Source organism: Stegostoma tigrinum, unplaced genomic scaffold (assembly GCF_030684315.1).
Source record: "Stegostoma tigrinum isolate sSteTig4 unplaced genomic scaffold, sSteTig4.hap1 scaffold_157, whole genome shotgun sequence".
Taxonomy (NCBI): domain Eukaryota; kingdom Metazoa; phylum Chordata; class Chondrichthyes; order Orectolobiformes; family Stegostomatidae; genus Stegostoma; species Stegostoma tigrinum.
Genome location: NW_026728098.1, coordinates 192,117 through 264,205, shown reverse-complemented (window position 1 = coordinate 264,205; position 72,089 = coordinate 192,117). Strand labels below are relative to the sequence as shown.

General features: G+C 44.6%; 1 long non-coding RNA gene across 4 annotated transcripts; it reads right to left on the bottom strand.

Moving 5' to 3' along the window:
• Positions 1-13,313: 13,313 nt before the first annotated feature.
• Positions 13,314-47,845, bottom strand: LOC132207785 (uncharacterized). 4 transcript variants are annotated; one of them, XR_009443815.1, is made up of 5 exons: positions 47,487-47,845; positions 32,440-32,591; positions 22,730-22,815; positions 20,590-20,889; positions 13,314-13,410 (listed from the first exon to the last, which is right to left on the bottom strand). It is a non-coding gene; the product is annotated as an uncharacterized LOC132207785 (long non-coding RNA). The 4 variants fall into 4 exon arrangements; XR_009443813.1 differs by having other exon boundaries at positions 32,440-32,498; positions 47,487-47,840; XR_009443816.1 differs by lacking the exon at positions 47,487-47,845 and adding an exon at positions 46,648-47,260 and having other exon boundaries at positions 32,440-32,498.
• Positions 47,846-72,089: the final 24,244 nt, after the last annotated feature.

The following is a 72,089-nucleotide window of genomic DNA, read 5'->3' as shown; positions in this document are numbered from 1 at the left end:
ACCATCAATCCTGGTTTAATGGAGAGTGCAGGAGGGCATGCCAGGAGCAGCACCAGGCTTACCTGAAGATGAGGAATCAACTTGGTGAAGCCACCAAACAGGACTACTTGCATGCCAAATAGCGAAAGCAGCAAGTGATAGGCAGAGCTAATCAATCTCACCATGGATCTGATCTAAGTTCTGCAGCCCTGCCACATCCAGTCATGAATGGCAATGGACAATTAAACAACTCACTGGAGGAGGAGGAGGAGGCACCACAAATGTCCCCATCCTCAACGATGGAAGAACCAAGCACATCAGTGCAAAACATAAGGCTGAAGCATTTGCAGAAATCTTTAGCCACAAGTGCTGAATGGGTGATCAAACTCGGCCTCCTCCAGTGATCCCCACTATTGCAGATACCAGTCTTCTGTCAATTCAATTCACTCCATGTGATATCAAGAAATGGTTAGGGACACTGGATACTGCAAAGGCTATGGGTCCTGGCAACATTTCAGCAACAGTACTGAAGATTTGTGCTCCAGAACTTGCTGCTGCCCGAGCCAAGCTGTTCTAGTTTGTTTCAACACTGGTATCTACCCGACAATGTAGAAAATTGCCCAAGTATGTCCTGTACAGAAAAAGCAGGACAAAACCAGGCCAGCCAATTACTGCTCCATTAGTCTACTCTCAATCATCAGTAAAGTGATGGAAGGTGTCATCAACAGTGCTATCAGGCAGCACCTGCTCAGAAATAACCTACTCAGTTACGCCCAGTTTGGGTTCTGCCGTGGCCACTCAGCTCCTGACCCCATCACAGCCTTGGTTCAAACGTGGACAAAAGAGCTGAATTCCAGAGCTGAAGTGAGAGCGACAACCCTTCACATCTAGGCTGCATCTGACCGAGTGTGGCATCAAGGTGCCCTAGCAAAATGGGAATCAATGGGTTTCACAGGCAAACTCACCGGTGGTTGGAGTTATACCTGACACATGGGAAGGTGGTTGTGGTTGCTGGCAGTCAATCATTTCAGCTCCAGAAGATCTCTGCAGGAGTTCCTCAGGGTAGTGTCCTCGGCCCAACCATCTTCGGCTACTTCATCAATGACCTTCCCGCCATCATAAGGTCAGAAGTGGGGATGTTTGCTGATGTTTGCACAATGTTCAGCACCATTTGACTTCTCAGACACTGAAGCAGTCCAAGTTCACGTGCAACAAGATCTGGACAATATCCAGGCTTGGGTTGACAAGTACCAAGTGACATTTGCGCCACACAAATGCCAGGCTCTGACCATCTCTTGACATTCAATAGTGTTACCATCAATGAATCCCTCACTCTCAGCTGGGCGTTACCATTGACCAGAAACTCAACTGGTCATCACATTAAGATAGTGGCCACATGAGGAGGCCAGATGCTGGGAATATCACATCAAATAACTCACCCCCTGACTCCTCAAAGCCTGTCCGCCATCTAAAAGGCACAAGTCAGGAATGCGATGGAACACTCCCCCACTTGCCTGGATGAGTGCAGCTCCAACAACACTCAAGAAGCTTGACACCATCCAGGACAAAGCAGCCAGTACAACATCTACAAGTATCCACTCCCTCCATCTGCAATGCTCAGTAGCAGCGGTGGGTACTAACTACAAGATGCACTGCAGAAATTCACCAACGCTCCTCAGACAGCACCTTCTAAACCCAAGACCACTTCCATCCAGAAGGACAAGGGCAGCAGACATATGGGAACACCACCGCTTCCAAGTCCCTCACCATCTTGACTTGGAAATACATTGCCATTCCTTCCCCTCAAAATCCCGGAATTCCCTACCTAATCGCGCTGCGGGTCAACCCACAGCAGGAAGAATGCAGTGGTTCAAGAAGGCAGCTCACCATCACCTTCTCAAGAGGCAACTCAGGATGGGCAAGAAATACTGGCCAGGCAGTGACACACATGTCCCACAAATGAATACAGTCACAGTAAAAGACACTGACAGTGTTCCAAAATTCCTGCATAATCAAAGGGCAAATGATAGGACAGGATATAAAACAACAACTATCCCTAAAGAAAAGATATGAGGGAAACTAACTGGGTTAAAGATCATTAGGTCCCCTGGGCCCGAAGTGCTGCATCCTAGGATATTAAAAGTAATAGCTATAGTGATAGTTGATGCACTGATCACAATCTCTCCAGTATCCTTGGCTTTTCAAAAAGTCCCAGTGCCCCACAGGGCAGTATGGTGGCTCAGTGGGTCGCATGCTGTTTCACAGTGGCAGGGACCTGGATTCAATCCCATCCACAGGTGATTTTCTGTGAGGAATCTGCACCTTATCCCCGTGTCTGTGTGGGTTTCTTCCAGCTGCTCTGGTCTCTTCCCACAATCCAAACATGCACAGATTAGGTGGATTAGCCATGGGAAATGCAAGGTTGCAGGGGCTGGGCAGCTGGTTGAATCTGGGTGCCATGCTCTTCCGAGAGTCAGTTTGGACACAATGGGCCAAGTGGCCTGCTCTCATGCTGCAGGGATTCTATGACTAGTACCTTTATTTTAGAAAGGAAAGGAGACAAAAAAGATAACTACTGGCCAGTTAGCTTAATGTCTGTTATTGGAAAATGCAACAGCCTATCAGAAAAGATGTAATTGCAGAGCACTTAAAATACATAATACAATCACAGTCACTACGGCTTGATAAACAGGAAATTGTGCATGACAGATTTATAAGAATTCCATGAGGAGATTACAAGTAGTACAAATAAAAGGGTGTAACATTCAAAAAGGTATTTGTAAAAATAATCACACTTCAAGCAGATAAGACTTTTAATAAGACCACATAGTTTTGGGGAAATATATTAACATGGATAGGGGATTGACCAAATAATAGAGAACAGACATTTGGTACAGGGGGAGTCATTTCCAGGTCGGCAAGCTGTAAACAGTGAACTGCCATACGGATCAATGCCACGGCCATTCTTGTTGCGAATAAATATTAATGACATAGTGATGAAAGTGAATGTACTATTACCGAGCTTACAGAAAACACAAAAATAGGTATGGAAGACAAGTGATGAGACTGCCAGACTGCCTGCAGAGGGATGTACAAAAGTTAAGACGCTCAGACTGGAGTATTTTTAACAGTATGAGAATCAAACGCTATAGGGAAACGGCAGGAAAGTGGTATCGAGGAATATCAGTATTTTATGATCTCATTGAGTGGCAGACTCAATGGACTGAATAGCCTTCTGCTCATTGATCATATTTCAAGAGTAAAACCTAGAGTCAATGAAATTCTAATTGAATTAAATATGGAAAATCAGCAAGGACATGTTACATTGCTTAACCCAAAGTCAAAGCACAAAAGCAGATTCCACAAAAGCACAGATAGCACATTCTTTGAGATGCCTCTTACTTCCAGACCAAAACGTTGCAACAAAAACTCACTAATGTAGAACCAAGAATACAAATATTCATGCAGCTACTTTCATGATGTGAAATGTCAATGTGATCTGTCACCCGCCAGTGACACAATAAGCAATGCTGCAGTAAGGTCAAGACAGACAATTAGGATGATTATTATTGATCAGTTTGGGTATTCAGAGACAGTGAGGGGGTTCTCAGACAATGTTGAAGCTCAAAGCACTTACAATCTGGGATTATGGTTTCCCTCCAGCACTACATTACAAAAGAAGAAGAAATGCTGAGAAATCAAAGGTCGAAAAACATGGCATACGTTTTAGGTAACACAGGAAGAAACCAGAGTGTGTCCAAATTCTGTGACAGAATATAATTTTCATACAACGCTTTCCTTAACATTTGGAAATGAGAAAGTATCTTTCATCAATGTTGTGTATATGGCTGCATTATTTTCTCTCAAACTGTGTTCTGTCACTGCTGTGAACAAAACAAAAACAGTGTTCTGGAGAGATAGCAGGAACTGCACATGCTGGAGAATCGGAGTTAACGAGGTGTACAACTGGATGAACACAGCAGGCCAAGCAGCATCAGAGGAGTAGGAAAGCTGACGTTTCGGGCCTAGACCCTTCTTCAGAAACATCAGCTTTCCTACTCCTCTGATGCTGCTTGTCCTGCTGTGTCCATCCAGCTCTCCACCTTGTTGTCTCAGAAACAGTGTTACAGTGATTAGTATGGGTCCTAGCTCTGACCAACTTTTTGTGCGAAAGGTTGAATATTCATCATTCTAGTTCTTGTACTCATTTTGCAGGACCTAAATGCCACAGCACAGTGGCTGAGTGGTTAGCACCACTGCCTTACAGTGACAGGGACCCAGGATCGATTCCAGTTGTGGACAACTGTCTGTGTGGAGTTTGCACATTCTCCCCATGACTGTTTGAATTTCCTCCAGTTACTCCCATTTCTTCCCACACTCTAAAAGATATTGCTGCTACGGGATTGTACGACATAATAAATGTGTTAGTGAGAATGGGGGGAAAAGAGTCCCTTAAGACACAAGGGTAGCCTTGGAGAAAGTCTCAAGGGCAACAAGGTGGTGCAGTGGTTGGCACTACTGCCTCACAGTACCAGGGACCTGGGCTCAATTCCACCCTTGGGTGACTCTTCGTTTACACATTCTCCCCATGTCTGTGAGGGTTTTCGCTAGGTGCTCCAGTTTCCTACCACAGTCCAAAGATGTGCAAATTAGGTGGATTGACCACACTAAATTGTCCATAGCTACCAGGTTTGTTAGCCTTGCAGGGGTAGGTGTGGTCCTGTTGGGCTGAATGTTTCTAAACTGTAGGGATTCAGTGAACCCTCTTTCTACCGATGTTGTTGGCAGCAATGTGCACAATGAGCTATGTAGGAATCCTGCTCATTGACTGCAGCTCCACCTTCAACACTATTATCCCCTCCAGACTGATCTCAAAACTCTATGAGAGATAATGGGGACTGCAGATGCTGGAGATTCCAAGATAATAAAATGTGAGGCTGGATGAACACAGCAGGCCAAGCAGCATCTCAGGAGCACAAAAGCTGACGTTTCGGGCCTAGACCCTTCATCAGAGAGGGGGATGGGGGAGGGAACTGGAATAAATAGGGAGAGAGGGGGAGGCGGACCGAAGATGGAGAGTAAAGAAGATAGGTGGAGAGAGTGTAGGTGGGGAGGTAGGGAGGGGATAGGTCAGTCCAGGGAAGACGGACAGGTCAAGGAGGTGGGATGAGGTTAGTAGGTAGCGGGGGGTGCGGCTTGGGGTGGGAGGAAGGGATGGGTGAGAGGAAGAACCGGTTAGGGAGGCAGAGACAGGTTGGACTGGTTTTGGGATGCAGTGGGTGGGGGGGAAGAGCTGGGCTGGTTGTGTGGTGCAGTGGGGGGAGGGGACGAGCTGGGCTGGTTGAGGGATGCAGTAGGGGAAGGGGAGATTTTGAAACTGGTGAAGTCCACATTGATACCATATGGCTGCAGGGTTCCCAGGCGGAATATGAGTTGCTGTTCCTGCAACCTTCGGGTGGCATCATTGTGGCAGTGCAAGAGGCCCATGATGGACATGCCATCAAGAGAATGGGAGGGGGAGTGGAAATGGTTTGCGACTGGGAGGTGCAGTTGTTTTTTGCGAACTGAGCGGAGGTGTTCTGCAAAGCGGTCCACAAGCCTCCGCTTGGTTTCCCCAATGTCCTCCACATTGGGGAAACCAAGCGGAGGCTTGGGGACCGCTTTGCAGAACACCTCCGCTCAGTTCGCAAAAAACAACTGCACCTCCCAGTCGCAAACCATTTCCACTCCCCCTCCCATTCTCTTGATGACATGTCCATCATGGGCCTCCTGCACTGCCACAATGATGCCACCCGAAGGTTGCAGGAACAGCAACTCATATTCCGGCTGGGAACCCTGCAGCCATATGGTATCAATGTGGACTTCACCAGTTTCAAAATCTCCCCTTCCCCTACTGCATCCCTCAACCAGCCCAGCTCGTCCCCTCCCCCCACTGCACCACACAACCAGCCCAGCTCTTCCCCCCCACCCACTGCATCCCAAAACCAGTCCAACCTGTCTCTGCCTCCTTAACCGGTTCTTCCTCTCACCCATCCCTTCCTCCCACCCCAAGCCGCACCCCCCGCTACCGACTAACCTCATCCCACCTCCTTGACCTGTCCGTCTTCCCTGGACTGACCTATCCCCTCCCTACCTCCCCACCTACACTCTCTCCACCTATCTTCTTTACTCTCCATCTTCGGTCCGCCTCCCCCTCTCTCCCTATTTATTCCAGTTCCCTCCCCCCATCCCCCTCTCTGATGAAGGGTCTAGGCCCGAAACGTCAGCTTTTGTGCTCCTGAGATGCTGCTTGGCCTGCTGTGTTCATCCAGCCTCACATTTTATTATCTCAAAACTCTATGACCTAGGTCTCTGCTCTGCCCTCTGCTACTGGATCCTCAACTTTCTGACCCAAAACCACAGTGAAGATAGGTAACTGCCCCTCCTCCACAATAACACTAGTGCCCTCTAAGGATGTTTCCTCAGCCCCCTACTGCACTCCTTGTGCACCCATGACTGTGTTGCCAAATTCCAAATTAACGCCATCTGCAAGTTAACTGACGACACCACTGCAGTGGGATGGATATCTAACAATGAATCAAAATACAGAAGGGAGGCAAAGGGTTTGGTGACGTGGTGCAGAGAACAACCTCTCTCTCGATGTCGGCAAAACTAAAGAACTGATCACTGATTTCAAAAGACAGGAGGAGAACACGCCCTGATGTATATCAATGGAACTGAGGTTGAGAGGGTGGAGCGTGTCAAGTTCCCTGGTATGACGATAATCAACAACCCGTCCTGGACTTGCCACGAAAATACGTTGGTCAAGGCGGCACAACAATGCCTCTCCTTCCCTCAGGCGGCTCAGAAAATTTGGCCTGGCCAATTTCTACAGATGCACCATTAAAAGCACATTGTCCAAGTGTATAATGGCCTGGTATGGCAACTATTCTGCCCAGGACTGTGAGAAACTACAGAAGCGGGTGTGCACAGCCCAGTTCATCACGGAAGCCAACCTCTCATCCAAGGACTCCATTTACATGGCTCACTGATGCGGAAAGGTAGCCAGCATCACCAAAGACCCATCGCACCTACGTAATGATCTCCTACATCCTCTTCCATCAGGCACCAGGTACAGAAGCCTGAACACACACACACCAACAGTTTTAGGAACAGCTTCTTCCCAGTTGTTATCAGACTGATAAATAGACTCTCTAGCCTGAAATAACGCTGATCTTGCTAACATTGATCTCACTGAGCGCATACTCTGTTCAGTGTAACCTGCATGCCTCTGTCATTTTCATCTGTACATCCTTCGCTTACTATGATCTGTCTGTACCACTCATAAATAAAGATTTTCACTCTACTTTGGTACACGTGACAATAAATCAATCAATTAGTCAACAACCTTAATATAAGTTTGAGGAACAAGACTTCATCATCTGTCTTGTCACTTTCTAGCCTTCTGGTCCAATATTAAGTTCAACCAATTTAGATCAGAACCTACGCTTCCATCTTGCTCCTGTATCCCTTTTTGCATTCAGATGCCTATGTAGCTATTCACACCTCTTCTGGACACAACCTTTGATTTTTTAAAAAAAAATTACCATTGTGTTACCAAGCTTTTGCAAAAAATAATGTTTCGTAACATAATTTCTTCTACCCTCCACCTCATCACAAGCATTCCCTTGAGAATTTTTGGGAGTTTTCCGACCTCCTGTCTACCAGCCGGAAATACCTTACATTTGTGTCTTTCATTTCAGAGAGACTTTTATTACCAAAGCATTTTTGTCTTACACCCAATGGAACAAATGCACGAACATGATATTTCAAACAATTGGAATAATTTATACGAGAAGAAAAACATGTCGTGTGGTTGACAAGTCCACTCTGAATGGTCGAGCTGTCAATAGAATCCCTGGCGGTGTGGAAACAGGCCATTTGGCCCTAGACGTCCACATCGACCCTCCAAAGAGCATGTCACCCAGACTCACCCCCTTGCTTTAGCCCTGTAACCCTACATTTCTCATGGCTAATCCACCGAATACACACATCTTTAGGCTGTGGGACGGAATCAGAGACCTGTTGTAAACTCACGCAGAACCTCGTGGAAACCCACACAGGCACAGAGAGAATGTGCAACCTCCAGACAGACAGTTCCCCGAGAATGGAATTGAACCTGGGTCCCTGACAGGCAGCAGTGCTAACCATTGAGCCTCTGTGCCAATAAGGAGAAAGGAACAGGGAATACAGGCTGTACAATCTTCTGGCTAATTCAAAGAAGGTGGAAGTTTTAAAACATTTCTGTTTACAGAGAACAGGTCATTGAGTGTCAATGTATGTCACTTCTAGCAGGTGCAAATGAGCCCCGTTAAAAGTTCAACTGTTTATCTTAAACTGGTCATGACTGAACAGCCCCTGCTATTAGCAGGTGTTTCACTTTGGACTTCTGCAAGTGAAGGCTTGTTTGTTTGTCAGGACAGATGTGATAGAGGCCAAGAATCAGGGAAGATGGAAGGGAGACCTTACAAGAAACAATATGTGTGGAAGTGTGGTTGAGGTAGCTTTGGGAATTTGGAGAATGTAGTGAATATTCATGAAATTGCATGAAATTCTTCAGGGGAAGGATGAACAGCCAAGGTCCAAGTGGGAGCAAAATAGAAAATGAAAACAGCAAGGAACAGGAACTCAGGTCATGCTTGTGGACTGAATGAGGGTGTACCGCAGGATAATCACCTAATCAATGTATCATTTCCCCTTTGCAGAGAAAACACTGGAAAAATTGAATATACCTGTATGTTTGAACAGATGAAGTACGGGTAAATCGCTGTTTCACTTTACAAGTGTATTTGGGACCTTGCTTGGTGACTGAGGAGTGGACTACAGAGGGAATGGTCACTTTGGAATGCTGAAAGGGGATACTGGTGAAGATGCTGGAAGATAATCTGCTGAACGCAGAGGTTGATGGAGGGACAAGCTGAGAATAAGGAGAATTTATGATTCTGGGATAGGTGGAATGGATGAGGGCCGAATTTTGTGAAATGGATCAAAGTGAAAGTTCTGCGAACCATGTTGGGGTCCTTGGTTGTGGAAAAGAGAAAGCATCTCACACATGCCGGTGCGGTGTGCTCTGCTCATTACAAACAAGCAGTTTTCAGTCGGCCAATCATTATCACATATGACCTATATGTCTGGCATAAGACTGGCTGCAAATTTCATAGACAATGTTGGTCAATGCAATGAGAATTATTTTTGGACTGACAACAGCATACTGCTAGGGGAAAATACCATTCACATAACCACTATACAGCAGCAGCATGATTTACTTGCTTAAGCTCAAACTTTTGAGAAGCTTTGGTTTTCCATGGCAATTTGAGGTAGACCAGGCACTTTTCAGTTCTAAAATTTGAACCATTTGACAATGCACACTATACACATCAGTCATCTACTTGTGATATCCATTATAGAACATAGAATATAGAACAATACAGCACAGAACAGGCCCTTCGGCCCTCGACGTTGCGCCGACCTGTGAACTAATCTAAGCCCCTCCCCTGACACGATCCCATCATTATCCATATGCTTATCCAAGGACTGTTGAAATGCCCCTAATGTGGCTGAGTTAACTACTTTGGCATGCGGGGCATTCCACGCCCATAGCACTCTCTGAGTAAAGAACCTGCCTCTGACATCTGTCTTAAATCTATCACCCCTCAATTTGTAGCTATGCCCCCTTGTACAAGCTGAAATCATCATCCTCTGAAAAAGACTCTCACTGTCCACAATATCTAATTTTCTGATCATCTTATATGTCTCTATTAAATCCCCCCTTTTCTCCAATGAGAACAAACCCAAGTCTCTCAGCCTTTCTTCATAGGGCCTGTGCTCCAGACCAGGCGGCATCCTGGTAAATCTCCTCTGCACCTTTTCCAATGCTTCAACATCTTTCCTGTCATGGGGCGACCAGAACTGCACGCAATATTCCAAATGAGGCCGCACTAGCATTTTGTACAGTTGGAGCATGACATCATGGCTCCGGAAGTCAATCCCTATAAATCCCGTGACTGTACAAAACGCTAGTCGAGTAGCCTGTATCTCAGTATTCTCCTCGACAACATTGTCGTTTTCCAGAGTGAATACTGTCAAAAAATATTCAATTAGTGCTTCCCCTATCTCCTCTGACTCCACACACAACTTCCCACTACTGTCCTTGATTGGCCCTCATCTTACTCTCGTCATTCTTTTATCTTTTATCTTATTTATCTTCATGATGTACTTTATGAACAATACCACACATCCCCACATCACTTTAAACCTTTGGAACCTTAACAAGTTGTAGATATCTCCAATTAGCTCACTTCTTCGCTTGAAGCAGAGCAAGGACTAAGTCCTACACGGTGAAAATGTTAGAAACAACAATGAGCACTGTCCTGCTGAGCCTTACCTAACTTCGTTACTGACCAAACTACCAGCACCCAGTTCAAAGTTGCACAATTGCTCAAGATTTGCATTTCAGAGAGTGACTATTGTAAACATGGAAGCTAGGAGCAGGGAGGAGGCCAAATGGCTCTTTCAGCCTGCTCCACCATTCTTCATGATCATGACTGATCATCCAACTCAACAGCCTAATCCTGCTTTCTCTCCATAACTCTTGATCCCATTCACCCCAAGTGTTATATCTAGCCATATCTTGAATACGTTCAATGTTTTGACATGAACTGCTTGCTTTGGTAATGATTTCCACGGACTCACCATTCTTTGGGTGAAGAAATACCTCCGAAATCGTCTATCCTGAATCCTCATACTGTGACCCCTGGTTCTGGACACACCCACCACTGGGAACTGCATCTATCCTGTCCAGTCCTGTTCGAATTTTATAAGTCACCTCATTCATTTGAATTCCAGCGAAAACAATCTTAACCGAGTCAATCTCTGATCATACATCAGACCTGCCATTCCCGGAAACAGGCTGATAAACATGCGCTGCACTGATAAACTATGAGAGCAACAGCATCCTTCCGCAGAAAAGGAGCACAAAACTGCACACACTATTTTAGGTGCGGCTTCACCAAGGTGCTGCGTAACTGCAACACCACATTCCGGCTTCTGTACTCGAAACCTCTCAGAACGAAGGCCAACAGACCATTTCAGAGATGGGAGGAACTGCCAATGCTCGAGAATCTGAGATAACAAGGTGTGAAGCCGGATGAACACAGCTGGCCAAGCGGTATCAGAGGAGCAGGAAAGATGACGTTTCGGGTTTGGGCCCTTTTTCAGAAGTGGGGGAGGGGAAGGGGATTCTGAAATAAATAAAGAGAGAAGGGGAGGTGGATAGAAGATGGATAGAGGAGAAGATAGGTGGAGACAGATCAAAGAGGCGGCGCTGGAGCCAGTAAAGGTGAGTGTTGTTGGGGAGTTATGATGGAGGTTCGTCAGTCAAGGAAAGACAGACAGGTCAAGGAGGAGGGGATGATGCTGGTAGGTAGGAGGTGGGGTGGAGATTAGGGTGAGAGTTCGGGTTAGGGTTACACCCTAACCCCACCCCACCTCCTACCTACCAGCGTCAGCCCTGCCTCCTTGACCTGTCTGTCTTCCCTTGACTGGTCAACCCCCTTCCTAACATTTGTCTTTACCAGTCTCTTTCTCTTCACGTATCTATAGAAACGCTGTGTCAGTCTTTATGTTCCCTGTATGCTTACTTTACTGCATTTACCCCTTCTTAATCAATCCCTTGGTCCTTCTTTGCTAAATTCTACTATGCTGCCAATCCTCAAATGTTGTTTCCATGGATCAGATACTATCGCTAATTGCCTTTGTTAGGTCATGGATTGGTCCTCTTACCCATTTTGCTTTCATGCCAGACAGGAATAAACAGTTGTTGCAGTCCGCCCACGTGCTCCTTAAATGTTTGCCATTGCGTATCCACTGTCATCCCTTTAAGCAACTCTTTGTGATCTATCAAGGCTAATTTCATGCCTCATATCTTCAGCTTTCATTATTAAGATGCAGCACCCTGGTCTCCAAATCAACTCTCACACTCTCCATCTTGATTGAAAAAATTCTATCATGTTGCGGCCACTCATCTCGAAGAAATCTTGCACAGCTAGATTGGCAATGATTCCCTTCTCATTACACAGCACCCAGTCTTAGATGCACTGCTTTCCAGTTGGTTCCTCAACATATTGCTCAAGAAAACCATCCCGTATCCATTCCAGGTCTGTTCTAGTTCTGTCATAAACTAGTAGAGCTCTCAACAATAAATTAGAAGGCTATGGCTTCAAGCTGTAATTTATATTTAAGCATAATTTTTAGGGTAATACTTCAATGAAGTACTGAGGAATTTGGATTGTCGGAGATGCCAGCATTCAGAAGAGGCATTAACTAGAGGCTCCATCTGCTGATAAGAGCTCAGATCAACTGAAGTCGTGACACACTTTGCCTGGGTCATAAATTCTAGTGACAAACCAGTCCATATCAATAGTGCAAGATAACAAAGTGTGGAGCTGGATGAACACAGCAGGCCAAGCAGCATCTCAGGAGCACAAAAGCTGACATTTCGGGCCTAGACCCTTCATCAGAGAGGGGCATGGGGAGAGGGAACTGGAATAAATAAGGAGAGAGGGGGAGGCGGACCGAAGATGGATAAAAAAGAAGATAGGTAGACAGGAGTGTACAGGTGGGGAGGTAGGGAGGGGATAGGTCAGTCCAGGGAAGACAGACTGGTCAAGGAGGTGGGATGAGGTTAGTAGGTAGGAAAAGGAGGTGCAGCTTGAGATGGGAGGACGGGATGGGTGGGAGGAAGAACAAGTTAGGGAAGCAGAAACAGGCTGGGCTGGTTTTGAGATGCAGTGGCGGGAGGGGAAGAACTGGGCTGGTTTTGGGATGCAGTGGGGGAAGGGGAGATTTTGAAGCTTGTGAAGTCCACACTGATACCATTGGGCTGCAGGGTTTCCAAGCGGAATATGAGTTGCTGTTCCAGCAACCTTCGGGTGGCATCATTGTGGCACTGCAGGAGGCCCATGATGGACATGTCGTCTGAGGAATGAGAGGGGGAGTGGAAATGGTTCGCGACTGGGAGGTGCAGTTGTTTGTTGCGAACCAAGCGGAGGTGTTCTGCAAAGTGGCTCCCAAGCCTCTGCTTGGTTTCCCCAATGGAGCGGAGGCCACACCGGGTGCAATGGATACGATATATCACATTGGCAGATGTGCAGGTGAACAAAACGAAAATGAGCTCAAAATTCATACTGGCAAGTAGACCCGCTTGACATTATGAATTGGTGCAGAGCACACTTAGATGTTGGAAGCAACTGCGGACACTTGGTTCAATGGTGCTGCCTCCAAATGAAGCTACCTCACCCAGCTGCCGAGGGATCTGGACTGCATCGTGAAGCAAAAGGCTCAGGCTTCGTTGGTCACATAAATCTGTGGGTTCAGCTACTTGTTTGAAGATATCTGCAAAAGTTATCCAGAAGAAAAATACTGACATTCCTAAACTTAAGGGAGGTAGTTCAGAGTTCAATACATTCAATACATCTTCCTCAATTGCCTTGCTTTGTAAATTATCTTAAAACATTATTTTATGATCTTGATTGGCTATTTGCAAACAACTGTGGAAACAAAAACTTCTGTTTGTTTACAACAATGGACAATGGATGTTGTATGATTCTCCAAGGAAGTCATTTTGTCAATTTCTTTCTTGATTGTAAATCTCAAACCTCTCTAATATCTCCTCGTTCATTTCACAAAGGTAATCTTTGTGTGGACCTGAAAAACATCGGCACCGTCCTCAATGAATATTTTGTGTCAATCTTTACAATGGAAAAGGACACTGCAAGTAAGATATCAGGGCAAAGGACCTCGGAGCATCAGAGGTTAAGAGACAGGGAGATGCAGCTGGTTGAGCAACTTTAAAAGTGGATACATCTACAGGGCGAACTGAAATGTATACCAGCTAGCGGGGGAAGTGAGGGAGGAGATATCTGGGCCACTGGCAGCAATTTTCAAAGCCTTGTCAATCACACGTGAAGTAATGAAACACTATTAACATTGTCCCACTATTAACAAACGGAGAGAGGAACAGACCAGGAAATTAAAGGCCAGTCAGAATAATCTCAGCACTGGTGAAGCTAGAAAGAGACATTCTTAGGGGTAGAATGTACTTGCAAGAAATAATCAGGGATAAACACTATGGATTTGTTAAGATGAGGTCACATTATGCATTTGATGTGGGCTTAGTAAAGTCCCCCTTGGCAGATTGAGCAAGAAAACAACAGCCATGGGATCAAAGGCAAAGAGGCACACTGGAGCCAAAACTGGCTGAGGCAGAGAGCACAGGTGATTGATGGTAGAGGGATATCTATTTGGCAGGATGTTTGCTTTGAGTGGGGTTGTGCAGGGCTTTCCACAAGGACCCTTGAAATTTGTCAAGTTAATTCATCATTTGGGCTTAAACACAGGATGTATGACTGTATCGCTAGCGAATGGCTAATTTAGTGAGGAGGATATCGATGGAATGGCCATGTAAATAACAGCCATGGGATCAAAGGCAAAGTGGCACACTGGATCCAAAATTGGTTGACAGACAGGAAGAATAAACTTCAGGAGGAGATCAACAGACTGGTCAGCTGAGCACAGCAATTGAACTCAACCAGGAAAAGTGTGAGCTAATGAACTTGGGAGGGCGAACAACGCAAGGGATCACACTACGAAGGGTGTAATCCTGGAGATGACTGAAAAAAACAGCTGCCTGGGCTGGGGGTTGTCATGGAATCATATCGTACAGAAGAGCTCCTATGGCCCACTAAGGCTGTACCTCTAAAAATACACTGCAACATATACTAGTCCCATTTTTACACACTAGACCATTCTCTTAAATATTACGACATGTCAACTGCTCATCCAAGTACTTTTCAAAGGTTGTGAGGTTTCCTGTTTCAACTTCCCGCCCAGGCAATGCGCTCCAGACCTTCACCACACTCTGGATGAAAACGATTTTCCTCAAACCTCTAAAATATTCCCGTCTTTCTCTTGAAAATTATGCCCTATTGTTATTGATGCTTTAACTAAGGGGAACAATGCTTTCTATTCAACCCATCTTTACCTCTCATAATCTTATATGCCTCTGTCAGGACCTCCATTCACCCACCAAACCTTCTCTGCTTCACAGAAAATAATGTGATTTTTTCCAGTCTTTCTTCACAGCTAAAATGCTCCAACACATGCAACATCCTTTTCATTCCCTCCAGTGCAATTACATCCTTCCTAATGGGTGGTGACCAAAATGCCACACACGACTCCAGCTGTGGCCTAACCAAACTTTTAAACAACTCCAAAGTGACCTTCCCACTCTTACAATTTATGCCACAACTGATAAAGGGAGGTGTCCCATATGTCTTTGTAACAACCCTTACTAGCCTGACCTGACCCCTTCAGGAATTCATGAACAAGCACTCCAGGATCCCTTTTCTCCTCTAAGCTTCCCAGTGTCCTGCTATGCATTAGATTGAGATTTTATTATCACATGCATTCAATACAGGGTACAAGAGTACAAAGAAAAGAGTACAAAGTTGCCTTAGACGGTGCCATCTCAGGTACAAAGTACTTTGGTACGCAATTTTAGTTGCAGAAGTACAAAATTTATCCATCCTTCTTTACTCAGAGTCGTAGGGGAGTGGAATGCAATGCCGGAGAGGGTAGTGGAGTCAGCCTCAATAGGGGCATTTCATCGGCTATTAGACAAGCACATGGATGATAGTATAAGGTAGGGGCGGAGGTTAGATTGACCACAGGATTAGGGTAAAAGTTCGGCACAACATCGTGGGCTGAAGGGCCTGTACTGTGTTGTACCGTTCCATGCTCCATGTGATAAAAATAAATGAATAAGTTAAAATGTTCAGCACTACAGTCTTCTTAGTATAACAGTAGAAGAATAAAAACAAAAGTTTAAAAAGTCAAACATTACTCTCCACTGGAGTCGTACCTGAGGACTGGAGAGAGGCAAATGTAATCCCTCTCTTCAAGAAAGGAAATAGGGAAATACCCGGCAATTACAGACCAGTAAGTCTCACGTCTGTCGTCTGCAAGGTGTTAGAAAGGATTCTGAAGGATAGGATTTACGACCATCTGGAAGAGCATGGCTTGATCAAATACAGTCAACACGGCTTTGTGAGGGGTAGGTCATGCCTCACAAACCTTATCAAGTTTTTTGAGGATGTGACTAGAAAAGTTGATGAGGGTCGAGCTGTCGATGTGATGTATATGGACTTCAGCAAGGCATTGGATAAGGTTCCCCATGGTAGGCTCATTCACAAGGTCAGGAGGAATGGGATACAGGGGAACTTAGCTGCTTGGATACAAAATTGGCTGGTCAACAGAAGACAGCGAGTGGTAGTAGAAGGAAAATATTCTGCCTGGAAGTCAGTGGTGAGTGGGGTTCCACAGGGCTCTGTCCTTGGGCCTCTACTGTTTGTAATTTTTATTCATGACTTGGATGAGGGGATTGAAGGATGGGTCAGCAAGTTTGCAGACGACACAAAGGTCGGAGGTGTCGTTGACAGTGTAGAGGGCTGTTGTAGGCTGCAGCGGGACATTGACAGGATGCAGAGATAGAACATAGAACATAGAACAGTACAGCACAGAACAGGCCCTTCAGCCCACAATGTTGTGCCGACCATTGATCCTCATGTATGCACCCTCAAATTTCTGTGACCATATACATGTCCAGCAGTCTCTTAAATGACCCCAATGACCTTGCTTCCACAACTGCTGCTGGCAACGCATTCCATGCTCCCACAACTCTCTGCGTAAAGAACCTGCCTCTGACATCCCCTCTATACTTTCCTCCAAACAGCTTAAAACTATGACCCCTCGTGCTAGCCATTTCTGCCCTGGGAAATAGTCTCTGGCTATCAACTCTATCTATGCCTCTCATTATCTTGTATACCTCAATTAGGTCCCCTCTCCTCCTCCTTTTCTCCAATGAAAAGAGACCGAGCTCAGTCAACCTCTCTTCATAAGATAAGCCCTCCAGTCCAGGCAGCATCCTGGTAAACCTCCTCTGAACCCTCTCCAAAGCATCCACATCTTTCCTATAATAGGGCGACCAGAACTGGATGCAGTATTCCAAGTGCGGTCTAACCAAAGTTTTACAGAGCTGCAACAAGATCTCACGACTCTTAAACTCAATCCCCCTGTTAATGAAAGCCAAAACACCATATGCTTTCTTAACAACCCTGTCCACTTGGGTGGCCATTTTAAGGGATCTATGTATCTGCACACCAAGATCCCTCTGTTCCTCCACGCTGCCAAGAATCCTATCCTTAATCCTGTACTCAGCTTTCAAATTCAACCTTCCAAAATGCATCACCTCGCATTTATCCAGGTTGAACTCCATCTGCCACCTCTCAGCCCATCTCTGCATCCTGTCAATGTCCCGCTGCAGCCTACAACAGCCCTCTACACTGTCAACGACACCTCCGACCTTTGTGTCGTCTGCAAACTTGCTGACCCATCCTTCAATCCCCTCGTCCAAGTCATTAATAAAAATTACAAACAGTAGAGGCCCAAGGACAGAGCCCTGTGGAACTCCACTCACCACTGACTTCCAGGCAGAATATTTTCCTTCTACTACCACTCGCTGTCTTCTGTTGGCCAGCCAATTCTGTATCCAAGCAGCTAAGTTCCCCTGTATCCCATTCCTCCTGACCTTCTGAATGAGCCTACCATGGGGAACCTTATCAAATGCCTTACTGAAGTCCATATACACCACATCCACAGCTCGACCCTCATCAACTTTTCTAGTCACATCCTCAAAAAACTCAATAAGGTTTGTAAGGCATGACGTACCCCTCACAAAGCCGTGTTGACTGTATTTGATCAAGCCATGCTCTTCCAGATGGTCATAAATCTTACCCCTCAGAATCCTTTCTAACACCTTGCAGACGACAGACGTGAGACTTACCGGTCTATAATTGCCGGGGATTTCCCTATTTCCTTTCTTGAAGAGAGGAATTACATTTGCCTCTCTCCAGTCCTCAGGTACGACTCCAGTGGAGAGCGAGGATGCAAAGATCTTCGCAAGTGGCGAAGCAATTGCATTTCTCGCTTCCCAAAGCAGCCGAGGACAAATCTGATCCGGGCCTGGTGACTTGTCAATCTTAATGTTTGACAAAATTTTCAGCACATCAGCTTCGTCTATCTCTATCCATTCCAGCATGCACACCTGCTCTTCAAAGGTTTCATTCACTACAAAGTTGGTTTCTTTCGTAAAGACAGAAGCAAAAAACTCATTTAGGGCTTCCCCTACCTCCTCAGGCTCCACACACAAGTTCCCTATGCTATCCCTGATCGGCCCTACTCTTTCTTTGACCATTCTCTTATTCCTCACCTAAGTGTAAAATGCCTTTGTGTTTTCCCGGATTCCTTCTGCCAAGCCTTTCTCGTGCCCCCTCCTGGCTCTCCTCAGACCATTTTTGAGCTCCTTCCTTGCCTGCATGTAATCCTCTCTAGCTGAACTTGGCCCTAGCTTCCTCCACCTTATGTAAGCTACCTTCTTCCTTTTCACTAGAAGCTCCACCGCTCTCGTCATCCAAGGTTCCCTAATCTTACCCCTTCTTGCCTGTCTCAGAGGGACATATTTACTCATCACTCCCAACAACTGTTCCTTAAACCGTCTCCACATGTCGATAGTTCCCTTACCATGGAACAACTGCTCCCAGTCCATGCTTCCTAACTCATGTCTAATCGCATCATAGTTTCCTCTTCCCCAATTAAATATCCTCCCATTCTGCCTAATCCTCTCCTTCTCCATAGCTATGTAGAATGTGAGGCAGTTATGGTCACTATCACCAAAATGCTCTCCCACCACAAGATCTGATACCTGCCCCGGCTCGTTTCCGAGCACCAAGTCTAGAATGGCCTCTCCCCTCGTCGGCCTGTCAACGTACTGCGTTAGGAAACCCTCCTGAACACACCTTACAAAAACAGCTCCATTCAAATCTTCTGCTCTAAGGAGGTTCCTATCAATATTAGGAAAGTTAAAGTCACCCATTACAACAACCCTACTGCGTGCACACTTTTCCAAAATCTGTCGACCTATGCTTTCTTCAATCTCCCTGCTGCTATTGGGGGGCCTGTAGTAAACCCCTAACGAGGTGACTACTCCCTTGCTGTTCCTAATTTCCACCCATACTGACTCAGTAGGCAGATCTTCCTCGACAAAGGAAGCTTCTGTAGCTGTGATACCCTCTCTGATTAGTAGTGCTACACCCCCTCCTCTTTTTCCCCCCTCCCTATTCTTTTTAAATGTTCTAAACCCTGGAACATCCAGCAACCATTCCTGCCCATGAGAAACCCATGTCTCTGTTATGGCCACAACATCATAGCACCAGGTACTGATCCATGCTCTAAGTTCATCACTTTTATTCCTGATACTCCTTGCATTAAAGCAAACACACTTTAACCGATCCCTTGGTTCCTTCCCAGGAAAATCCTTCCCACTAGCTGGTCTACCTCTTGCTACTGCCTCACCTGCATCAACGCTCACCTCTGGTATACAGCTCAGGTTCCCACCCCCCTGCCATACTAGTTTAAACCCTCTCGAAATACTCGAGCAAACCTTCCACCCAGGACATTGGTCCCCTTCCAGTTCAGATGCAACCCGTCCTTCTTGTACAGGTCCCACCTTCCCCAGAAGGCATCCCAATTATCAACATATCTGAAGCCCTCCCTCCTACACCAGCTGCGTAGCCACGTGTTCAGCTGTGCCCGCTCCCTGTTCCTCACCTCACTATCTCGTGGCACCGGTAGTAAACCAGAGAACACTACTCTGTTCGTCCTGCTCTGCAGCTTCCATCCTAACTCCCTGAAATCACTTTTTATATCCTCAAACCTATTTCTGGCTATATCATTTGTGCCAATATGTAACACGATTTCTGGCTGTTCGCCCTCCCCTTTTAGAACTTTATACACCCGATCGGAGACGTCCCGGACCCTGGCACCAGGGAGGCAACATCCCTTCCGGGAATCCCGATCTTGCCCACAAAATCTCCTGTCGATTCCCCTAACTATCGAGTCCCCGACCACGAGTACTTTTCTATTTTGCCCCCTTCCCTTCTTTGCCACAGTGTCAGGCTCAGTGCCAGAGAACTGACTACTATGGCTTTCCTCTGGTAGGTCATCCCCCCCAGCAGTATCCAAAACGGTATACTTATTGCTGAGGGGAATGCCCACAGGGGATCTCTGCACTGTCTGTCTGTCCCCTTTCCTCCCCCTAACTGTAACCCATCTATCCTCGACCTGAGCCTTAGGAGTGACCAACTCCCGATAACTCCTCTCAATTACCCCCTCTGCCTCCCGAATGATCCGTAGTTCATCCAGCTCCAGCTCCATTTCCCTAACACGGTTTTCAAGGAGCTGTAGCTGGGTGCACTTCCCGCAGATGTAGCCAGCGGACACGTGTGCCACATCTCCCAACTGCCACATTCTGCAGGAGGAGCAAGCAACTGCCCTAGCATCCATACCCCACTTATCTGAACGCCAACTCAATACTAAAGTAGAAAGCTTATGTCAAATAACAATAACAAATTAATAACAAACTTATATTCAATAGAGAAAGTTTAGAATGAACCTTACCTTATTAACTAGGTTAGAGGAGGAGGGCGGGTGGGAGACACTACAGTTGTAGAGCCTCGGGTTTAGCCGCCTTGCTGATATATATGGTCACTGCTTTCCTTCCCGGCTGCCCCTCTGGTCCTCGTCACTTCCTCTGCTGCTCCCACTCCTTGTCTGAGAGGAAAAAAAAACACCGCTGCCCGCTACCGGTAAGTAATTTTAAAAATAAACTGCTTTACCTTAGCTGCAGTCTTCCGGGTCCGTCTTGCCTCCGCTGCTGCTCGCTGCAGATGGGCTGAGAGGTGGCAGATGGAGTTCAACCTGGAGAAATGCGAGGTGATGCATTTTGGAAGATCGAATTTGAAAGATGAGTAGAGGATTAAGGATAGGATTCTTGGCAGTGTGGAGGAACAGAGGGATCTTGATGTGCAGATACAGAGATCCCTTAAAATGGCCACCCAAGTGGACAGGGTTGTTAAGAAAGCATATGGTGTTTTGGCTTTCATTAACAGGGGGATTGAGTTTAAGAGTCATGAGATCTTGTTGCAGCTCTATAAAACTTTGGTTAGACCGCACTTGGAATACTGCGTCCAGTTCTGGTCGCCCTATTATAGGAAAGATGTGGATGCTTTGGAGAGGGTTCAGAAGAGATTTACCAGGATGCTGCCTGGACTGGAGGGCTTATCTTATGAAGAGAGGTTGACTGAGCTCGGTCTCTTTTCATTGGAGAAAAGGAGGAGGAGAGGGGACCTAATTGAGGTATACAAGATAATGAGAGGCATAGATAGAGTTGATAGCCAGAGACTATTTCCCAGGGCAGAAATGGCTAGCATGAGGGGTCAGAGTTTTAAGCTGGTTGGTGGAAAGTATAGAGGGGATGTCAGAGGCGGGTTCTTTACACAGAGAGTTGTGAGAGCATGGAATGCGTTGCCAGCAGCAGTTGTGGAAGCAAGGTCATTGGGGTCATTTAAGAGACTGCTGGACATGCATATGGTCACAGAAATTTGAGGGTGCATACATGAGGATCAATGGTCGGCACAACATTGTGGGCTGAAGGGCCTGTTCTGTGCTGTACTGTTCTGTTCTATGTTCTATTACAGTCCTCTCCTAAGCCACGAGTTTGCAGACACTCTGAACGAGGCTTCCCCCGTGATGGTTTGTATTCCCTGCGCTGGGCTAAAACCCGCCCATCCTTGCCAGTGGACTTCACTGCTGACTGCCGTTGCTGACCTCCATCGGGCACGACAGGCTTTGCCACATTAAGTACTCTCTTATCTTATTCCTTCTTCAGGCTATATCAATCTGCCACTGACCTGCCCATCTGACCGATGACAAGATTGGAGCAGACAAAGGGACCTGGTAAAAGGTGTTTAAGATTTTGAAGGGCATAGAAAGGATAACTGGAAGCTGCTTTTTCCATTAGTTGACATGAACTCACTGACGGAAAGTGTGGCTGATTCAGAAAGTGTCCGAATATTTAAGCAGTATTTAGATATTCACTTCTGTTGCCGTAGGCTCCAGGGCTATGGGTCAAACAATCAAAAAGGAAATCAATGTACTGAGAGTTCAATGTAGACAGATCTTTGTTGAGTAGTGCACTAACGACAGACCACACGGCCTCCTCCTGTGCAATAAACATCCATGACTCTATAATTACACAGCTTTTCTTTGAGGCATTTCTCCACTTGACTGATTCTTTGTGCAGATTCTGCAAAGACCACGCTATAACTTAACATTAATAGTGGCAGTGACTAAATAGAGAAATATACTAAGACAGCAAACCTTTTGTTAAACAGTACCCGTGGTACCAGGAATGGGCTGAATAATCAAAAATTCCAGTTGATCAATAGGTCCACACACACAAAAAACACACACTCAATAACAGGAACATAATGCATGGGATATACACATTACAGTTCTCCTTCATTTACAGCATAAATAACTTCAGTAATGATGCAACTTCGCCTTAACTCAAACTTAATGGCAGAGAGCCTTCTCACTTGCACCCTCACCAGACATCACAGAGATGATGAGAATACAGTAAACATCTGGTGTGTAATTTTTGTCACTTTATTGAGTGGGCTAGTTTGTTAAACAAAGTTTACGTACAGTTAAATCTACAGTTTACATGTGTATCAGCAATGATAGATTTAGTACTTACACTTGTATTTTTTCCTCCAGATGACCCTTGGACAGACACATCAAGCCAATTTTCAAAGAAACACTCTGATTCTTCCACTCCTACCCCTGGAAAAGGAAGTTCCAGAATGTCACTGACTGACTTTACTTATTTGAATACAGCATAAGATACATAGAACATCGAACAGTACAGGCCCTTCAGCCCATGATGTTGTGCTGAACTTTTACCCTAAACCTCAGGTCTATCTAACCTCCACCCCTATCTTGTATTAACACCCATATGCCTGTCAAATAGTCACTTAAATGCCCCTAATGAGGTCGACTCCACAACCCACTCCAGCTGAAACAAAGATCTCTTTGAATTGTCATTTGTCAGACATGTATTGAATCAAAAAACAAATTTCTCACTTCCACAGTTTTCTACAGCATGTTAATATGATTTGTGAAAGTTAATACTTCACCCTTTTATTTTACAAATACAACTTCAAACAAAATGCTACTGTATAGAACTTCTATGCTGGCATTTGTGCATATGCCATTTCAGTTTTGTGATCTGTTTCTATGCAACGAGTGATAAATACTTTGATTAAAACAGTTGAGAGCAGTGTATGTGAGATTTAATACCATGCTTTATCTGCAGATAGTCCATCTGCAGGTAGTTATTCATGAGACTCAACTAACATCATGTCTCAGAGGAGCTTGTGTCCTCTGGGTTAGGTACTGTTTGACCGTTGCCTACTGGTCACTAGTTGAGACGAAAGAGAACTACTAGCTGCTATCCATTTTCAACAAGTGATCACGATAATCTACCTGCATTTCAACGTCCCATCAACATTCAAGAATAATAAAATGTGAGGCTGGATGAACACAGCAGGCCCAGCAGCACCTCAGGAGCACAAAAGCTGAGGTTTCGGGCCTAGACCCTTCATCAGACGGGGTGAGGGTTCTGGAATAAATAGGGAGAGAGGGGGAGGCGGACCGAAGATGGAGAGTAAAGAAGATAGTTTGTGGAGAGGAGAGTATAGGTGGGGAGGTAGGGAGGGGATAGGTCAGTCCAAGGAAGACGGACAGGTCAAGGAGGTGGCATGAGGTTAGTAGGTAGGAGATGGAGGTGCGGCTTGGGGTGGGAGGAAGGGATGGGTGAGAGGAAGAACAGGTTAGGGAGGCAGAGACAGGTTGGACTAATTTTGGGATGCAGTGGGTGGAGGGGAAGAGCTGGGCTGGTTGTGTGGTGCAGTGGGGGGAGGGGACGAACTGGGCTGGTTTTAGGATGCGGTGGGGGAAGGGGAGATTTTGAAGCTGGTGAAGTCCACATTGATACCATTGGGCTGCAGGGTTCCCAGGCTGAATATGAGTTGCTGTTCCTGCAACCTTCGGGTGGCATCATTGTGGCATTCAAGAATTGTTGCTCGAAGAGGCTTCTGTGTAACAAGTAGGAGTAGAATCAAGATCAACCATGTTGTTTTCCCAATGTGAACCAGCTGCCAACACCATATATATGGGACCATCTTAATCATTCTTAAACAATTAACTTTTACAACAGACAACAGGTGCAGGAGTAGGCCATTCGGCCCTTCAAGCCAGCACCACCATTCATTATAATCATGACTGATCATCCACAATCCGTATCCTGTCCCTGCCTTATCCCCATAACCCTTGATTCCACTATCTTGAAGAGATCGATCCATCTCTTTCTCGAAACTATCCAGAGACTTGGCCTCCACAGCCTTCTGGGGCAGAGCATTCCATATATCCACCACTCTCTGAGTGAAGAAGGTTTTCCTCAACTCTGTTCTAAATGGCCTACCCCTTATTTTTGAACAGAACCTCTGGTTCTGGACTCACCCATCAGCAGAAACATGCTTCCTGCCTCCAGAGTGTCCAATCCTTTAATAATCTTCTGCATCTCAATCAGACCCCCTCTCATCCTTCTAAGCTAGGTCCCTGTACAGCTGCAGAAGGACGTCTTTGCTCCTATACTCAATTCCTCTTGTTATGAAGGCCAGCATGCCAATGGCTTTCTTCACTGTCTGCTGTACCTGCATGCTTGCTTTCATTGACTAATGTACAAGAACACCAAGATCACATTGTACTTCCCCTTTACCAACTTGACTCCATTGAGATCGTAATCTGCCTTCCTGTTCTTGCTACCAAAAAAGTGGATAACCACACATTTATTAACATTAAACTGCATCTGTCAGCCATCTGTCCACTCACCGAGCCATTCCAAGTCATCCTGTATTCTCATAACATCCTCCTCACATTTCACACTGCCACCCAGCTTTGTGTCATTGGAAAATTTGCTAAGATTACTTTTAATGCCTTCATCTCTATCATTAATGGATATTGTAAACAGCTGTGGTCCCAGCACCGAACCTTGTGGTACCCCACTGGCCACTGCCTGCCATTCCGAAAGGGACCCGTTCATCATGACTCTTTGTTTCCTGTCAGCCAGACAATTTATAATCCAAGTCAGTATTTTGCCCCCAATAACATGTGCCCTGACTTTGCTCACTAGTCTCCTATGTGGGACTTTATCAAAGGCTTTCTTAAAGTCCAGGTTCACTACATGCACTGGTTCTCCCTTGTCTATCTTCATAGTTACATACTCAAAAAATTCCAGAAGATTCGTCAAGCACAATTTCCCCTTTGTAAATCCATGCTGACTCTGACTTATCCTGTTACGGCTATCCAAATGAGTTGTAATTTCATCTTTTATAATTCACTCCAGCATCGTTCCCACCACTGACATCAGGCTAACCGGTCTACAATTTCCTGTTTTCTCTCTCCCTCTTGGACTCACCCATCAGCAGAAAAATGCTTCCTGCCTCCACAGTGTCCAATCCATTAATAATCCTATCCGTCTAAATCAGATCCCCTCTCATCCTTCTGAACTCGAGAGGACACAAGCCCGGTCGCTCCAATCTTTCAACATATGATAGTCCCGCCATTCCGGGAATTGACCTTGTGAACCTACGCTGCACTCCCTCAATAGCAAGAATGTCATTCCTCAAATTGGGAGACCAAAACTGCACACAGTATTCCAGGTGTGGTCTCACCAGGGCCCTGTACAGCTGCAGAAGGACCACTTTGCTCTTATACTCAATTCCTCTGATCTGATTGAGGCATAGAAAATTATGACAGGCACAGGCAGAATACATTGTGAGAATTCTTTCCCCATGGCACATGTGTCGAAGACCAGATGGCACAAGTTTAAGGTGAGGATGAAACCAGATGGCACAAGTTTAAGGTGAGGAAGTCTGAGGAAAAGCTTTTTCATGTCAAAACTGGTAGATGTATGGAGCACGCTGCCTGAGAGGGCAAGTAGAGGCAGGTATTCTCAACATTTAAAAAGCATCTGGGATGAGCATTTAAAATGCTAGGTCAAAGTAGGCTCTGGACCAAGTGTAGATAAATGAGATTAGTGCAGTTTGGTGTTTGTTGGTAGGCATAGATATGGTGTTTCTATGCTGTATGACTCTACGAGATTGACGGTCACAAAATTTTATTCAACATCTGGCCGTTTATTCCTTGACATTAACTGGATGATGTTCATATTGTGCGCATTATACACGTCATTCTCCAGCACTAACATTTGTAACCGTGAAGAGCATTGCAATCAGAGTGTCGAGATGTCTACATGATCCTGTACAGATCTGACCAAAAGGAATCAAAAGTATATCAGTTTCAATTTTATGATTTAAAACAAAAGTCGCTAAAACTTTTAACTACATTATTTCTTTCACTGAAATGAAATTAGAACACACTGAAACTTTCTGTCAACAATGCCAGGGTTGATTTTAATCAGTCGACAATCTTCACATTTACTTAACTGATCATGCATATATCAAAATCCAATATGCAGGAAGCAGTTTAATGCACCTTCGGACAATCTAAACATACTACATTCAAGTGTAAATCAAACATACGTATCAAAGACGTTCAGCAGCCAGTTCAGATACATGTCGACACAGAGTGGCACATTGACCTAGTTTTTGTGATTTTGTTCCAAACCATCATAAATGGTCGTTGAACAGTTGATTACTTCAGTCACATTTAGAAGTTGCTCGTTTTGTGTCAATTTGTGTTGATCGAAGACACATTGTGCTGTGTGCAACTCCAACAGATCCACTACAAAGGAGGAAGAAAACTAACTTCGATTACAGTTTTAACTTATTGGATCTATTAAATAAAATTAATTCCTTTATTTGGCCTAGAAATAAATACAATGATTCACAAAAATACTCTTGAATGATGGAAACAGGCCATTTCCTTCTCAAATGTAAAATGTCAAATCTAACTACGGAACCGTCAGTGATGCTGGTCATATTCTGTTGTTTGCTTCAGTAATTTCTGTGGAACAATGGTGGAGGAACAGTAGCTTTATATGTTATGAAGCCCGCCTTGATATTTATGAAGCAGCACTCACAACAATTTAACCTAAAACATCCATCTCTTTCAACCGGCGTGCATTCTCATTACATCCAAATCCAAAGTACAATCTAATTGGCTCTTCACTCGTTTCAAACAGTGGATCTTACAACCCCTACTTCACTTCGGGTTATCAGCATTCTTTTAAATCACACTATGTCGCAGCTATTAAGTGTGTTAATGACACGTTCTTGTTAATTTTAAAAAGGTGCTCTGTTACCTCGGTTTTGAACTAGATTTCTCTTGTAATTTTGCTATTTTGCCATACATATGGTATGTTCTACAGTGTCTACCAAAAACAATTAGTAGTTAAGCAAGTATCAATTCAATGTTAGTTCACAAGATGCCAACAAAATCTGGCAAACATTGTCAAAACATCGAATGCCAGGCAGAAACAATCACTGCTTTAAAAAAAAATTCCTCTTTACATCCCCCGACATCTTTTCCCCAAAACATGAATGCATTCCCTTCTCCTTGTAACATCATCCATTAGCCATGGGAACACCGCTTTTCCACGTTTATCTTATCCCAACCTATCGTAATCCCTCATGTCTCGATTCACTACTTATTAATCCCCTGTACTCCAATGAAAACAGCATTAGCTAAATTTGATGATAAAATGTCACATTCTTAAAACAAGTTGGGTAAATTTCATGATTATTATTCAAGACTACCAAAATTATTAGTCTTGAAGTTTAGTCACCAGATTTGGCTGCATCATTCCAGTCCTATTTCAAGGCTCAGGATAACTTCTTATGAGCTCGATTATACAGCCCCATCCCACAGATACGAAGGTGGGAAGAACACACAAAATCTGGAGGGCACTGTGCGTACATGTGTGAAAGTTCTGGGGAACTGTCAAGCAGCCTGCCTATCCTTTGACCTCCTGAGACTAATTGATGGCAATTTAAGGGATCCCCTCTATTGTGTCAGGAGATAGATGTCAATCAGAAAGACAGTCAGCTTTACATGCACAATCCAGTCTAGAAAAAGTGAGTTGGTAGGGGAACATCGTTCACAGGCCCCTTGGCCTGATCCTAGGCACTTCATGCCCTTAAACTCTCATCCAACCTTTTAAAAACCCCTAACAACCCTCGACCACTCCGCACCTCTAGTCGGGGACCCGCCGTCCAGCCACCAGCAACTTCAGACTCTTCTGGGCTCTAAGTGGCCAGGAGTTCTACAAGATAGAACTTCCATCCAAGAGGGTGCCCGCTGTCCTGCCTCCAGCCATTTAATGCTGCAGGGCAGCTGTGAAGAGCATGGGCAGGCTCACATTTGGCATTTCAACTGGGAGAGACCTGAGCAGGAGCGGAGGCAACAGCACCATGTCGAATACTATTTATCAGACCAAAAATTTCATATCCTAAGCATTCTCTCCAATGTTCTGCCAATTCAGCAGTCAGTGCCCAAGGTTAGTAGAAAACCAGAAATAAGGAAAGATTTCAAAGCCGAGAAATAGAAAAGAAACAGACAATAAGAGCTTATTTAAACAAATGAAGGAAGAGGTCAAAGTGAAAGCAGATCCCTTAAAGAATGGAGGCGGCAAAAATAATAATGGGGAATCAGGAAATAGCAAATGAGACAAATAAATACTTTATACCAGTCTGCACAGCAAAAGACACAAATAGCATCTCAAAATTACTTAATTAACAAGGGGCAAAAAGAAGACAGGAAATATCACCAGAGAAGAGGTGCTAGGGAAACTAATGGGGCTAAAGGTCAATAGGTATCCTGCACGCGATGTACTCTGTGCTAGTAAATTGAAAGATGTAGCTAGTGCAGCCTTACTTGGAATACTGCGTGCATTTCTGGTCACCCCATTACAGGAAGGATGTAGAAGCATTGGAAAAGGTTCAGAGGAGATTTACCAGGATGTTGCCTGCTCTGCAGCGAAGGTCTGAGGAAGAAAGGCTGAGGGTCTTGGGTCTGTTCTCATTGGAGAGAAGAAGGTTCAGAGGGGATTTAATAGAGACATACAAGATGATCAGTGGACTAGATAGTGTGGACAGTGAGAGTCTTTTTCTGAGGATGGTGGCATCAGCTTGTCTGAGGGGGCAGAGCTACGCATTGAGCGATAATAGATTTGAGATAGATGTCAAAGGCAGGTTCTTTAGTCGGAGAGCGGTAAGGATCGCCCTGCCTGCTGATGTAGTTCACTCAGCCACATTGGGGGCATTTAAACAGTCCTTGGATAAGCATATGGATGATAATGGGATAGTGTTGGGGGATGGGTTAAGATTAGTTCACAGGTCGGCGCAACATCGAGGGCCAAAGGAACACTGGCTTTGTGTCCCAGAAATAGGTCCAGCATTGCACTGTGCCTTACAAGCTCATCTCCATGTTCATGTAAAATAATCTATCAAATGTATTTAAAGAATTATTTCCCAAGTCAAACTTTTGTCTAATCTCAATTAATGTTGTGCAGTTGAAATCCCAGAATATAATTATTATTTTATTAGCTTCTCACCCCTCAGTGAATTCCCTGCTCTTCAACTGCCCACTGCTTGCAAGGCCGATAGCTTAAATTCCTCACAACATTAGCAAACCCTTGTGCAAGGATTTTGGTTCCTTTCTGCTTCAGCTGCAGACCAGCCCACTTGTAGAGGACATACCATCCTCACAAATTCTCCTTCAGATCCAGGAGTCTAAATCCCTCCCCAAACACAAACACTTGAGCCAAGCATTCATCTGTTTTCTTCCCCTTTTTCTTGCCTTCTCAGCATGTGGCACCAGGAATAATCCAGAGATTACAACTTTACAGGTCCTGCTATTTAATCCACTGCCTAGCTCTCGGAACGCCTGGTGCAAGCGTTACCCCAAACCAAATCACTCATCTTACCAATGTGTACATCGAGCTGTGTCTTAGGGTCCTCCTCCTTCAGGATCCCCTTAATGACATTGTTGACCTGGTTAATATGTCACAATGGAGTCACAGGTACGACTGTGCAAAATCTGGTCCACCCAGATCGTCGCAATGGGCAAAAAAGCACACCATTTGTCTCTACTTGCCAGGGGGCTAAGGCAGTTTGGTGTGTCCACAAAGACAACTTTCATTGATGTACCAGAGAAAGCATCCTGTCTGGATGCATATCACAGCATGGTTCCTCTAGCTGAACAATCCCTATTTATTATGGCTCTTGCCTTTCTTCTTCCAGGCAGAATTGGAGAGAGCGAGCGCGCGACAGACAGAGCGAGAGAGATGGGCGATGAGGGAGAGAGAGACAGACAGACAGACAGAATGGGCGACAGAATGTGAGTGTGAGCGCGCCAGCATCAGACAGTGAGAGGGATGTTGCTGAGGTGGAGATAGTTCAGAGTGTTGATCACCAACGATCTCTCCTGGTCCACCCAGATCGTCACAATGGGCAAAAAAGCACACCAATGTCTCTATTTCCCCAAGAGGCTAAGGCAATTCAGTGTGTCCACAAGGACAACAATTATTGATGTACCATGGAAAGCAACCTATCACAGCATGGTTTGGCAACAGCTCTTCCTCAGGTCATAAGAAACTACAGAGTCGTGAACACAGCATAGTCCATTATGCAAACCAGCCTTCCATTCATTGATTCCACCTGTACTTCCCACTGCCTTGGGAAACCCACTGACAAAATCAAAGGCCCTTCTCACCCAACAATTACACTCTCTTCTACCTTTGACTGAAGGGAAGATGTAAAAAAGTTGGTATACATGTGTGAAAAGATTCAAGAACTGCATCTTCACCGCTGTTATTGGGGATCTGAATAGAACACTTAAAATTTTAAATCTAGAACATAGAACATAGAACAGTACAGCATAGAACAGTACAGCACAGAACAGGCCCTTTGGATCTCGCTCTCAGTGACAGCTACAGAGAAGATGTACAATGTTCCATTTCACAAATGCACTTTGTATGGTATGATCTGTCTGTACTGCATGCATAAGAAAACTTCTCAGTGTACCAAGGCACAAGTGACAATGATGACTCAAATCAAATTGACTGTGTGCGAGAGAGAGGTGAGCATATGATTGTGTTCAAGAGTGCAAAGATGGTGCATGAAAGTGTGAGTGTGCGCACGACAGAATGTGTGCGCCAGTGTCTGTGCTTGAGAGTGTGTGAAAAGAATTAGCACAAGGAGGGAGTGTTACAAGCATGCATGAGGCTGTGAGAGTGTCTGTGAGAGCGAGTGACTTTGAGAGCAAGCAAATTTTCAAGCATAAGTGTGTGAGGGAGAGATTTGTCGGGGGGGGCGGTGGTGTGTGTCTGTGCGTACTTGAGAGTATGAGCATTGGCAAAAGATCCTGCAACAGTGCATGCAAGTATGCCACAGCATGTGTGCAAGACCGTGCTTGACTGTGTGACAGTACGGAGTATGAATGAGTGAGAATGTGACAGAATGTGTGAGTGAGAGACTGTGTTCCTGGTTCTGTGTGTGTATGGATAGTATGTTTGAGCATGAGGGATAGGATATGCATGTGCAACACAGTGTGACTGTGAACTTCTGTTTGTGCCTGTGAGTCAAGTGATGGGGGATAACAGGGAGAGGAGAGATAATGACAGAGAGAGAGAGAGAGAGAGAGAGAGAGAGAGAGAGAGAGAGAGAGAGAGTGCGTGAGAGAGAGATGAGATGAGGAATAAGAAATGATGAGTGGTCAATACCTGGAGGAAAAAAAGAACCGTGTGTGAGCATTAAGAGAAGCCGCTGGCTGTAATATGGAGGCTATTGTTTTACTGATTGTACGAAACGAAAAGCAAGTGTCACCTCTTGGTGTTAGGGGACAGGAGATGCCCATTAGAGAAGGAGATATAGTCAGCCTTGTTAGAGACAGCAGACACTTTGCAAATGCATAGAAACTAAAATTAAAGCTTTCTTGTCAATGTGTAAAGAGGTGAGACAAATATGACCGGCTAATATTGTACCTTTGCGCTCAGTAAAATGATAGAATCATGATTCAGGGAATCCTTACAATGTGGAAACAGGTCCGTCAGCCCAACACGTCCACACTGCCCCTCAAAGCATCCCACCCAGACCCATCCACCTATAACTCACCTAACCTACACATCACTGAACACCTTGGGAAATTTAGCATGGCCAATCCACCTAACTTGCACATCTTTTCACCGTGGGAGGAAACTCGAGCACCCGGAGAAAACCCATGCAGACACATGGACAATGTGCAAACTCCACACAGACAGTGACCTAAGGGCGGAATTGAACCCAAGTTGTTAGTGCCATGAGGCAGCAGTGTTAACCAGAGCCCCTGTGCTCTTTATTATGCTCATTAAGCTGCAAGCATTTTTTTTAAAGAAAGTAAACTTACCATCGTCACAGGATGCGAGTGCTTTCAATTTCTGTCAGCTTGGAGAACTTTATCCGCATCTGCAAGGGCAAGGTGATGGCAATGGTGTGAGACTGGTCAATATTCTGCAGCTCGCCGTGCAAAAAATTAACAGCATTTCCAATGCTTTTTACCTCGGGGCATAACAGAAAGACAAGAACATGAAAAAATCCTGAAATCTTCCTCCAATTTCCATCTCAGATGGACCATCCCTTCATCAAAAGCCACAACCAAACTGAACAGTAACTTGGTTCACTCCAAATCAACTATAACGCTAATTTCCAAAACTCAATGTCCTGTTTTTCGAAGATATCTGCATGTTCCATGTAAAATCATGTATTTTCCACTGCCTACCAGGCCAATCATTTGTTCACTATGATCTCTGTCTCTCTCTCTCTCTGTATCTTGCCCTCTTGGATTTCTGTAATTCACGCCCTCCCTACCCTCAGCTACCTGTGCTCATATGCTCGAGGCTTCTCCAATTTTCTGATGTTCGTGCGAATGCTTTAAGATCCCCGCACTGAATGTCAGCAATTTTTTTCAAAAGCCTCAATGACGACTGCCCAGTGGCTCTGACATCCATATTTATCACTATGAAGTGCTTTGAGAGGTTGGTCATGGGTCACATCAACTCCAGCCTCCCACATTACCTTGATCCACTGCAATTCACCTACTGATGCAGCAGATCCATGGCAGATGCCCTCTCCTTGGCTTTACACACATCTCTGGAACGTCCAGATAACAAGGGCATCTACGTCAAGCTCCTACTTATTGACCACATCTCCACCTTCAACACCATAATTCCATCTGCCCATCCTGGGCCTCCTGCAGTGCCACAACAATGCCACTCAAAGGTTGCAGGAACAGTACCACTTATTTTGCTTGGGAACCCTGCAGCCTAATTGTACCAGTGTGGACTTCACAAGCTTCAAAATTTCCCCTCCCCACCTACATCCCAAAACCAGCGCAGCTCATCCCCACCTCCCTAACCTGTCATTCCTCCCACCTATCCACTCTCCCACCTCAAGCCCTACCCCCATCTCCTACCTACCAGCCTCAGCTCCACCCCCTTGGCCTGGTCGTCCTCCCTGGACTGACCGATCCCCTCCCTAACTGCCCACATACACTCATCTTTACTGGCTCTATCCGCCGCCTCTTTAACCTGTCTGTCTCCTCTTCACCTCCCTTCTCCTTTATTCAGAGACAAAGGGAACTGCAGATGCTGGAGAATCCAAGATAACAAAGTGTGAAGCTGGATGAACACAGCAGGCCAAGCAGCATCCCAGGAGCACAAAAGCTGACGTTTCGGGCCGAGACCCTTCATCAGAGAGGGAGATGGGGACAGGGTTCCGAAATAAATAGGGAGAGAGAGGGGGAGGCGGACCGAAGATGGAGAGAAAAGAAGATAAGTGGAGAGGAGAGTATAGGTGGGAAGGTCGGGAGAGGATAGGTCAGTCCAGGGAGGACAGACAGGTCAAGGAGATGGGATGAGGTCAGTTGGTACGAAATGGAGGTGCAGCGTGAGGTGGGAGGAGAGGATAGGTGAGAGGAAGAACAGGTTAGGGAGGCGGGACAAGCTGGGCTCGTTTTGGGATGCAGTGGCGGGAGGGGAGATTTTGAAGCTTGTGAAGTTCACATCGATACCATTGGGCTGCAGCGTTCCCAAGTGGAATATGAGTTGCTGTTCCTCTGCACCCTTCGGGTGGCATCATTGTGGCACTGCAGGAGGCCCATGATGGGCATGTCGTCTAAGGAATGGGAGGGGGAGCTAAAACCGTTCGCGACTGTGAGGGGCTGCTGTTTACTGCGAACCGAGCGGAGGTGTTCTGCAAAGCACACATGAGGTTTTTTTCTTCTAGCTTGCACTCACTGGAGCACTGCAGCAAGCCTGAGACAGAGATTTTGGACAGGGATCATGATGGGGCGCTCAAGTGACAGGCAATTGGAAACCTGGGGCCATTCTTACGGCCAGAATATAGGTGTTCTGCCAAGCGGTTGGTCAGTCTGTGTTTCGTCTCCCCGATGCAGAAGGAGACCATATTGTGAGCAGTGAATACAGTAGAATAGATTGAGTGAAGTGTGGGTAAATCGCTGCTTCCCCTGGAAGCCTTGGATAGTGAAGCAGGAGGAAGTAAATGGGCAGATGTTATGCCTTCTGTGGTGGCATGGAAAGTGCTGTTGGGTTATGGGGAGCTGTTGAGAATGGATAAGGAGTGGATCGAGGTGTCCCAACGGAATGGTCCCTGCGGAAGGCTGACAAGAGAGGGGAGGGGAATATATGCTTGGTGGTGGGTTCTTGTTAGAAATCGTGGCTGATGTTCTTCTCGATGTGGATATTGATGGGTTGGTCATTGAGGACCAGGGTACCTCATCAGGGGTGAGGCCAAAGTGTAGGACATGGGTTGGACATGGCTGAGATCTCTGTCAACCACAAACGCAAGGATGCTCAGTTGAGGAAGAATGTAGACATTTCGGAATCCCTCCAGCAAAAGATGATATCATGAGAACAAGTGGATCTGTCTGGACAGTCCTGTCTGAAGATTTTGTGATGTAAGACTCTGTTGTTTGTCATAAAGGATATGGTTGAGTGATCATATTCAAATAGAAGAGTCCAAGAATGTGAGGCTGGAGAATGGGTTGAGAACCATGCCTCTAGGATTCCTCTGCATGTCTATGCTTGGCTTGGGCTACTATGGTTACCTTGTCCCAGTTTTGTATGACAGGCGTGATTCTCCACCCATAATGCAACCAACAAGCAGATACAATTGGGCCCCCACATACAAACCCATACAGATCAAAACCGGAAATGACAGTACTCATGGTAACAGACCGGACAGTATAAATTCCAGACAGAGTAGAGTAACATTGTTTTGTTGGAGGCTCTAGTGATGATGTCATTGATCATGGTGACGAAACGTCTCAATGAAAACAAGCCAACTCGGCGAGCAAGTCAACAACCGCAATTTGAACTACCTTGTTCAAGTGTTTCATTTTTGATCTTGAATGTTAAATCTCGCTCCAACACAGGGATGGAAGATGACAGTCAACAGCTGCATTCTAACTAATTCATATCGAATCATTGTTTTGACCAGTTCGGAAACATGTAGGTTAGGTGGATTGGGAATGCTGAATTACCCACATTGCCCACGGATGTGTAGGTTAGGTATATTCGCCATTGGAAATGCAGGCGGACAGGGATAGAGTAGGGAATGGGGATGCGTCTGGGTGGGATGCTCTTTGTAGGGTTGCTGTGGACTTGTGGAACTGAATGGCCTGTTTCCACACTGGGGATCCTATAAAACTAGGTTTTACTCAATTCAAGAGAGAGAGAGTTTATCAATTGCTAAACGCAAGAAGTCATAAGGCACCACAAATATGCACAAGTTAGACACAAGAAATTAGCTCAAAAAACATAAAAGTTAAGAGGGATACGGATAGTTCAGAATTTGGATTGTTTGTGAGGAATAGAAAGTGGGATGTTGTGGCCACTAAGTTGGGCGATCCCTGTAATGCTGATATGAATTCAGCAGTTAATTTTGAGATTCTTGTTGAAACTCTTTTGACCTTGTTTCTTTTTGACATCGCCCTGGTTTGCAGAGCTCAGAGCAAGAGATTGTCTTTTCTTCTTAGCTGCAGCAGAGGCCTATGAAATGGCTGTCCTAGAACTGCGACCTCCACAACTCCGTAGACCACACGAGCATATTCGCCCAGGAATACACACACACTGACATTAAAGAACTATTGGGATAACAATACTCAGCATGGGACTGGAAAGGACAGCATGGAGAAACAGAAAACAGCTGTAAATAGTGTCAAGAGGTCAAATAAAGTTATAAAGCTAAATTAATGACTCTTTGCTTGCGTGCTCATTGTATTCAGAACAAAATCAACAAATTAAGAGCACACATACAGGTTGACGGGCATGATTTGAGAGCTATTACAAAGACATGGCTATAAGGAGATCAACACTGGAGGTAAATGTGCAGGGCTACGTGACATTCCAAAAAGACAGGCAGGAGGGAAACTGACTGTAAGCGATGAAATTACTGAGAGAACAAGAAACAATCTTCAATCAGAAGATGTAGAATCCAATTTTATTTATTTGTTAATGGGAGGAGGACATCACTAGCTACGCAGTGTTTATTGTCCATCCCTCGTTGCCCAGGGGACAGTTCAGAGTCAATCATATGGCTGTGGGTCTGCAGTCACAAGTAGGCCAGACCACGTAAGGATGGCAGTTTGCTTTTCTAAAGGACATCAGTGAAGCAGTTGGGTTTTTCTGACATTTGGCAATGGATTCATGGTCATCATTAGATTCTTCATTCATGATTTTCTTTTATGTTCAATTCAAATTCCACCATCTGCTGTGCTGTGATTTGAACACAGGTCCCCAGAATGTTATCTAACTCTCTGAATTAACAGTCCAGCAATACCACCACTGGGCCATTTCCTCCCCAATCTTGGAACAAGAAAACCTGTAGCTGACTCCCACATGGGGAAAAACACTGAACCAGGAGCTTCTTCAAACGGGGTGATCGCCTCTCCTTACATTTTAAGATAGCTATGAACAATTAGGAACTTGTGGGAAGCTACTAAATTGGGGGAAGGAGTATTAGGTAGGAGCTGAGTAGTATTCATTGGGAGGAGCTTTTATTGAACAAGTCGACATTTGATACGCGGGAGTTATTTAAAGACCTACTGATCAGCGTTTAGAACTGGCCTATTCCAGGGAAGGAGGAATGACAAGGATGGCAATCTAAGGACATACGGACATAAGAAATAAAGCAGGAGTAGGTCATCTGTCTCTTTCAGCTCACTCCGCCATTCAATAAGGTCATGGCTGATCTTTGTGCGGACTCAGCTCCACTTACCCCGCCATTCACCATAACCCTCAATTCCTTTCCTGTTCAAAGATCTATCTGTCTTGGCCTTTAAAACATTCAATCAGGGAACCTCAACTGTTTCACTGAGCAGAGAATTCCACAGATTCACAACCCTTTGGATGAAGCAGCTCATCCTCAATTCAGTCTTAAATCTGTTCACCCTTATTTTGAGGCTGTGCCCCCCAGTTGTAATTTCACCCATCAGTGGAAACAACTTCCGTGTATCTTTCCTATCTATTTCTTTCATCATTTTAAAAGTTGCTATTAGAACACCCCTCATTCTTCGAAGTTTCAGTGAGTGCAATCCTAGTCTCCTCAATCTCTCCCCATACAGCAACATTTTCAATTCTGGAATCATTCTTGTGAAGCTCCTTTGCACCCCCTCCAGTGCCAGCACATCCTTTCTAAAGTGAGGAGACTAAAACTGTACAAACTACTCTACATCAAGCTTTACCAGCACCCTATACAACTGGAGCATCCCCTCCCGATTTTTAAACTGCATCACTCGAGCTATAAGGGACACTATTCCATTTGTTGCCTCAATTACCAGCTGCATCTGCAAACGTTCTGTGATTCATACACAAGGTTGCCCAGCTCCCTCTGCATAGCAGCATGCTACAATTTTTCACCATTTAAGTAATACTCCATTTTGCCCTAATTGCTACCAAAATGGATAGCCTCACATTTACCATCATTGCACTCCATCTGCAAGACCCTTGTCCATTCACTTAAACTTTGTGTCCATCTGCAGATTTTCATTATCCTCTTTACTCTACCACTCATTTTAGTGTTAAATGTGATTTGTGAACTGTAATAGTACATGGAACAACACAGCGCAGAACAGGCCCTTTGGCCCTCCATGTTGCGCTGACCTGTGAACTAATCTAAGCCCATTCCCCTACACTATCCCATCAGCATCCATTTGCTTATCCAAGGGCTGTTTAAATGCCCCTCATGTGGCTGAGTTAACTACATTGGCAGGCAGAGCATTCCACCCCCGTACCACTCTCTGAGAAAAGAACTTGCCTCTGACATCTGTCTTAAATCCATCACCCCTCAATGTGTAGCTGTGCCCCCTTGTACCAGCTGAAGTCATCATCCTCGGAAAAAGACTCTCACTGTCCACCCTATCTAATCCACTGATCATCTTGTATGTCTCTACTAAATCCCCTCTCAGCCTCCTTCTCTCCAATGAGAACACACCCAAGTTCCTCAGCCTTTCTTCATAAGACCTTCGCTCCAGACCAGGCAACATTCTGGTAAATCTCCTCTGCACCTGTTGCAACGATTCCACATCCTTCCTGTAATGGAGCGACCATGCAATATTCAAAGCGAGGCCGCACTAGCGTTTTGTAGAGTTGCAGAATGACATCACGTCTCCGCAACTCAATCCCTCTACCAATGCAACCTAAAACACCATCAGACTTCTGAACAGCACTATCAACCTGGGGGGCAGTTTTCAGGAACCTATGTACATGGACACCAAGATCCCTCTGTTCATCTCCACTACCAAGAATCTTTCTGTTGACCCGGTGTCCTGCCTTCCTATTATTCCTCCCAAAGTGAATCACCTCACATTTATCCGTATCAATCTGCATTTGCCACCTTTCGGCCCAATTTTGCAGTTTATCCAAGTCTCACTGCAACCTGCAACATTCTTCCACAATGTCCACCACTCCATTGTCTTTAGTGTCATCTGCAAACTTACTAACCCATCCACCAATGCCTGCATCCAAGTCATTTATAAAAATGACAACAGCAGTGGTCTCAAAACAGATCCTTGAGACACACCACTAGTAATCAGACTCCAGGCTGAATATTTTCCATCAACCACCACTCATTGCCTTCTTACTGAAAGCTAGTTTCTAATCCAAATGGCGAAATCTCCCTCAATCCCGTGCCTCTGTATTTTCTCCAATAGCCTACCATGGGGAAACTTATCAAAGGCTTTACTCAAGTCCATGTACACCACGCCAACTGCCCGACCCTCATCCACATGATTGGTCACCTTCTCAAAACACTCAATGAAGTTTGTGAGACACGACCTGCCCTTGACAAATCCATGTTGACTATCTCCAATCTCATTGTTGCTTTCTAGATGATTATAAATCCTATCTCTTATAATCCTTTCCAAAATTTTTCCTACAACAGACGTAAGGCTCACAGGTCTTTAATTGCCTGGGTCATTCTTACTGCCCCTCTTGAACAAGGGTACAACATTTGCACTTCTCCAGTCCTCTGGTACAAAACCTGTAGACAATGAGGACTCCAAAATCAAGGCCAAAGGCTCCACCACCTCCTCCCTAGCTTCCCAGACAATCCTCGGAAAAATCCCATCAGGCCCAGGGGTTTTATCTACCTTCACACGTTGTCGAATTGATAACACTTCATCCTTACTAACCGTAACCTTTTCAATTCTAGTAGCCCGTAACTCAGTCACCTCCTCTGCAATATTCTCCTGTCGCTCAGTGAAAACAGATGAGAAATATTCATTTAGCACCTCTCCAATCTCCACAGCGTCCACACACAACTTCCCACTTCTGTCTTTGACTGGCCCTTTGCCTAGCCCAGTCATCCTCTTATTCCTCACATACCTATAGAAAGCTTTAGGGCTCTCCTTTATTTACCAGCCAATGTCTGCTCATGTACCCTCCTTGCTCTTCTTAACTCTCTCTTTAAATCCTCCCTAGCTAATCTGTAGCTCTCCATCACCTCATCTGAACCATCTGGTCTCATCGTCACATCAGCCTCCCTCTTCTGCTGAACAAGAGATACAATTTTTTTAGTAAACCACGGTTCCCTTAGCTTATTGCTTCCTCCTTGCCTGACAGGGACGTACCTCTCAAGGACATGCAATATCTGTTCCTTAAACCAGCTCCACAATTCAATTGTCCCCATCCCCTGCATTTTGCTAACCCATTCTATGCCTCCTAAGTCTTGCCTAATCGCACTACAAGGGAGGAATGGAGAAGCAGATAGTGAAGGGGACTATCAGAGATTACAGAACAGAACAGAGATAGACTGGAGAGTTGGGCAGATAAATGGCAGATGGAGTTCAATCCAGGCAAATGCGAGGTGATGCATTTTGGAAGATCAAATTCAAGGGCAAACGAAACAGTAAATGGAAAAGTTTTGGGGGAAATTGATGAACAGAGAGATCTGGGTGTTCAGGTCCATTGTTCCCTGAAAGTGACAATGCAGGTCAATAGGGTGGTCAAGGCGGCATATGGCATGCTTTCCTTCATTGGACAGGGTATTGAGTACAAGAGTTGGCAGGTCATGTTGCAGTTGTATAGGACTGTGGTTCGGCCACATTTAGAGTACTGTGTCCATTACCAAAAGGACGTGGACGAGAGGAGGAAAATTTAGGGGAGATATGCATGGCAAGTTCTTTACACAGAGGTTGGTGGGCACCTGGAACGCATTGCCAGCAGAGGTGGGCAACGCAGACACATTAGCATCTTTTAAGATATATTTGGACAGGTACACAGACGGGCAGGGAGCAAATGGACACAGACCGTGAGAAAATAGGTGACTGGTCAGACAGAGGATCTTGGTCGGCGCAGGCTTGGAGGGCTGAAGGGCCTGTTCCTGTGCTGTAATTTTCTTTGTTGTTTTGACTGACTGGAGTGAGGGAGGGAGGGTGCGACGGCTGGAGTGAGGGAGGAATGGATGGCTGGAGGGAGCGAGCGAGGGAGGAATGGATGGCTGGAGGGAGGGAGCGAGGACTGACAGGAGGAAGGAATGGATGAATGGAGGGAGGGAGCAGGAGGAGGGGGCGGGGGGTAGGACGAGGGGGTTGGGGGGAAGGAGGAGGGGCGGGTGGGGAAGGGAGGAGGGGGCGGGGAGAGAGGAGGGGAGGAGAGGGGGTGGGTTCGGTGCCAGGCAGCTGTTCAGGCAGGTACCAGAGATAGTGGGAACTGCAGATGCTGGAGAATCCAAGATCTTGGCCTGCTGTGTTCATCCAGTCTCACATTTTATTGTTCAGGCAGGTAGCTGTGCCCAGGAGCCGGGCGAAGAGGCCTTCTCCCACCTCGGATCCCCGCTCCCGGCCAAGGCGGTGCAGGGCCGAGCCACTGAGCAGCGAGCGCTCCAGCAGCCTGGATGCCTGCTCCTCGCCCAGTGGTCATGCTGGAGGCTGTAGGGGTCCGGGATAGTGGTACGCTGATCCCGATGCAGAACAGCTGGGTCCTCAGTCCCCTCCCGCGAAAAGGGTTCCAGACAGTGGACTCGTCACCGAGGCAGAGTGGGGGGAAAAGGCATGAGTAGGAACAGGAGAGGAAGGGGATTGACTGAGAGGGAGAAAGAGACAGACTGTGTGTGTGAGAGAGAGAATTAGAAATGCAGTCTGATTGCGGATGGGTTGGGTTTAAACAGATTTTTAAACTTTTTAAAAAAAAACTCAATGCTCCCTGCTGAGCGGGTGGAGATGCACGGATAGATAAACACACGGCGAGAGGAAGAGAGACACAGAGAAAGACAGAGCGCCGGGGGTGGGGGCAGGGGAGAGGGAGAAGTTCACAGGGAGAGACGGAGAGACGGAGAGACAGGGGAGAGACAACGGCAGAGACACACACAGAGGGAGGCAGAGACAAGACGAGAGACAGAGAGGAGCGCGCGCGCGCGCACACACACACACACACACACACACACACACAAGAGACAGAGTGAAAGAGAAAGAAAGAGAGACAGAAGTGCACAGCGAGGTGGCAGAGACAAGACAACAGAGAGAGAGAGAGAGACATAGACACAGAGTGAGGCACACACAGAAAGATGGAGAGACAGAGATTGTGTGTGTGGCGAGGGGTGGGTTTGGAGAAAATGGGAGGGGGGAGCGAAGGCGAGAGAGAGAGACACAAAGAGACGAAGACAGAGTCGTAGAGTTGTGCAGCAGGGAAACAGACCCTTCAGTCCAACTCCTCCATGCCGACCAGATATCGTAAATGACTAGTTCCATTTGCCAGCATGTTGCCCATATCCCTACAGACCGTTCCTATTCATGTGTCCATGCAGGTGACTTTTAAATACTGTGATTATAATAGCCTCTGGCACTCCTCTGGCAGTTCATTCCATACACAAACTACACTAGGGAGAACACATTGGCTCCAAATCCATCTACCATCCTCAGAGAAAAAGAACAGGAAATAACATGACCAACCCAAGGAAACCTAAACACTTGAATAGAAAGCGGGACCGAACACCAGCGCTTCACTGGAGGCTCACTGATGATTTTGCCTGGAATGGTGACGAATCATCTGAAAACTAACCTTCCAGCTCAGTGAGCAATCTTACATCCAAAACCTCAATCCTGAGCTAAAAATCTTCTCAAAACTCGATAATACTTTGCCACTTGATTGACAGATGCATCCTATTTTTTTTAAAAAATAAACTTTTTTTGTTCGATGTATGACTGACTGACCAGTGTTTATTGTCCTTCCTTAACTGAGACTTGGGAACTCTGCAGCCCAATGGTATCAATGTGGACTTGACAAGCTTCAAAATCTCCCCTCCCACCACTGCATCCCAAAACCAGCCCAGCTCGTCCCCACGTTCCTAATCTGCTCTTCCTCTCCCCGATCCCCTCCTCCCAGCTCAAGCCAAACCCCCATTCCTGACCTACTAACCGCTTCCCGCCCCCTTGACCTGTCTGTCCTCCCCAGACTGACCTCTCCCCACCTACACTCACCTCTATTGGCTTCATGTCCGACCCTTTAACTTAAGACCATAAGATATGAGTCTAAGTAGGGCCATTCGACCCATCAAGTCCACTCCGCCATTTAAATCATGGCTCATGGGCATTTCAACTCCACTTCCCTGCACGCTCCCCGTCGCCCTTGATTCCTGTGAGATCAAGAATTTGTTGATCTCTGCCTTGAAGGCATCCAACGTCCCGGCCCCCACTGCACTCCGTGGCAATGAATTTCACAAGCCCGCCACTCTCTGTCTTAAGAAAAGTCGTCTCATTTCCGTTTTAAATTTACCCCCTCTAATTTTAAGGCTGTGCCCACGGGTCCTAGTCTCCTGGCCTAAAAGAAACAACTTCCTAGCGTCCACCCCTTCTAAGCCACACATTATCTCGTAAGTTTCTATTAGATCTCCCCTCAACCTTCTCAGCTCTAATGAGTACAATCCCAGGATCCTTAGCCGTTCGTCGTATGTCAAGCCTACCATTCCAGGGATCATCCGTGTGAATCTCCGCTGGACACGCTCCAGGGCTAGTATGTCCTTTCTGAGGTGTGGGGCCCAACATTGGACACGGTATTCTCAATGGGGCCTAACTAGGCCTTTATAAAGCCTCAGAAGCACATCACTGCTTCTATATTCCAACCCTCTTGAGATAAACAACATTACATTCGCTTTCTTAATCATGGACTCTACTTGCAAGTTAACTTTTAGAGAATCCTGGACCAAGAATTCCAGATCCCTTTGTACTTCTGCTTTACGAATTTTCTCACCATTTAGAAAATATTCCATGTCTCTATTCTTTTTACCAAAGTGAAAAACCTCACATTTACTCACATTCAATTTCATCAGCCATTTCCTGGACCACGCTCCTAAACTGTCTCAATCTTACTGCCGCCTCTCCACCTCCTCAGTACTACCTGCCTGTCTACCTATCTTCGTATCATCGGAAAACTTCGCCAGAATGCCCCCAGTCCCTTCATCCAGATCATTAACATATAAGGTGAACAGCAGCGGCCCCACCACTGAACCCTGCGGGACACCATCGTCACTGGTTGCCATTCTGAAAAAGAGCCCTTAATCCCAACTCTCTGCCTTCTGTCAGACAGCCAAACCTCAATCCAGGCCAGTATCTCACCTCGAACACCATGGGCCCTCACGTTGCTCAGCAGCCTCCTGTGAGACACCTTATCAAAGGCCTGTTGGAAGTCTTGATAGATAACATCCGCTGGGTTTCCCTGGTCTAACATACCTGTTACCTCTTCAAAGAATTCTAACAGGTTTTTCAGGCACGACCTCCCCTGACTAAATCCATGCTGACTTGTTCTAATTTGACCCTGCACTTCCAGGAATTTCGAAATCTCATCCTTGACAATGATTCAAGAATTTTAATCAACTACCGAGGTCAGGCTAATCGGCCTGTAATTTTCCATCTTTTGCCTTGATCCTTTCTTAAACAACGGAGTTACAACAGCAATTTTCCAATCATCTGGGACTTTCCCTGACTACAGTGACTTTTGAAAGATCATAGCCAAAGCCTCTGCTATTTCCTCAGCCACCTTCCTCAGAACTCTAGGATATAGCCCATCGGGGCCAGGAGATTTATCAATTTTTAGACCTTTTAGCTCTTCTAGCACTTGCTCTTTTGTAATTCCTACCATCCTCAGCTCTGCCCCCTGGCTCTCCCTAATTGTTGGCATATTACTCATGTCTTCCACTGTGAAGACTGACGCAAAGTACTTATTAAGTTCTTCAGCTACTTCCTTATCTCCCACCACTTGCCTTCCAGCATCAATTTGGAGTGGCCCAGTGTCTACTTTTGCCTCACGTTTGTTTCTTATGTATTGAAAGAAGCTGTTACTATGATTTCTGATATGACTAGCTAGCCTACCTTCATATTTGATCCTCCCCTTCCTTATTGCTTGTCTGTCTCCTCTGCACCTATCTTCCCCTCTATCCATCTTCAATCTGCCTTCCCCTCTCCCTATTTCTTTCAGAGCCCTCTCCTCCTCCCTCTTTTCTGATGAAGGGTCTAGGCCCGAAACGTCAGCTTTTGTGCTCCTGAGATGCTGCTTGGCCTGCTGTGTTCATCCAGCTCCACACTTTGTAATCTTGGATTCTCCAGCATCTGCACTTCCCATTATCTCTGATGCCAATTGTTTTTATTTTGTGGACAGCTGCTATCAATAGCAAACCAAACAAAAGCTTCATTTGTCATTGTCAAAATTGGTAATAGCCCACGAGCTGCAGAGTGAACAAAAAAAAGTTACCCATTTGCTTGTGACTCTCAGATGGATTTCTTTCCGATTTATTTATTCTTTAATGAGACATAGCTGTTGCTAATTGTCCAGCACAAATTGACTTCTTGAACAGCTTCATGTTGCTGTACACAGACCCACAATGCTGTTCCAAAAGAGATTACTAATATTGACTCAGGAACAATCATTCATTTCCAAATCAGTTTGAGAGTAGCTTGGAGGTGATTTTTACTGGGATTAGTGCTACCATGTCTGATGTCCTTGACCTTGAAGATGAGTTTTCTAAGTCTGGAAAGGCGGGTGTAAGAATAGTTGGAAAAAAATGTGGCAGTGCATCTTGTATATGGACACATTATTGTGTCTTGGAGTTGGTTGTGGAGAGAATGGATACGGTGCCAATCAAGGGGCTGCTTTGGTCTAGACTCAAGATCGTTTCCAGTGTTGTTGGATCTGCACCATCATTGACACACTTCTGACTTGAGAATTGGAGGGCGGCTGCAGGCTTCGGAGTCAGGAGTTTCTACATCAAATCGCAGAGTCGTTTTGCTTTGTTCCTTTGTCTGTTAGTCTGTGGTCCCAAGTGATATCTAAAACCAGGTCATCTTTCTTGTGAGCTTGTTATCCCAAACTTAAAATTTATGTTGAATATCAGATGGAATTTGTTTTATTGACTCCATTCTGCAATCATGTCGATCTGAAAATGTTAACTGCATTAATTAATACTAAGCAGAAACAGACTTTGTAGTAAATGGTTTGACGATTTTCTGTGTCTGGAACATCCCTCTTCCTTCTTGAACGAAGATCGTACCAACCTATGGTACCAAACTGCGAGTCAAACGGACAGGGCTCATAATCTTTAAATTCCTAATCAAAATTAGTGTAATCGTATGGTTCTGTGCAATAAAAGAGAAAGAATAAACAGGTTCCCACAATTTTGCTGATGTTTATGAACAGAATGCACAAATTCAAAAGTTTGCGCTGGCATGTCTGCTTCCTCCAGCCTGTTTAAACTGCTCCATTCAATGTGAAATTTGTGATAAGTTTTAGCACACAGGTCTGTTTCATCTGTGCCACCGCCTTCAGAGTGTATTCAATTCTTATAGACATACATGCTTTCCCCCTTTTCCAGTAATACATTCCTTGAAGAGTTCAATGATATTTGGATGTTAAATCTTATCCTCATATTCTTTAGATTCTCAATCATCACTGAATCTGATGTCACCGCCATTCCATACAGTGTCAAACAGGAGTCAACTGGCATATCCAAATTTTAATTTGAGTTTAGTGCTACACAAATATATTACTTTTTAAAAAATTATATTCAAGTCAACATTAACATTTCATTCCCTGACAGCGGATGAACTTACTTTTAAACTCCAATTTTCCTTCAGTATTAAGAGAGGTGAGCCTTTTTGCAAGCGCCGAAAGTCTCCACCAGTTTATGCTAAAGCTTGAGGAACTGTAAGTTTCACAAATATGTTCCTATTAAACACTAATTCCTATTGAAGCAGTATTCAGCTACACTTGTTCAACTAGACAGCAGAAATGGTCAAGATTTTAAAAGCGACTAAGTACTTTGAAGAGGAGTCACTCTTTGAATTAAATTCCATGATGGTGTGTGTGAGTCCATAGGTTCCTCACTCTCAATGAACCATTCAAACTGACATGCAACTACTGAAACACACAGACAAAAAAAACATGAATGTTAACAGTCACTAGGATTTTGAGAGTGATTTGGAACTTGTATTCAATACCTTCTGGGGTAAATCTGTTCCAATCTGGATAGTACTCATTTATCACCATCCCACCTACCTTCCCCAGCACCTCCTCCCTCTCCACACTATTTGTTTCTGAGCTCCCGTCCACCCTCCATTTTGGAGGAAGGGTCCTGACCCAAAACATCAACTTTCTTGAGCCTCTGATGCTGCCTGCTTTCCCCCAGCTCCACAATGTGTTATCTCAGACACCAACTTTGGCAGTTCTTACTGTCTGGATAACTCATTCTCACCTTGTAACAAGTGATTTATCGTCATTTTCTTTTCAGATTACACATGTACATGTATATACATAAATATGCATGTGACACCTTTATGCCTGAACCACGAACCGAGAGGATTTTTAAAATAGTCTCTTCATATCTGCATGCAAGAGAAATCAAGGTCATAATTTTCATTTTAGGAATCACTTAAACACTCAAAGTACTCACAGTCAGTGTCCCATTTCCTTGACCAGTCAATTTGATGAGAATATTTCGTCCAAGAGGAAACCGTAACAGTAATTATATTTTATCATCAAACTCTTCATTGCATCACCAATATTTCCTTGTCTGTTTGAAATGTAAGACAATGAAATAATCATGGACAGATTGGCCAACAATGTAATTTAATGTGTGTTATGGCAACTGAAAATCACAACCATTGAAGAGTGTTCTTTAAAATGCTGTTATCATACAACAGAGTACTTTTTGAGATGCAGTGATGAATATAATTCCTGAGATGCAAAAATATATGCTGAATTAATTCCAAAGAATAACTTGACAATTAAAAAGAAGCTAAGAATCTCTTTACATCGTGATGCTTGTCAGATTGCCACTAGTCAATGGAAATCGTTCAGAACGATAATTTATTGCCAGATGAAAAGGAAGCGTACACATTTCATTTTTACATCTCATCCAAGAGACAAAAAAAAACACCTTTACGAATTCATTGTCAAACAACAAGACTCACTCAAAAAGTCATTTGGCCCATTGAATTTCCTCCACCATTCAGTGAGATCATGGTTGATCTCATTACATTTATTATTGTACAACATTGCCACCAAGCCCTCCTGAAAGCTAATACATTCCAATCCAAGTAACATCCTGGTAAATCTCTGTTTCTGTGCCATGCCTTGTCTTTGCAAATATTTTTGAGTCATCTACAAATTTAGCCACAGCACATTCACATTTTCCTCAAAGTCATTAATAAACAAGCTCAAGACCTGTGGTTCCTTCAGCGTTGCCCCATTTCTTACTCACAAGCCAACCCTGGCATCTCTGTCCATTTGTCTGTTCTTTCGATAGGACATGTATCATTGGATATTTAGTTCCCAACACTTATCCCCTTACAACCACATGTCTGTGATACCCAGAACAATACATCTGTCAATTTCAATCTGCACCACAAACTCATTCACTTGGTTTAATACACTCCCTACAATTAAATAAAAGACCTTCAGTCTGGCATTTATGGCCACCCTTCTTATCTGCTGCACCTGAAATGAGACTCCTGACTATTTCCATACTTTTTGTCCTATTACTTGCTCTGGAAACTTTGCTGAGCACTTACTAGCTTCTAACTTTTTCCATAATTTTCCATGCAACTGGACTCACCCGCTCCACACTTTTCACTTTGATGCCCTACCCCCAGACCTAGCTATGTCTTTTGCCAGGATACTTGTCCCAATATGATTCTCATCAAGCCTATGCCACCGGAACAACTCCCTCCTTCCCCATACCAATGCCAATGTCCCATGAATTCAAACACATTTCTGCCATGCCATCATTTGAACAATGCATTTACATCTTCAGTTTTGTTCACACCGTGCCAAATTGCTCAGATAAGAATCCCGAGATTATTACCTTTTGGTTCTGCCTTCTCACTCAGCACCTCAGTGCTCATAATCCCTCAGCAGAACCTCTTTCCTCTTTCTTCCATATCAATGGTACCTGTGTCCACCACGATAGCTGGATTTCTACACCTCCCACTTCAAATTCCTTGGTAGCCAAGACGGAATATCCTAAACCTGGGCGCCAGGCAGGCAACACTACTTTCGAGACTCTCGATCCTAGTCACAACCAACAATGTTCATTCCGCTAACTATACTACCTCTGATTATAACTACATTTCACTTTTTATCCCCTCTTGAATGTCCCCCTGTACCACCGTGCTATAGTCAGTTTACTCATCTTCCATATACCCTGACCTCTCATCCACACAGGAAGAAAGAATCTCAAACCTGTTCGATAAGATCAAAGGCCAAGGTTCCTTCTGCACGACATCCTGGATCCTTCCACCTGCCCTGTCCTTAGTCACAGTCTCACGTCCCTGGCCACTGACCGAGCTTCAGGTAGTTAATCTAAGGTGTGTGACTGCCTCCGGAAACAGAGCATTCCCTGGTAACTCTCCCCCGCATGATTTGTTGATTGGTCGAAACTGAGATTCCAGTTCATCAACCCTGAGCTGGAGTATGGTGTCTGACCATTCCCCCGTCATGGAGGTTTAAATCATCATTGGCCCGGCATCTCCATTTCAATTACTTAAATCTTAATTTGATTTAAAAACATTAGTTTGTAGCCTGTATATATTTCTCCGATTTACTTTCAATCTGAAAATTACCGATAATAGATTCTTAAACCAGTAGCTATCACCAACCAATGAACCGGGTTCACCTTCTGGGTCCCCGCTTCTGGCTTCAATTTGTCCTGTCTCAAAAAAAAAAGCTGACCAACTATCAGGCAAAAAAAGCAAGCAAATAGCACCTCTTACCCTCTGCACTGACTTACCACATTGCCACCAAATTCCCCAAAATATCTATTCACTTGGTGCATTTCACTGTAGATGTGATCTCTCCTTCCTGGCCATGCAAAGCATACTGATCCATAGCAATATACTACCTTCAAAACCTCAGCTCTTAGCTTATTACTTTTGAGTACATTCTCAAATGTTTGCTCAAAGTCCAAATACAACACATTTACTGGTTTTCCTCTACTAATTCTGGTTGGGACTTCCTCGAAAAACCCAAACAAATTAGCCAGACATAATTTCTCTTTCGTCAGGCTATGGTGATTCTGTTTGATTAGATTCTGATTTTCCAAATGTCCTGCTATTATTTTCTTCACAGTTGATTGCCACATATTTCCAACAATTTGCCTCTCTCCTTTTTAAATAGGGATGTCACATCGGCAGTTTTCCAGCCCTCAGATGCTTCTCGAGAATCGAAACCTTTTTCAGAAATTACAATCAATGCATACACCAACTCTGAAGCTCCTTTGTTTGGAATCATAGAAAGTAAACCATCAGGGCAAAGAGTCTGATCTGCTTTTACTCCATTAGATTGTCTACTACTACTTCTGTAATGGTAGTGATGGTGTGGTAGTGATGTATTTAATTCATTACTAAAGAATACAGGGATAAGGGGATCCTTGAAGTATCTTCCACTGTGAAGACTACCCTTTCCTCATTATTGTTGTTTCTTGATTTGAAAATTAAACGGGCCATCTCAGCCGAGCATATAATTGATGGCATTACCTCGAAAACCTTCTCTGCTAAAGTGTTGAATAGATTGCTACCACCTGAAAGAAGTAATTCTTCCCCTGAATTAACAGGCAACTAATATGAAAATGTGGCCTCTGGTCATAAAATATTTCACAAATGGGAGCATTCTCTACGGATATACACTATCAAGCCTCTTAAGAATCTTAAATGCTGAAAAAATAAGATTTCTCTCAATCTTATAAATCCCATCCGCCCAACATTCCTAAGCATGGCAATCCCCTCCTCCATTTCTGAAATCAACCCAGGCAACATTAGGTGTACGGCCTCCGCAGCAGGGGCCCTGTGGCCGGACACCAGTTATAAGTTACCATCCTGCTGCCCCTTCTCTACTTCTGTTTGCGATGCAGTCCTCTGTCCATCCTAATATACTACCCTTGAACCCATGGGCTGCTTTCTTTTGAGTCACCTTATGAGTTGTAATTTATCAAATGCTTTTTTGAAATCTAAACGTACTACATCAACTGGTGGACCTTCATCAGTCATGTTTGTTTCCATCTCAAAGCACTGTAGCAGGACCGCGGGGGCACATCGCCGCGAGCGGCTCAGGACCAGTGAATTCAAATATGAAATTACACGAAAGACAGCATTGAATTTAAAGCATCAAGAGAAAAGGGATTTGGAATCGAGCATTAGTTTGTGGGGATGGAGCAGCGCTTAGAATATTGAGTTCAATTCTGGTTGCTTCATTATAGGAAGGATGTGGAAGCTTTAGAGAGGGTGCAGAGGAGATTTAGCAGGATGCTGCATGGAATGGACGGCACGTCTTATGATGAAACATTGAGGGGGGGCGAGGACTTTTTCCATTGGAGCAAAGAAGAATGAGAGGTGACTTGATAGAGGTATGCAAGATGATGAGAGGCATAGCTGGAGTGGATAGTAAGATTTTTTTTCCCAGGGCAGAAATGACTATTACGAGGGGGAGAAATTTTAAGGTGACTGGAGGAAGGAATAGGGGAGATGTCAGAGGTAGGTTCTTTACACAGAGTGTGGCGGGTGTGTGGAATGCGCTGCTAGCAGTGGTAGTGCAGTCAGATACATTTCAAGACTTTTAAACGACTCTTGGATCGGCACATGAAGGATAGTAAAATGAAGGGTATGCAGGGTAGTTTGATATGAGTGGGATAATAGGTCGGCATAACATCGTGGGCCGAAGGGCCTGTACTGTTCTTTGTTCTCTGTTCAGCCAAAGGTTCTTTCCTTTTGAGGAGAGGGTAATTGATTGTAGTTTTTAAAAGACAGAACTGGAGGACAGAGAAAGATATCAAGGAAGGTTGCACGTTAGTGACAGTATCAACAAGTCCACAGCAGATGCACTCTGAGTAACTACACTGTTTTGAAGGCGAGAGGACCGATGCTATCAGTTAAGCCCCTCTTGTTCTTGTATTGTGTACTTCTGATATCGGCGCAAATGGACAACCTCACTCTCCTGCTAAGCTGCAGAACGAATAATGCTGCAATATTTGTCAACCCCCAAATGGGCATTGATACATTAGTAAATCTCACATCAATAAACTTACATCTCAAGGTTCTCACCTTCTAGGACTGTTTGTAGTGGTAAATAACCCAAGCGAGGATGTTTGGCAAAGTATTTCTTTGATCTGAAGTTATTTTTCAGCACCTTGGTGAAATCACGCACATCTTCACCTGATGTTGTCTAAAAATGTAAAATAAATCAAATTTAGTTAAGAATTAATAATGAACTAATCTACTCAACTCACTCTATAATCCATGCTATTCCTGCTAAATGTCTTTGAGGATGTAAAATTGAAGAGTCTGCAACTCTGAGGGATAAAGTCGGCTATCTTTCTGTAAGATTATGATCAAGGTTAGATATGTCTGAATGTGAGTTTTGGACAATTAAGCTTGAGTTTCATAGAGTCATACAGCATGAAAACAGATCCTTTGGTCCAACCAGCCTATGCTGATCACAATCCCAAACTGAACTAGTTCCACCTGCCTGTGCTTGGCCCATATCTCTCCAAACATTTCTATCATCTTTCTATCTTCTGGGTACATCACCTCAGCAGATTTCTCCATCCTGTGGCCAAATACTGAAACTATCCAATTAAATAATTTCAAATGATACACAGATCCAGGATTCACATTAGTGGCCTTTCTGGTTGAATTCCGAATTATTTTAACAATAGTGCATTTCGTTGTCCAATTATGCCATGTAATCCAGTGATCCAAAATTCATCTCATTGGGTTTAATTTGTTTGTTTTTTTGTCTTGTGTCAAAGATGAGATCAATACATTGGTGAGAAATTATCTTGGTTTGGAGATTCAAAGTCACTATAGTCCCAGTTGGGACCACAGGTCTGCTCTCACAGTCGAGAGAGATAACTGGAGGTGGTTGAAATTGGAAGGTTACCACACCTCAGATGAGGAGAGAGGTTGAGAAGAAGATTCCTTCATTGTAACTTCAGACAGTGTCGGATCCCAGGCTGTTGGTATCACTCTGAATTACAAACCAGCCAACTGGCTCCCAGGCAAAATAGACAATCAGTTTGGGTAGAGATAAGGAACAGCAAAGGAAAGAAGTCACAGCTGTGACAGTTTCAGATTCATAGATCCCCTGACAGAAGGTACAGTCCAGGATAGCATACAGTCGATAGACCAAGAAGTAATGGGATCTTGTAAGAAAGATGTTATCATAAACTGTGAACCCAATTGGCACAGATAGCCTGGAAGATTCTTTTTTATTCACGGGATGTGGATGTTGCTGGCTAAGCCCAATTACCCTGGAGAAGGTGGTGGTGAGCTGCCTTCTTGAATAACTGCAGTCCTTAGAGTAGTGCTGTTCAGAAAGAAGCTCCAGAATCTTCACTCAATGACTATTAATGAACAGCGATATAGTTCCGAGTCAGGATAGTGTGTGTGGCTTGGAGGGAAACTTGCATGGGGCACTAATTATACATTACTGATGATAGAACAGATGTTGAAGGTGGTGGGTGGGGTACCAATCCAACAGGCTGCTTTGTCCATATGATTCAAGCTTCCTGAGTGTTGATGGAGCTGCACCAGTCCTGACCAGTGGAGATTACATTCCTGACTTGGGCTTTATAGATGGTGGACAGGCTTTGTGTAGGTAGGGGGCTCATTATTCACTGCAGAATTCTTAACCTCTGACCTGCTCTTGTCGTCACAATAATTACAAGTTTGGTCCAATTCAGTTTCTGGAAACCTGATAAGCCTCAGCATATTGGCAGTAAAGGAGTGTAAGTCATGGGGCAATGGTTAGATTCTCCTTAATGGTGACGTTCATTGCCCGTAAGTTGCACAGCACAACTACCACTTGCTTCTCATCACTTATGTTCTGTGGACATGGACTACTTCAGCATCTGAGGAGCTATGAGTGGTGCTGAACATGGCACAATCAACTGAGAACATCCCCACGTATGGCATTCTGACGGAGGGATGGCATTTGGCATTTGATGAAACAGTTGAAGATGGTTGAGCTCAGGGCACAAATTTACGTAACCCCCGCAGTGATGCTTTGGAGTTGGGGCAACTGACTTCCAACAACCACAACCACTTCCTTTATGGTAAGGTTCCAGCCGGCAGAGGGTTTTTCACCTGATTCTTACTGACTGCAGCTTTGCGACGGCTCCTTGATGTCATATTTGGTTGAATGGCACCTTGATGTTAAGAACAGTTATCTACCCCTCAGGATATATTCATAGAGTGCATTTGGAGTCTTAATCCCTGCTTGGTTCCAGTGGCACAGTTTTAAGATATTTTAGACCTGGTAGTATGTTTTGCGATACAACTCATCAACCATAACATAGTACAGGATTCTCTGGATAAGAATGATCAGGATGTGGTAGAATTTTACATCAAGGACGAGGATGAGAATTTGGTCTGAAACTGTTTAATATCTTTAACTTTCATTGAAGATAACTCAGGAGTATAAAGGCAGAGTTGAACTGGGAAAATAGTTTAAAAGACCATAGAGAAGCAATGGCAGATGTTTCAGGGGATATTTCATAACTCTGAACAAAAATATTGTCAATTTAGAATGAAAGGATGTACAGCTAGAATGCACCATGGTGCCATCTGTTGCTATCTAAGAAAGTTAAAGATAGTATAAATTGAAAGAAAGATTGGAAAATTGTGGAACTGAAACTATTTCAGATGTGAACAAAAGATGACCAAAATAATAATGAGGGAGACATTAATACAAATACAGTAAAAGCTTCCACAAATCTATAAAAAGGAAAAGAGTAAATACAGTGAATAATGGCTCATGAGAGGGTGAGACTGGGGAAATGAAGGTAATGGCACAAGCTTTGAACCAATATTTTCTATCTGATTTCACAGTAGAAAACATACAAAAAAAAACCAATGGGCGAAAAGTAGGGAGCGAAAGGGAGAAGGAAATCCTCAAGAAAACATTGAGGAAAACTGAGAAGACTAAGTTAATAGGTTCCCTGGACCTGAAGAATTGGATTCCAGGTATGCAAAGAGTCCAACCCAACATCGTACCATCAGAGCTTTATTTCTTTTAAAAATACTCCATAAACGTCAACCCCTAATTACTAGCTCCCATATTTATACAGCCAACTCACAATCAATTCATCCTCAATTAATACAGACATAAAACCTGTTCCCTCACTTCATTAGTTGTCAGGCATCCCTTCAGACTAAATTAGATGATAACATGGAGGATTATAAGAGTTGACTGCAGACATTAGATTAGATTCGGTTCCCTGCAGTGTGGAAACAGGTCCGTCGGACCAACAAGTCCACTTCGCCCCTTGCAGCATCCCATCCCACCCCTATAACCCACACACACCCCTGAACACTACCGGCGATTTAGCATGTCCGATCCACCTCGCCTGCACATCTTTGGACTGTGGGAGGAAATTGGAGCACATGGAGGAAACCCATGCAGACACAGGGAGAATGTGCAAACTCCGCACAGACAGTTACCCGAGGCTGGAGTCGAACCCGGGCCCCTGGCGCCGTGAGGCTGCAGAGCGAACCACTGAGTCACCGTGCTGCCCAAATGGATGTATTGGCTGTAATCTTTTCTAGATTCTTAAAAGATCCCAGCAGAACGCAGCAAGAGGCATGTACATGAAGCACAAAAATTTAGCTTCTATGCACAGCATGTATTTTAGAAGGCACGTGAGGTGCAAATCTTTATTTCAAGGAGGGGAGGAGTGAAAATCTTTCCACACAAGACTGGTGACGCCACTCAAGGTGCACAGCGTACAGTTTTGGTCTATTAAGCTAGGATATGCTTACAACAGCGTTCTCAGAAATCCCCTCCCTAATCGTATTGTATCTACCGAAAGCAAATGTACTTGTAGCAGTTCAAGAAGGCAGGTCACCACTACCTTCCTAAGGGCAACTAGGGACAGATAATAAATGCTGGCCGAGCCAGTGATGCCCACATCCACAACAGAGTTTTCAAAAAAAAACGTCCATATAAGTGACAGATAATGACCATCTCCGACAAGTGAGCATCTAACCGTCCCCCCTCAACATTACCTTTGCTGAAATCCCAGCCTCAATATTTGAGCAGTTGCAACTGACTCTCTGCTCCACCATCCAATCTCCCGCTTTCTCCCCCTAACTCTTGATCCCCTTACTAACCAAGAGCCTATCCAACTCATATCTTCAACAGACTCAATGACTTGGCCTTCACAGCCTTCCGCAACAATGAATTCCACAGATTCACCATCCACTGGCTGAAGAAATTCCTCATCTCAGTTCTAAAGGGTTATCCATTCGACTCTGAGGGTGTGCCCAAAGATTTAAGTCTCTCCTACTCATGGAAACATCTTCCCCACATCCATGTCTCTCCAGGCCTCTCCACATTCTCCCCTCATCCTTCTAAACTCCACCGAGTACAGACCCAGAGTCCTGAACCACTCCTCGTAAGACAAGCTCGTCATACTCAGAATGATTCTTGCCAACTTCCTCTGGACTCCCTCCAATGTCAGCAGATGGAGGGACAAATAGTAGTGAGGAAGTGGGGAAGCTGCAGAAGGACTTGGACAGGCTAGGTGAGTGGGCAAAGAACTGGCAGACTCCTTGTTTCGATATGGAGCCAAACATTGGTCACAATGTTCCAAATAGGGTCTGACCAGAGCCATATACAGCCTCAGCAGTACATTCCTGCACTTGTATTCCAGCCCTCTTGAAATGAATGCTAACATTGCATTTACATTCCTAACTGTCAACTGAACCTGCATGTTAACCTGAAGAGGACTTTGAACAAGCTTACAGTTTTGGTCTATTAAGCCTATTAAGATATGCTTACAACAGCGGTTTTCAGAACGTTCACAATGTTAATTCCAGGGGTTAAAAAAGGGTTGTTTTGTGCAGATTGACCTGGACAATGTTCAGGCTCAGCTGATAACACGCTGGGTCAAAATCCAAAATTCCCTCCCTAGTGGCATTGTATCTATCTTGAGCAAATGTACTTGTAGCAGTTCAAGAAGGAAACTCACTACTACCTTCTCAAAGGCAACGAGGGACAGTTGTGCTTCAGACTTCAAATGCCCTTTCTCATTTAGAAAATAATCTATGCCTCCATTTTTACTACCAAAGCACATAACCTCACAGTGTCCCACACAGTATTCTGTCTGCCACTTCTTTGCCCACTCTCAGAGTCTATGCAAGTCCTTCTGCAACTTCCTCACTGCTATCTCTCCCTCCATCTGTCACTGTGCCAACTGTAAACTCAGCAAAAATGTCTCAGTTGCTTCATCCATATCATCAATGTATTACATGAACTGTTGTGGTACCAACATTGATCCCTGTGGGACTCTACTCGTCACCAGCTGCCATCCTGTAAAAGACCCCTTTATCTACACTCTCTGCCTTCTGCCAGTCAGCCAATGCTCAATGTCAATGGCAGTAACTTGCCCAAACACTATGGGCTCTCATCTTATTTGATACCTTCTCAACAGCATTCTGGAAATCCAAACAAATCCCATTCACTGGCTCCCTTTTGTCTAACTTGCCCACTTTCTACTCAAAGAATTCTAACAGATTTGTCAGGTATAACTTCCCCTCGATGAAGCTATGCTGAATCAGCCCGATTTTGTCATTTACTTCCAAGGTCTCTGCAATCTCAACCTTAAGAACGGACTCTAAAATCTTACCAATGATTGAGGTCAGGCTAACTGACCTATAATTTCCCTTCTTCTGTCTCTCTCTTTTCTCAAACAGGGGTGTTGCTTTAGCCATTTTCCAAGCCCCCAAGATCCTCCCTATCACCAGTGATTCCTGAAAGATCACCACTAATGCCTCAACAATTTCTTCAGCTATCTCCTTCAGAAGTCTACAGTACAGTCCATCTGGTCCAGGGGTGATTGGTCCACCTTCAGACTTTTCTGCTTCCCCAGCACCTTTTCCTTAGTTACGGCTATTATATTCACCACTGCCCCTAACTCTCAAAGTTCTAGTATGCGATTGGTGTTTTCCACCATGAAGACTGATACAAAGTACCTGTTCAGTTCCTCTTCCATTTCTTCATTCCTCATACTGATTCTTCAGCCTCCTTTTCCAGTGATCTACTGTCTACTATTTAATGTTAGTTGCAATACTGGTCGAAGACCATATCACAGCTGTACTGAAGGAGGGCCCCATGGAGGGCTCAAGCATTGAGGCAATATGGGTAGAACTCAGAAATAGGAAGGATGCAGTAACAATGTTGGGGCTGTACTACAGGTCTCCCTACAGCGAGCGTGAGATAGAGGTACAAATATGTAAACAGATAATGGAAAGGTGTTGGAGAAACAGGGTGGTGGTGATGGGAGATTTTAATTATCCCAACATTGACTGGGATTCACTCAGAACTAGGGGGCAAGATGGAGCAGAATTTGTAAGGTGTGTCCAGGAGGGTTTTCTAGAGCAGTGTGTGTGTAGTCCAACTCGGCAAGGGGCCATACTGGACCTGGTGTTGGGGAATGAACCTGCCTGGTGGTTGAAATTACAGCAGGGGACGACTTTGGAAATAGCGACCACAATTCCCTAAGTTTTACAATACTCATGGACAAGGATGGGAGTGGTCCTAAAGGAAGAGTTCTAAACTGGGGGAAGGCCAACTATACCAAGGTTCAGTAGCATCTGTGGAATTTAGATCAGGAGAAAATGTTTGAAGGTAAATCCACATTTGATATATGGGAGGCTTTTAAAGAGCGGTTGATTAGTATGCAGGAGAGACATGTTCCTGGGAAAATCAGCAACAGAAAAGGCAAGATTCGGGAACCATGGATGACAGGTGAAATTGTGAGACTAGCCAAGTGCAAAAAGGAAGCATAGATTCGAGGCGACTTAAGAGAGATGAAGCTTTGGAAGAACACGGGGAATTTCGAGCGCATCTGAAACAAGGGATTAAGAGGGCGAAGAGAAGACATGAGATATTGCTGGCAAGCATGGTTAAGGAAAATCCCAAAGCCTTTTATTCATATATAAAGAGCAAGAGGGTAACTAGAGAAAGGATTGGCCCACTTAAGGACAAAGAAGGAAAGTTATGCACTGAGTCAGAGAAAATGGGTGACATTCTTAACGAATACTTTGCATCGGTATTGATGAAGGGGAGGGACATGACAGATGGTGATGTGAGGGATAGACATTTGCTTACTCTAGGTCAAGTTGACACAAGGAAGGAGGAAGTGTTGGGTCTCCTAAAAGGCATTAAGGTGGGGATCTATCCCAGGTTATTGAGGGAAGCGAGACAGGAAGTAGCCGGGGCCTTAACAGATATCTTTGCAGCATCCTTAGACACGGGTGAGGTCCCGGCGGACTGGAGACTTGCTAATGTTGTCGCCTTGTTCAAGAAGGGTAGCAAGGATAATCCAGGTAATTATCGACCGGTGAGACTGACGTCAGTGGTTGGGAAGCTACTGGAGAAGGTACTGAGGGATAGGATCTATTCCCATTTGGAAGCACATCAGCTTATCAGTGATAGGCAACATGGTTTTGTGCAGGGAAGGTCATGTCTTACCAACTTTATAGAATTCTTTGACGACATGACAAAGTTGATTGAAAGGGAAAGGCTGTAGACGTTATTTACATGGACTTCAGTAAGGCGTTTGATAAGGTTCCCCATGGCAGGCTGATGGGGAAAGTCAAGTCGCATGGGGTCAAGGGTGCGCTCGCTCGACGGACACAAAAAAAAATGGGCTAGGCAACAGGAGACAGAGAGCAGTGGTAGAAAGGATTTTCTCAAATTGGACACCTGTGACCAGTGGTGTTCCACAAGGTTCTGTGCTGGGACCACTGTTGTTTTGTGATATGCGTAAATGATTTGGAGGAAGGTGTAGGTCATCTGATCAGCAAGTTTGCAGATGACACTAAGATTGGTGGAGCAGCAGAAAGTGAGGGGGACTGTCAGAGATTACAGCAGAATATAAATAGACTCGAGAGTGTGGCAGATAAATGTCAGATGGAGTTCAATCCGGGCAAATGCGAGGTGATGCATTTTGGAAGATTTAATTCAAGGGTGAACTATGCAGTAAATGGTAAAGTCCTAGGGAAAAGTGATGAACAGAGAGATCTGGGTGTTCAGGTCCATTGTTCCCTGAAGGTGGCAAGCCAGGTCAATAGGGTGGTCAAGAAGGCATACGGCATGCTTTCCTTCATCGGACGGGGTATTGAGGACAAGAGTTGGCAGGTCATGTACAGTTGTATGAGACTTTGGTTCAGCCACATTTAGAGTACTGTGTACATTACCAAAAGGACGTGGACGCTTTGGACAGGGTGCAGTGGAGGTTCACCAGGATGTTGCCTGGTATGGAGGATGCTAGCTATGAAGAGAGGTTGAGTAGAATAGGATTATTTTCATGAGAAAGATGGTGATTAGGGGGGACCTGATTGAGGTCTACAAAATCATGAGGGGATAGACAGGGTGGATAGCAAGAAGCTTTTTCCCCCCCAGAGTGGGGGACTCAATTACTAGGGGTCATGAGTTCAGAGTGAGAGGACGAACGTTTATGGGAGATATGTGTGGAAAGTTCTCTACACAGAGGGTGGTGGGTGCCTGGAACGCGGTGCCAGCGGAGGTGGTAGACGCAGACACGTCAGTATCTTTTCAGATCTGTCCGGACAGACAACTGCAACAGGTATGAGATTCTTGCTCCGTGTACGGTTGAGGGAATGGACTGTGGACAGGATGAGCCAGCTGACCATGGCACCGTGGGGCACAAGGTCATTCAAGGGGGGGGGGGAGCAAAAAGACAGGTAGGTGTTATAGGGGATTCTATAATTAGAGGGACAGATAGTATCCTGTGCAAGCCGCATCGGGAGACCCGCATGGTGTGTTGCCTGCCAGGGTGCGGGACATCTCCAACCGGGTTGAAAGGATATTAGAGCGGGCGGGGGAGGATCCAGTTGTTGTGGTCCACGTTGGGACTAACGACATGGGCAAAGCTAGGGTAGAGGACCAGTTCAGGGATTATGAAACACGAGGAAAGAAATTGAAGTACAGGTCCTCAAGGGTCATAATCTCCGGATTACTGCCCAAGCCACGTGCCAATTGGTGTAGGGAAAAGAAAGTTAGGCAAGTCAACACATTGGTAAGGGATTGGTGTGGGAAAGAGGGATTTCATTTCATGGGGCATTGGCATCAGTTTTGGAACCGGGGGGATCTGTACCGTTGGGACGGTCTCCACCTGAACCGATCTGGAACCAGTGTTCTAGCGAAAAAGATAAATAGGGTGGTCAGTAGGGCTTTAAACTCGTGAGTCGGGGGGAAGGGGAAGTGAAAGAGACAGGGAGTATGGAGTTAAATGGAAAGATAAGCAACAGGATAGCATGAGTACAGGTGGATTTAAGCTCGAGGCAGACTAGGAATACAGCAAAAAGGAAGGATAACTTAAGACATCTTGGGATTTCCAACCTCTCTCATAATGATAAGAAAGCTAGCATTAAGACACTTCATCTAAATGCTCTTAGCATTCGCAACAAAGTAGATGAATTAACAGCACAAATCCTCTTGAATGATTATGATGTGGTAGGCATCACAGAGACATGGTTGCAGGGAGCTCAGGGCTGGCAGTTAAATATCCAAGGATTCACAACACATCAAAAAGACAGGGAGGTGGGCAGAGGGGGTGGGGTTGCCTTGTTAGTTAAGAATGGAATTAGATCTACGGCACTAAACGACACAGGGTCAGAAGATGTGGAGTCTGTGTGGGTGGAATTGAGGAAACACAAAGGCAAAAAAAACTGGAATGGGAGTTATGTACAGACCTCCTAACAGTGATCAGGACCGGGGCGCAAGATGCACCGAGAAATAAATAGGGCATGTCAGAAAGGCAAGGTCACGGTGATCATGGGGGACTTCAACATGCAGGTGGATTGGGTGAATAATGTTGCTGGTGGATCCAAAGAAAGAGAATTCATGGAATGTTTGCAGTGTGGCTTTTTGGAACAGCTTGTGATGGAGCCCACAAGGGAACAGGCTATTCTGGGCTTTGTGCTATGTAATGAACCAGACTTTATAAAAGACCTTAAAGTAAGGGAACACGTAGGAGGCAGCGATCATAATACAGTAGAGTTCGGTCTGCAGTTTGAAAGAGAGAAGGCAAAATCGGATGGAATGGTATTACAGTTAAATAAAGGTAATTACAGGGGCATGAGAGAGGAATTGATGAAAATCGACTGGAAGCAGAGCCTAGCGGGGAAGACAGTAGACCAACAATGGCAGGAGTTTATAGGTGTAATTGAGGACACAGGACAGAGGTTCATCCCAAAGAAAACAAAGATTATCTGGGGTGGGATTAGACAGCCATGGCTGACAAAGGAAGTCAGGAAATATATCAAAGAAAAAGAGACAGCCTATAAAGTGGCCAAGAGCACTGGGAAATCAGAAGATTGGGAAGGCTACAAAAACAGACAGAGGATAACAAAGAGAGCAACAAGGAAGGAGAAGATCATATATGAAGGTAGGCTAGCTCGTATTATTAGAAATGATAGTCAAAGCTTCTTTCAATACATAAGAAACAAACGAGAGGCAAGGGTAGATATTGGGCCGCTCCAAATTGATTCAGGAAGGCCTGTGACGGGAGATAAGGAAATAGCTGAAGAACTTAATAAGTACTTTGCGTCAGTCTTCTCAGTGGAAGACATGAGTAGTATGTCAACAATTAGGGAGAGCCAGAGGGCAGAGTTGAATACGGTAGGCATTACAAAAGAGAAAGTGCTAGAAAAGCTAAAGGGTCTAAAATTTGATAAATCTCCTGGCCCCGATGGGCTACATCCTAGAGTTCGGTGGGAGGTGGCTGAGGAAATAGCGGAGGCTTTGGTCGTGATCTTTCAAAAGTCACTGGAGTCAGGGAAAGTCCCAAATGATTGGAAAATTGCTGTTGTAACCCCCTTGTTTAAGAAAGGATCAAGGCAAAAGATGGAAAATTATAGGCCGATTAGCCTAACTTTGGTAGTTGGTAAAATTCTAGAATCCATTGTCAAGGATGACATTTCTAAATTCCCGGAAGTGCAGGGTCAGATTAAAACAAGTCAGCATGGATTTAGTAAGGGGAGGTCGTGCCTATTAGAATTGTTTGAAGAGGTAACAAGTATGTTAGACCAGGGAAACCCAGTAGATGTGATCTATCTAGACTTCCAAAAGGCCGTTGATACAGTGCCTCATGGGAGGCTGCTGAACGAGGTGATGGCCCATGGTGTTCGACGTGAGCTACTGGCTTGGATTGAGGATTGGCTGTCTGACAGAAGGCAGAGAGTTGGGTTAAAAGGCTCTTTTTCGGAATGGCAACCAGTGACGAGCGGTGTCCCGCAGGGTTCAGTGTTGGGGCCACAGCTGTTCACCATATACATTAATGATCTGGATGAAGGGACTGGGGGCATTCTGGCATAGTTTTCCGATGATACGAACATAGGTGGACAGACAGGCCGTGCTGAGGAGGTGGGGAAGCTGCAGAAAGATTTCGACAGTTTGGAACAGTGGTCCAGGAAATGGCTGATGAAATTGAATGTGAGTAAATGTGAGGTTTTGCACTTTGGAAAAAAGAATACAGGCATGGACTATTTTCTAAACGGTGAGAAAATTCGCAAATCAGAAGTGCAAAGGGATCTGGGAGTGTGGTCCAGGATTCTGTACAAGTTAACTTGAAGGTCGAGTCCATAATTAAGAAAGAGAATGTAATGTTGTCGTTTATCTCAAGAGAGTTGGAATATAAAAGCAGCGATGTGCTTCTGAGGCTTTATAAGGCTCTAGTTAGACCCCATTTAGAATACTGTATCCAATTTTCAGCCCCACACCTCAGGAAGGACAGACTAGCCCTGGTTCGTGTCCAGCGAAGATTCACACGGATGATCCCTGGAATGGTAGGTTTAACGTATGATGAACGGCGAAGGATCCTGGGATTGTCCTCGTTAGAGTTTAGAAGGTTGAGGGGAGATTTAGAAACTTACAAGATAATCTATGGTTTAGAAGGGGTGGACGCTAGGAATCCGTTATGCGGCGAGACTAGGACACGTGGGCACAGCCTTAAAATTAGAGGGGTAAATTTAAAACTGAAATGAGACGACATTTCTTCAGCCAGAGAGTGGTGGGCTTGTGGAATTCATTGCCACAGAGTGCATGGAGGCCGGGACGTTGGATGCCTTCAAGGCAGAGATCAACAAATTCTTGATCTCACAGGAATCAAGGGCGACGGGGAGCGTGCAGGGAAGTGGAGTTGAAATGCCCATGAGCCATGATTTAAATGGCGGAGTGGACTTGATGGGTCGAATGGCCCTACTTAGACTCATATCTTATGGTCTTAAGTTAAAGGGTCGGACATGAAGCCAATAGAGGTGAGTGTAGGTGGGGAGAGGTCAGTCTGGGGAGGACAGACAGGTCAAGGGGGCGGGAAGCGGTTAGTAGGTCAGGAATGGGGGTTTGGCTTGAGCTGGGAGGAGGGGATCGGGGAGAGGAAGAGCAGATTAGGAACGTGGGGACGAGCTGGGCTGGTTTTGGGATGCAGTGGTGGGAGGGGAGATTTTGAAGCTTGTCAAGTCCACATTGATACCATTGGGCTGCAGAGTTCCCAAGTCTCAGTTAAGGAAGGACAATAAACACTGGTCAGTCAGTCATACATCGAACAAAAAAAGTTTATTTTTTAAAAAAAATAGGATGCATCTGTCAATCAAGTGGCAAAGTATTATCGAGTTTTGAGAAGATTTTTAGCTCAGGATTGAGGTTTTGGATGTAAGATTGCTCACTGAGCTGGAAGGTTAGTTTTCAGATGATTCGTCACCATTCCAGGCAAAATCATCAGTGAGCCTCCAGTGAAGCGCTGGTGTTCGGTCCCGCTTTCTATTCAAGTGTTTAGGTTTCCTTGGGTTGGTCATGTTATTTCCTGTTCTTTTTCTCTGAGGATGGTAGATGGATTTGGAGCCAATGTGTTCTCCCTAGTGTAGTTTGTGTATGGAATGAACTGCACTCTCCTGCCTGCTCCCCATGGCCCTTTCTCCCTATTTTCATCAGAAACATATTTATTTCTTTCTTGAATCGGTCGATTGGTGCTGCCTCCATTGCATTCAGGGGCAATGAATTCCATAGATTCACAACCCACTCCTCGTCTCTATTTTGTACATGCCATGCCTCACTCGATAGCTACAGCTTCTTGTTTAAGAATGTCCCACAATGCAGAACATTTGCTCAATGCCAATCTTTTCAATCCCCTTTACTATTTTATATACCTCAATCAGAACCACCCCGCTCATTCTTTCCAACACCAGCAAGTACAAGCCCAAGCTACTCAGCCACTTCTCAGATGACAGCCCTTTCATCCCTGGAATCAATCAGTTCAACCTCCTCCGAACTGCCTCCAGTGCAAACGCATTCATCCTCAGTGAGGGGATCAAAACTGGACACAAGACTCTGGTCTCACCAACACCCAATGTGTTCGGAAAAACACTTTGTTACTTTAATGATCCAGTCCTTTTGTGATAAATGCCAGAGTTCCATCTGTCTTCCTTGTGCTATGCCTAACCCGCATACCAACTTTCAGCTATTCATGCACAAAGACAGCCAGACAACTTTGCACTGACACACTTTGAATCTTCCCTCCATTTAAATAATAATTTGCCCTTTTTTTCCTGGACAAAATAGGCAAGCCTCATGCTTATCCACATTAACCACCTGCCAGATTCTGGTCCATTCTCCTCGCCTATCAATATTCAGCTGTGTATGTTCTATTTCACATCACAGGCTGTTTTCCCACCTCTTTCAGAATCATCCATGCATTCTGTTACATATCATTTGTATATGTTACAAAGTGTAATGTAAGCAGAGACAAATAGTTGAGGTCAGAGAACTGAACCCCGCAGCACCCCACTCGTAACAATTCACCATCCGGACAAAGACTCATTTATCCTGACCCTCAGCTATCTGTCAGTTAGCCAGGCCTTTATTCAAACCAATATTCTACCCTTCATCCCCTTGGATCTAACCTTCTGGTTCACTTTTTTATGCAGCAACTGGTCAAATTCTTTCTGGAAATCTCGATTTGCCACATCCCTCAGATCCCTATACAAAATACTCAATTCTGCTACCTCACCAGTTCCTGACTTCATTACAGCTGTTGTTCAAACATGGTCAAAAGAGTTGAATTCCGGAGGTGAGCTAAGGATGGCTACATTTGACCGAGTGTGGCATCAAGGAGCGCTACCAAAACTGGAGCTGATGGGAATCCAGCAGAAACTCACCACTGGTTCGAATAATATCTGCACAGAGGACGATGCTTTTTCATTCTTTCATGGGAAAGAGGGCATTGCTGGTTAGACCAGCTTTTATTGCCCATCCCAAATTGCCTGACTGATATCTGGAGTTCCATGTAGGCCACACCAGGCCTAGCCCAGTTTCCTTCCCTAAACAACATAAGTGAATCAGATGGGTTTTTCCAACAATTGGCAATGGATTTACGATCATCATTAGACTCTTAATGGAATTTGAATTCAATGAAAATCTGGAATTATGTGCCATCGTGGAATTTGAACCAGGTCCTCAGAACATTACCTGAGTGCTTGGATTAATAGTCTAGTCATAATACCATTAGGTCATCGCCTCTCCTAATGGGAGGCATTTTGGTTGTTGGAGGTCAGCTGCAGGAGGTCCTGAAGGTACAGTCCTAAGCCTAACCATCTTCAGCTGCTTTATCAATGACCTTGTCTCCATCATAAGATCAGAAGTGGGGATGTTCACCAGTGATAGCAGAATATTCAGCATCATTCACCACTGCTCAGATACTGAACCTGTCCATGTCCAAATGCAACAAGGCCAGAACGATATCTCGGCTTGGGCTGCTAAGTGGCAAGTCGCAATTATACTCCACAAATACCAGGTAATGACCATCTCCAGTAGGAGAAAATCTATTAATTGTCCCTTGACATTCAATGGTGTAACCATCACTGAATTGTCCGCTATCAAAATCCCGGGTTTTACCAGTGAACAGAAATTCAACTGGACTTCCTATTTAAATGCAGTGGCTACAGGAGCAGGCCCAAAGCTCGGATTACTGCATCAAGTAACTCACCTCCTGATTCCCCAAGCCTGTCTACCAGCTACATGGAACAAGTCAGAAGAATGATGGAATAATCCCCACTTGCCTAGATGGGTGCAGATACAAAAGCACTCAATAAGTTCAACACCATCCAGTAAAAAGCAGCCTACTCCCTCCAGTGCTCATTAGCAGCAGTGTGTACCATCTATGAGATGCACTGAGAAATCTGCAAAAGATCCTGAGATCGGACTTTCCAAACCTATGACAAATTTCAGCTGCAAGGGCAAGTGTAACAGATATATGAGAACAGCACCACCAACAAGACCCTGTGTCTAAGCCACTCACCATCTCAACTTGGAAATATATTGCTGTTCTTTCACTATCACTGGGTCAAAGTCCTGGAAATTCACCCCTGACTGACTGAGTCTACCTACAGCACATGGACTACAATGATTCAACAATTACAAGGCTAACTAAGGATGGCAAATAAATGCTGCCCCAGTTAGCGATGCCAGTGGCCCAGAAACAAATAAAAATTAAGTATCACCTACCTCCTCTTAATTCCAGTTTCTCATGCAGCACCATTCTGATTATTCTATAAAACCTGGTCTTTACATAGCAATGCTCAAAGCTACATACAGTACTTGTTTGAGATCAAATTATATTCTGCACAATATTAAGAGCCATCACTGGCTGATGAGTATGATTGCCCAGCTAGGAAATTCCGTATCACGGGTCATGAGCTCTGTGCGGGTTGATTAGCCTGAACTAGAGCCACACGTTTAGCAGGTCTTTCAGGGTGATGGAAGTGGTCTTGGCCTTGAGAACACTAGCATTCCTTTCTCCAGTTCCTTTCCCACACTTCAACTTCTTGCCTGTGTTCATAAAGAATTATGTGTCTTTAGACAGGAGATTCCCCCAAGTTGGTTTCTTCTGAATGGGGATATCCCATACTTTGACCTCGATGTAGTATTTCTTGAAGGAACATTTCAAGGTCTTTGAAATCAGTTGGCAAAAATTTACTTTGGTAGTCATAACTTAGGCATCCAAAGTACATGGCCAGCCCAATGGGGTTTGTTTCAAATCATCATGGCGTCAATGCTGATGCTAGGAGGTTTTTCCTCCTAGCTCATGTGGAGAATCCATGACAAAACTGTGCTGAAAGGGTCTTGAAGTGGCAGCTGGATGTTATCCAGGTTTCACAGTCATATAGGAGAGGATGAACGATGCATGCCTTGAACTCAAGGATCTTGCGATCAGCACAGATGTCACAATTGAGCATTCTCATCCTTAGGAGGCCAAAGGTGCCACTCGCAGATTGGACGTAATGTTAGAACCTCTGTATCGATGTCAGCCTTAAAAGAGAGAGAGCGACCCATGTAAGGGAAATGTTCTACATTTGGGAGGATTTCTCCATTAATTTTGATGAAAAAATGGGCCACAACTTGAGATTGGTAAAGGATTTGAGTCATCTTGAGGTTCGAACATAGAACATAACAGCCCAGTACAGGCCCTTTCGGCCTTGATGTTGTGAAACCAACCTGAAGCCCATCAAACCTACACTATTCCATTATCATCCATATGTTTATCCAACGACCATTTAAATGCCCTTAAAGTTGGCAAGTCTACTACTGTTGCAGGCAGGGCATTCCATGCCCTTACTACTCTCCAAGTAAAGAACCTACCTCTGACTTCTGTCCTATATCTATCACCCCTCAATTTAAAGCTATGCCCCCTGACCGTGTCAAACATGGCCATCCGAGCCAAAAGACTCTCACTGTCCACCCTATCTAATCCTCTGATCATCTTGTATGGTTCTATTAAGTCACCTGTTAATCTTCTTCTCTCGAACGAAAACAGCCTCAAGTCCCTCAGCCTTTCCTCATAACGCCTTTCCTCCATACCAGGTAACATCCTGGTAAATCTCCTCTGCACCCTTTCCAATGCTTCCACATCCTTCCTATGATGCTGCGACCAGAACTGTACGTAATACTCCAAGTGCAGCTGCACCAGAGTTTTGTACAGCTGCAACATGCCCTCATGGCTCCGAAACTCAATGCCTCTACCAATGAAGCCTAACACACCGTATGCCTTCTTAACAACCCCATCAAACTGGGTGGCAAATTTAAGGTTGAGGCTAATTCTTCAGTATACTTTTGCAAAAGCCTGAAGGGAGAATTGAAGACTTCTGAGAGTGGAAATGACATTGTGAACCACATACTGAAGCTCCATAAGCGAGGTCAGTGTCATTTTCTTCCGTGATTTTAACTGGTTGAGGTGAAAAGGTTTTCCATCCATCCTATCCAAGTCACTGGGAAGCTTGTTCTTGATGAGATTAAGAATGGTGGTGACAAAGTTGGAGAAAAGGGTGGGCATGATGACATATCCCTCCTTGAGCCTCAACTTGACATCAAAGAGGTTCTGCACAATATTGTATTCCTGGTATTGAAGCCTGATTTAAGCTGTTGGCCTTTTATCATTTTAGCAAACTACTTCAACTTTGAGGGAAGATTGTATTTAAATGGTAAAATCCCTAAGTTTCGACAGATTGGAACAATTCTATCAAGTGGAATAATATATTACTCACTGGAGTGCAGTTCTCCACCACTGGGTAATGTAACTTGTGCCCCTTTGACGTGCGCCCCGAAAAGAAACAGCTTCGGCACATGTCATAATTCAAGTGTTTGAGGCTGCGGTACCTATAAAGGAAGAACAAGTAGTAAGAGAAATGTTCATTTTTGTTTGGATATTTTTAACCATCGAAGGAATGCAAGTTAAGTAGTTAAATTATGTATTTTTTTTTATTTTGAAGAAACGGCAAATTATGTGGGGAGAAACAAATGCTAGCAAAGTCGAGGAAAACTGTCCCAACTCCCCCAGTCGATTTTCATAATGGGATATCACATCCCTGGAATTATTGTAAATTGCTTCTGCTCTGCATCCAACGTATTCACAACGTTCCCATTGTATGGAAGGTTTTCATCTGCCACGGTGGCATAAACCTATTTAGAAGTAACCTTGCCAGAATCTTCCTGGAAAAGGTCAATCTGACGAGCAGCGATTGTAACATGTGAAGCTGTAAAGGCCACAATAAACGAGGAGGATACACATTTTCAGCTCAGACTGCAGAAGGGAAGTTCTCCAAGCAAAGAGAAAAAAAAGTCAAGAAATTAACTGTAATAATGGCTGAGAGACAGTGGGCAAGTGGCAAATACATTGAACTAAAAATCCAGAGACCCAGGCTGATGCTCTGGAGAATGTAGGTTCATGTTCAAACACTGTAGCTGGTCAAATTTACATTTCATTAAAAAAATACCCAGAACGAAGAGTCATTTCCAGTAACGCTATCATGAAACTATCAACAATTGTTGGTAAAAATCCATCTGATCCACTCATGTCCTTTCGGGGAGTATTCGATCATCCTTACCCCATCTGATCTACATGTGGCTGCAGAGCCACAGCAATGTAGGTAGCTCTGAACCACCCGCCCAGCCATCCACTCAGTTCAACGGCAATTAGCGAAGGACAACAAATGATAACTTCACTGGTGATAGCCAAATCCCTTGCAAGAATGGAAAATGTCATAATGAAATGGAAGGACTTGATCAATGTCGTGTGAAATTATCAACAGATGAATGGATGGAACTGCAGACAGAATGCAGGTCATCAATATGATGAGATGGTGCAAAACAGAGAATATTGCCTTCAGATTCCTGTCATGAAGCCAAACTCTGAGACTCAGCAAGCAGTCATAAATGTTTGAGCAGAAACTAAATAGCCATGAAAAGCAACATAAAAGTACAAACAGAAAGCTCTTAAAATTTTTGGAGCTATGCAAGGCAATATTAAATTACGCACTGAAGTGGTTAAGTTCAGTTAATCCTCTTATAAATAGCACTGCTAACAGGAAACTCACTGTCAATTACAGATTAGTCCAGAATTTTCGAGGCAATAGATAAACTGAAGCAGAATACCAGTTTCCGTGAGGAACAAACATAATTTGGAAGTGAAAGGGATGAAAGGAATTACTTTTCTGAACAACAGTCGGAAGAAATACAGACAGACGGTAGATTGAGAAGATGAAACATTGAGGAGATGTTAAGGAAAGAAATAGATTTGGAAGTAACAGTGTGGTAGAATTGTGGAAGTTCACTGGCCTCACGCAACATCAGGAACCAATACATTTGATCTTTATAGAACAGAATGTCAGAGAAGGGGGGCTCTCTTCCCAAATGGTCAAGCTGACAAAATGTAGGAAAAAGGCTGCCTTCCTCTTGGTGCTTCTCAATGGATGAACACTCGAGGAAACTTGTGTTTATTGGTTGCGGACCTATTGGTGGTTGGTTCATTCATATCAGGCAGATTCTCCCACAGCGGGTGAAGGTGTGGTCACAGTCTTCACTGGAGGCAACTGAATCGATTCCTCTTCTTTGTTCATTCATGCAAGTTCTGTGTTTGGATTCCTGATTGCGGCTACAAAATCTCCTATCTGCCCCTCCAACTATCAAGTCTCCGATCACTCATGTCCTGTTTACCTTATCCTTTTCCACCGTGTCCCAGAGCCAAATACACTTTACTTTTAATGAATTTTAAGTTCAAATCACAGTAAAAGGAAGCCATTTGGTCCATCATGTTTGAACTAGCTCTCCAAATACATGTCACAAATTAGTGCCTTTTCCTTAACCTGCACATTATTTCTCTTTAATTAATCAACTAACGCTTTCTTGCATCTTTTACTGAAACTGCCTCCTCTAGGTAATGCATTCTATAGACTGTGATAAAGCTATTTCTTACACTGCAGTTACTTCTGTAGTCAATCACTTCAAACCTCTGCATCTTATTCTCAATTCTGTCACAAGTAGGAAAGTCTTCCCCTCGTCTACTCTGACCAGACTTCAAATGATTTTGCAAGATTCAAAATAATCTCTTCTAAGTCTCAGCATCTTCGAGGAAAGCTGTCCCAATTCCTCTAATCAATTTTCATAATGAGATATCTCAACCCTGGAATCATTATTGTAAATTGGTCCT